Genomic DNA, 72,089 nt, shown 5'->3' with positions numbered 1-72,089 from the left:
AGTTCGCTTATAACAATAGTTATCAAGCTAGCTTGGGCAAAGCTCCTTTCGAAGTTCTCTATGGACGAAAATGCCGAACGCCTCTTAACTGGTCAGAAATCGGGGAGACAACTCTTTGGCCCGGATATGATTCATGAAGCAGAAGAGCAGGTTTGCATTATTCATGAGAAATTGAAAACAGCCCAATCTCGTCAAAAGAGCCAATATGACCGCAAACATAAGCTCATGACTTATGAAGTCGGCGAGAAGGCTTACCTTCGGGTTACTCCTTTGAAGGGAACCCATCGTTTCGGTATCAAAGGCAAATTGGCTCCTCGTTATATTGGACCCTTTCGCATTCTTGCCAAACGAGGAGAAGTTGCCTACCAATTGGAACTACCTCCGCATCTTTCCAGAGTTCATGATGTCTTCCACATTTCTCAACTCAGGCGTTGCTTCTCGGATCCTATCCGTGGAGTGGACCCCGAAACGCTTGATCTCCAAGATAATCTCACATATCGGGAATATCCCATTCGCATCCTTGACCAAGCCGAGCGTACCACTCGACGCCAGAATATCAAGTTTCTCAAGGTTCAATGGTCACACCATTCTGAGAAAGAAGCTACTTGGGAAAGGGACGATCGTCTTCGACTTGAGTACCCCACCTTCTTCCCGGAGGATTCTAAATCTCGGGACGAGATTCTTTTGAGTGGGGGTGAGTTGTCACATCTTAGCTAGTTCATGCATTAGAGTGTTGCATCATGTTTACTTTTCCAGAAACTTGAAATGGGGATGACATAACCCCCAGCACCCCCCTGAAAACAACTAGGGATTACTAAAATCATTTTCAATGAACCTGAAATACCGTTCTAAAAAGTCCACCCTTTTTGTCTTGGGTTAGAACCTCTCAAAAAATGGGTTCACAATTTTCTAGGTCATCACAGGATCATTGGATTAAATCATATGTACCTTGCATTTGGGCATTTAAATGCTAGTAAATATTTTGAATGCCCAAATAATTCTGGAAATAAGTGTGGGCTGTTGGAAATAATCTAAACAGAGTCCCTGATTATTTCCAGGATTTTTGAAAGTGCCTAGCTATTTTTAATAAAGCCACACAGTTACAGAATAATAGAAAAAACAAAAACAGAATAAAGAGAGGGAGAGAATCCTACCTGGCAGCCCACTGGCCGGCCCAGCACTGTGCTGGCCCGTGCCAGCCAGCTGCTTCCCCTCGCCAGAGCAGGCAGAGAAGTGACGCCGGCGTGCACGAGCTCGCCACGGCGCCACCTGCTTGCCGCCCGCGCCTCTGGACACGCTGGTCGACCTCCACGTCGCCCCCTCGACCGCCTGGACACCCCCGCACACCCCCTGTCTCTCTCCCTCGCCCTCTCCCGCCATGGCCGACGCACCTGCCGCCACACCGCCGACGTAGCTGCGCTCTCCGTCGTCCTCGCGCCGCGCCACCGTACCCAGAAGCTCTGCCGCCCTCCTCTCCTTCGAGCAAGCCAAGCCTCGAGCGCTCGCTTGCCCCGAAGCCCCTAGAACGACCTCGCCCGACTCCGCCACCTCCGGAGATCCCCTTCACCGTCACCACCGCACCAGCTCGTCCCCGACCGCGCCGTCTGCTCCTACGTGACCGCCGTGAGCCCAGCTACCTCCTCCCCCTTCCCGTTCTCGCTCTCGAGCATCGTAGCGATCGCATGGAGCATCACCGCACGCGCCGCCGCCGAGCTCGTCGCCGACGTGGCTCCGGCCACCCACCGGCCACAGCACCGTGTCCAACACACTCACCGCATCCCCAGGATCCCGTAGTACCACTCCACGCGCCTCGACGTGCTCCCTAACGACGAGCCTGCGCTCACCCAAACTCCGGCAGCCGCACAGCTCATCGCCGGCGTCGTTTCCGGCGACCCCGAGCCCAACCACCACCACCACTTGACGCGGCTCGCTCCTAGCTGCTCGTAGATAGTCTCCGCCGCCCATTTGGTCGCCGGAGCACGAAACCCGCATCCCACCGCCGCGTCTGGCCTCGCGGGCGGCTAAACGCCGGCGAGTTGACCCACTGACCGTTGACTGGGTGGGCCCAGTTTGACCCCTAGGTCACTGATGTGTGGGCCCCAGGCCACTAACTAAACTAAGTTAGTATTAGTTTAACGCTAACTAAACTTAGTTAGTTTAATTGACACTGACAGACGGGACCCACAGGTCAGGGTTGACCTGGACCGTCTGTGTTGACTGATGACGTCACCCTGACGCAATGCTGATGTAGTAAATCATTTCCTGGAATTATTCTTATACATGAAATTCCAGAAAATCCTACAAACTTCAAAAAATCATAGAAATTAATCTGTAACTCCAAATGCAAAGATTTATATATGCATTTTGATCAAAAAATTGAATCTTTCCATCGGTACTGGTTTCATGCATGTCACAACACTCTAACCTTGTTGTTTAGATGAAACAAGCTAATGCACTAATATCACCTCTTATTTTGGGTTAGCATTTGAATCCTTGATTCAAATGAACTCAAACCAATCTGTCCTAAGTTGCATTAGCCAAAACACATTCATTTTGCCATGTCATTGCATGCATCATATTGTTGCATATTGCCATGTGGTGATTGTGTTTTCGATGTGTTCTTCGGGGTAGGTTCTGCCTCTGAGGATATTCACGAGTATCCAACTGAAGGGAAGTATTCCACTACCACTCTGCCAGGCAAGCAACCCCATTGATCATTTCGATACAAACTCATCTTCTCGCTTCTGCTCTCGTTTACTGCATTAAGACAACGCGTTTCAAACTGTTGTGTGTTGCGGTAGTTGAACCCACTTCCTCTGCATGACCTGTCATTGCCACAGTAACTAGATGAAACCCACTAGCATGTGTAGGAGTTGATTGAGCCATGTTTGTATTTCCTACCATGCTATGCTTGCTATGCTTAGAGTCGTGTCAGGTCTGGCTCATCAGGGTGATGAACTAGAGTGAAAGGTTGTGTCGGTAATGAGAGTGAAGTGTTGAATATGGTTTGGTAAAGGTATCGATGAGAGGCCATGTAGGAGTACATGGTGGGTTGTTTCCTTGAGGCCGTCCTTAAGAACTGAGATCTGTATGTGTGATTTAAGATCAGCTACTACCACGCGTTGGGCCTGAAACCAATGGACCCTCTCGACTTATTAACCACTCTTGTCCTCTGTCCAGGAGTTGCAAGTAGTTTCTAGTGTTTGTAGTTGCTGGAGGTCGTGCGTAGCGCTGACCTTAGGGGTGGGCTGTGATGCGGTAGGCTCGTGGCACGGTGTACCGAGTCGCCCGTTTGGTGTCTCGGGAACCCTGCACACATCGTTTGGGGCCGTTGAGGACACCCCAGCCGGATTTCCTTGCGGATGGAACCCGAATAGGCGATAAACCTGGACTAGAGACTTGTGTGGTTAGTCAGGTCGTGGTCTACACCCACGTCGGCTTTCGCTTGAAGTCTGCCGAGCACATGTCGTGTGCAGACGCTAAGTGGTGGAAACATGTGTGACGAAGTACACCCCTGCAGGGTACAAAACTATTCGAATAGCCGCGTCCGCGGTAAAGGACTACTTGGTCGCTTATGCAGTTCATAGACAAGTTAATGGTTACTACTAAAAGACTCAAGATAAGTGTGAGTGCCGTGGATGGCCCTCTCATAGGATGACGAGGGAGGATCCACGGTGGAGTATTGTGATGGTGATTAGTGGACTCGTGTGCGAAAACTATTTTACAAGTGGTGTCTCGTAGGATAGCTTAGCCAAGAGTCAAAGCTGGCTTGCTGATATAACTCCACTACCTTCTTGAGAATGTGCATGTATAGTAGGATCTATTGTAAGACTTGTTGAGTACCTTTGTACTCATGTTGCTTTAATTACTGTTTTCAGACGACAACACCGCCCCCTCCGATGGGTTCTATGTAGATCTCGACGTTGACGAGTGACTTGCCACCCAGGTGGTGATCTGAGCTTGTGAATGGCCTATGTAGATAGACAGGCTTCATCAAGCCCTCTTGCTTTCTAGTTGTCTGTACTCAGACAAGTTTGCTTCCGCTTGTGCTTGTATGTTTGTATGACTTGAGTGTCGGGTCATGTGACCCCTATCTGTATGAACATGTTATGTATGGCTCTCCGGAGCCTTTAAATAAAGTACTTTGAGTTGTAGAGTTTTGTTGTGATGCCATGTTGTATTTACACATATCGAGCATATTGTGTGTATGATTGAAATGTTTGGTATGTGTGGGATCCGACAATCTAGTTGTTTATCCTTGGCAGCCTCTCTTATGGGGAAATGTAGTCTAGTGCTTCCATGAGCCATAGTAGTCCGCTACAGCCCGGTTCACCGGAGTCCTGCTAGCCCAGCACTACTGCCCCGGACACTTGACTGGCAGGCATGTGTTCCACTTCGTTCCTGTGTCTGTCCCTTCGGGGAAATGTCACGCGGTGACATCCGGAGTCCTGCCTAGCCTGCTACAGCCTGGGTTCCCGGAGTCCTGTTAGCCCAGAGCTACAGCCCGGATTCACACGCTGCTGACCGACATGCTCGATGTTGATTCATGTATGCCTGCCCCCGTAAGTTAGCGCCGCTTTGGGTTCACGACTAGCCATGTCGGCTCGGGTTCTCTGTCATATGGATGCTAGCGACACTATCATATACGTGAGCCAAAAGGCGCAAACAGTCCCGGGCCATGGTAAGGCGACACCCGTGGGAATACCGTGTGTGAGGCCGCAAAGTGATATGAGGTGTTACCGACTAGGTCGATGTGACTTGGAATCGGGGTCCTGACATCGCAGTAGTGCCTGGGTGTTTGATACTGGTTTTGTTGCTTGCAACTCAAAACAGGGACTATGGATTAAGCGAAGATTGGCTAAGGACGAGGTGACGATGTGCGTGGGAAATGGTTCCAAAGTCGATGTGATCGCCGTCGGCATGCTACCTCTACATCTACCTTCGGGATTAGTTTTAGACCTGAATAATTGTTATTTGGTGCCAGCGTTAAGCGTGAACATTATATCTGGATCTGATTTGATGCGAGACGGTTATTCATTTAAACCAGAGAATAATGGTTGTTCTATTTATATGAGTAATATCTTTTATGGTCAAGCACCCTTGAAGAGTGGTCTATTTTTGTTGAATCTCGATAGTAGTGACACACATATTCATAATATTGAAGCCAAAAGATGCAGAGTTGATAATGATAGTGCAACTTATTTGTGGCACTGCCGTTTGGGTCATATTGGTATAAAGCGCATGAAGAAACTCCATTCTGATGGACTTTTGGAATCACTTGATTATGAATCACTTGGTACTTGCGAACCATGCCTCATGGGCAAGATGACTAAAACTCCGTTCTCCGAAACAATGGAGCGAGCAACAGATTTATTGGAAATCATACATACTGATGTATGTGGTCCAATGAATGTTGAGGCTCGCGGCGGGTATCGTTATTTTCTCACCTTCACAGATGATTTGAGCAGCTATGGGTATATCCACTTAATGAAACATAAAGTCTGAAACATTTGAAAAGTTCAAGAATTTCATAGTGAAGTGGAAAATCATCGTAACAAGAAAATAAAGTTTCTACGATCTGATCGTGGAGGAGAATATTTGAGTTATGAGTTTGGTCTTCATTTGAAACAAGGCAGAATAGTTTCGCAACTCACGCCACCCAGAACACCACAGCGTAATGGTGTGTCCGAACGTCGTAATCGTACTTTACTAGATATGGTGCGATCTATGATGTCTCTTACTGATTTACCGCTATCATTTTGGGGTTATGCTTTAGAGACAGCTGCATTCACGTTAAATAGGGCACCATCTAAATCCGTTGAGACAACACCTTATGAACTGTGGTTTGGCAAGAAACCCAAGTTGCCGTTTCTTAAAGTTTGGGGTTGCGATGCTTATGTGAAAAAGCTTCAATCTGATAAGCTCGAACCCAAATTGGAGAAATGTGTCTTCATAGGATACCCAAAGGAGACTGTTGGTACATCTTCTATCACAGATCCGAAGGCAAGACATTCGTTGCTAAGAATGCATCCTTTCTAGAGAAGGAGTTTCTCTTGAAAGAAGTGAGTGGGAGGAAAGTAGAACTTGATGAGGTAACTATACCTGCTCCCTTATTGGAAAGTAGTTCATCACAGAAATATGTTCCTGTGATCCCTACACCAATTAGTGAGGAAGCTAATGATGATGATCATGAAACTTCAGATCAAGTTACTACCGAACCTCGTAGGTCAACCAGAGTAAGATCCGCACCAGAGTGGTATGGTAATCCGGTTCTGGAAGTCATGTTACTTGACCATGACGAACCTACGAACTATGAGGAAGCGATGATGAGCCCAGATTCCGCAAAATGGCTTGAGGCCATGAAATCTGAGATGGGATCCATGTATGAGAACAAAGTGTGGACTTTGGTTGACCTGCCCGATGATCGGCAAGCCATCGAGAATAAATGGATCTTCAAGAAGAAGACTGACGCTAACGGTAATGTTACTGTCTACAAACCTCGACTTGTTGCAAAAGGTTTTCGACAAGTTCAAGGAGTTGACTAAGATGAGACCTTCTCACCCGTAGCGATGCTTAAGTCCGTCCGAATCATGTCAGCAATTGTTGCATTTTATGATTATGAAATTTGGCAAATGGATGTAAAGACTGCATTCCTGAATGGATTTCTAGAAGAAGAGTTGTATATGATGCAACCCAAAGGTTTTATCAATCCAAAGGATGCTAACAAAGTGTGCAAGCTCCAGCGATCCATTTATGGACTGGTGCAAGCATCTCGGAGTTGGAATAAACGTTTTTCAATGAAAGGATACTTGAACAAGAGTTTTTCAATGAAAGGATACTTGAACAAGAGTTTTTCAATGAAAGACATCGATAAAGCTGCTTATATATTGGGCATCAAGATCTATAGAGATAGATCAAGACGCTTAATTGGACTTTCACAAAGCACATACCTTGATAAAGTTTTGAAGAAGTTCAAAATGCATCAAGAAAAGAAAGGGTTCTTCCCTGTGTTACAAGGTGTGAAGTTGAGTTAGACTCAATGCCCGACCACTGCAGAAGATAGAGAGAAAATGAAAGTTGTTCCCTATGCTTCAGCCATAGGCTCTATCATGTATGCAATGCTGTGTACCAGACCTGATGTGTGCCTTGCTATTAGTTTAGCAGGGAGGTACCAAAGTAATCCAGGAGTGGATCACTGGACAGCGGTCAAGAATATCCAGAAATACCTGAAAAGGACTAAGGATATGTTTCTCGTTTATGGAGGTGACAAAGAGCTCGTCATAAATGGTTACGTCGATGCAAGCTTTGACACTGATCCGGATGAATCTAAGTCACAAACTGGATACGTATTTATATTGAACGGTGGAGCTGTCAGTTGGTGCAGTTCTAAGCAAAGCATCGTGGCGGGATCTACGTGTGAAGCGGAGTACATAGCTGCTTTGGAAGCAGCAAATGAAGGAGTTCATATCCGATCTAGGTGTCATACCTAGTGCATCGGGTCCAATGAAAATCTTTTGTGACAATACTGGTGCAATTGCATTGGCAAAGGAATCCAGATTTCACAAGAGAACCAAGCACATCAAGAGACGCTTCAATTCCATCCGCGATCAAGTCAAGGAGGGAGACATAGAGATTTGCAAGATACATACGGATCTAAATGTTGCAGACCCGTTGACTAACCTCTCTCACGAGCAAGACATGATCAGCACCAAGACTCCATGGGTGTTAGAATCATTACTGTGTAATCTAGATTATTGACTCTGGTGCAAGTGGGAGACTGAAGGAAATATGCCCTAGAGGCAATAATAAAGTTGTTATTTATATTTCCTTATATCATGATAAATGTTTATTATTCATGCTAGAATTGTATTAACCGGAAACTTAGTACATGTGTGAATACATAGACAAACAGAGTGTCACTAGTATGCCTCTACTTGACTAGCTCGTTGAATCAAAGATGGTTAAGTTTCCTAGCCATGGACATGAGTTTTCATTTGATTAACGGGATCACATCATTAGAAGATGATGTGATTGACTTGACCCATTCCGTTAGCTTAGCACTTGATCGTTTAGTTTATTTGCTATTGCTTTCTTCATGACTTATACATGTTCCTATGACTATGAGATTATGCAACTCCCGAATACCGGAGGAACACTTAGTGTGCTACCAAACGTCACAACGTAACTGGGTGATTATAAAGGTGCTCTACAGGTGTCTCCGATGGTGTTTGTTGAGTTGGCATAGATCGAGATTAGGATTTGTCACTCCGATTGTCGGAGAGGTATATCTGGGCCCTCTCGGTAATGCACATCAATATAAGCCTTGCAAGCAATATGTGACTAATGAGTTAGTTGCGGGATGATGCATTATGGAACGAGTAAAGAGACTTGCCGGTAACGAGATTGAACTAGGTATTGAGATACCGATGATCGAATCTCGGGCAAGTAACATACCGATGACAAAGGGAACAACGTATGTTGTTATGCGGTTTGACCGATAAAGATCTTCGTAGAATATGTGGGAGCCAATATGAACATCCAGGTTCCGCTATTGGTTATTGACCGGAAACGTGTCTCGATCATTTCTACATAGTTCTCAAACCCGTAGGGTCCGCACACTTAACGTTCGGTGATGATCGGTATTATGAGTTTATGTGTTTTGATGTACCAAAGGAAGTTCGGAGTCCCGGATATGATCACGGACATGATGAGGAGTCTCTAAATGGTCGAGAGATAAAGATTGATATATTGGACGACTATATTCGGACACCGGAAGTGTTCCGGGAGGTTTCGGATAAAACCGGAGTACCGGAGGGTTATCGGAACCCCCCCCCCCGGAAGTTATTGGGCCCTTAGTGGGCTTTAGGGGAGAGAGAGGGCAGTAGCCAGGAGGTGGTGCGCCCTCTCCCAAGGGAGTCCGAATTGGACTAGGGGAGGGGGCGCGGCCCCTCTTTCCCTCCCCCTCCCCCTCTCCTTCCTTCCCCCTTCCCCCTCGTAGGTGGACTAGGAAAGGGGGAGTCCTACTCCTACTAGGATGAGGACTCCTCCCCTCCTTGGCGCGCCCTAGGGCCGGCCGGCCTCCCCCCTTGCTCCTTTATATACGGGGGCAAGGGGGCACCCTAGAACACAACAACAGACATTGTCTTAGCCGTGTGCGGTGCCCCCTCCACCATAATCCACCTCGGTCATATCGTTGCAGTGCTTAGGCGAAGCCCTGCGTCGGTAGCTTCATCGTCACCGTCATCACGCCGTCGTGCTGACGAAGCTCTCCCTTGACACTCAGCTAGATCGAGAGTTCGTGGGACGTCACCGAGCTGAACTTGTGTTGATCGCGGAGGTGCCGTACTTTCGGTACTAGGATCGGTCGGATCGTGAAGACGTACGACTACATCAACCGCGTTGTCATAACGCTTCCGCTTTCGGTCTACGAGGGTACGTAGACAACACTCTCCCCTCTCGTTGCTATGCATCACCATGATATATCTTGCATGTGCGTAGGATTGTTTTTGAAATTACTGCGTTCCCCTTCATCAACGGGCTATGGATATGCCCATCAATAGATATCAATGTGAGTGAGTAGGGATTGCCATGCAACGGATGCACTAGAGCTATAAGTTTATGAAATCTCAAAAAGAAAACTAAGTGGGTGTGCATCCAACTTGCTCGCTCATGAAGACCTAGCGCAATTTGAGGAAGCCCATCGTTGGAATATACAAGCCAAGTTCTATAATGAAAAATTTCCACTAGTATATGAAAGTGACAACATAGGAGACTCTCTATCATGCAAATCATGGTGCTACTTTGAAGCACAAGTGTAGAAAAGGATAGTAACATTGCCCCTTCTCTCTTTTTATCTCATTTTTTTTCTTTTCTCTCTTTTTTGGGCCTTTTTTATTTTAGCCTTTTTCTCTCCTTTTTTTTATTTCATCACATGGGACAATGCTCTAATAATGAAGATCAACACACTTTTATTTACTTACGACTCAAAAATTACAACTCGATACTAGAACAAAATATGACTCTATATGAATGCCTCCGGCGGTGTACCGGGATGTGCAATGAATCAATAGTGACATGTATGAAAGAGTTATGAACGGTGGCTTTGCCACAAATACGATGTCAACTACATGATCATGCAAAGCAATATGACAATGATGATGCGTGTCATAATAAACGGAATGGTGGAAAGTTGCATGGCAATATATCTCAGAATGGCTATGGAAATGCCATAATAGGTAGGTATGGTGGCTGTTTTGAGGAAGGTATATGGTGGGTGTATGGTACCGGTGAAAGTTGCGCGGTACTAGAGAGGCTAGTAATGGTGGAAGGGTGAGAGTGCGTATAATCCATGGACTCAACATTAGTCATAAAGAACTCACATACTTATTGCAAAAATCTATTAGTCATCGAAAGAAAGTACTATGCGCATGCTCCTAGGGGGTAGATTGGTAGGAAAAGACCATCGCTCGTCCCCGACCGCCACTCATAAGGAAGACAATCAAAAAATATCTCATGCTCCAACTTCATTACATAACGGTTCACCATACGTGCATGCTACGGGACTCACAAACCTTAACACAAGTATTTCTCAAATTCACAACTACTCACTAGCATGACTCTAATATCACCATCTTTATATCTCAGAACAATCATAAGGAATCAAACTTCTCACAGTATTCAATGCACTTTATATGAATGTTTTTATTGTATCCCTCTTGGATGCCTATCATATTAGGACTAAATTTATAACCAAAGCAAATTACCATGTTGTTTAAAGACTCTCAAAATAATATAAGTGAAGCATGAGATTTCATTAATTTCTATAAAATAAAACCATCGTCGTGCTCGAAAAAGATATAAGTGAAGCACTAGAGCAAAATTGCCTAGCTCAAAAGATATAAGTGAAGCACATAGAGTATTCTAATAAATCACGATTCATGCGTGTCCCTCTCAAAAGGTGTGTACAGCAAGGATGATTGTGGCAAACTAAAAAGCAAAGACTCAAATCATACAAGACGCTCCAAGCAAAACACATATCATGTGGTGAATAAAAATATAGCCTCAAGTAAAGTTACCGATAGACGAAGACGAAAGAGGGGATGCCTTCCGGGGCATCCCCAAGCTTAGGCTCTTGGTTGTCCTTAAATATTACCTTGGGGTGCCTTGGGAATACCCAAGCTTAGGCTCATGCTGCTCCTTATTCCATAGTCCATCAAATCCTTACCCAAAACTTGAAAACTTCACAACATAAAATTCAACAGAAAATCTCATAAGCTCCGTTAGTATAAGAAAATAAATCACCACTTTTTGTGATGTTGTGAGTTCATTCTTTATTTATATTGGTGTAATATCTACCATATTCCAACTTTTCCATGGTTCATACCCCCCGATACTACCCATAGATTCATCAAAATAAGCAAACAACACATAGAAAATAGAATCTGTCAAAAACATAATAGTCTGTAGCAATCTGGATAGCTCGAATACTTCTGTAACTCCAACAATTCTGAAAAATTAGGAGAACAGAGGAAATTTGTATATCAATCTTGTGTAAAAAATTCAGAATTTTATCACGCTTCTGTTATGTCTAAAAACTCTGGGACTGGGCGCAAAAGTTTCTGTTTTTCAGCAAGATCAAATCAACTATCACCGTAAGCCATCCCAAAGGTCTTAACTGGCACAAACACTAATTAAAACACAAAACCACATCTAACTAGAGGCTAGATGAATTATTTATTGCAAAACAGAACCAAAAAGCAAAGAAAAAAAATAAAATTGGGTTGCCTCCCAACAAGCGCTATTGTTTAACACCCTTATCTAGGCATAAAAACACGAATCGATCTAGGTATTGTCATCTTTGGTATGCAATCCATAAGTAGCTCTCATAATGGATACGTATGGAAATTTAATTTTCTTTCTTGGGAAGTGTTCCATGCCCTTCCTTAAAGGAAATTGAAATCTAATGTTTCCTTCTTTCATATCAATAATTGCACCAATCGTTCTAAGGAAAGGTCTACCAAGAATAATAGGACATGTAGGATTGCAATCTATATCAAGAACAATGAAATATATGGGCACATAATTCCTATTTGCAACAATAAGAACATCATTAATCCTTCCCATAGGTTTCTTAATAGTGGAATCCACAAGATGCAAATTTAAAGAACAATCATCAAATTCACGGAAACCTAACACATCACATAAAGTTTTTGGAATCGTGGAAATGCTAGCACCCAAATCACACAAAGCATGGCACTCATAATCTTTAATACTAATTTTAATAGTAGGTTCCCACTCATCATAAAGTTTTCTAGGGATAGAAACTTCCAATTCAAGCTTTTCTTTAAAACATTGCATCATAGCATCAACGATATGTTTAGTAAAAGCTTTGTTTTGATTATAAGCATGAGGAAAATTAAACATGGATTGCAACAACGAAATAAAATCTATTAAAGAACAATTATCATAATTAAATTCCTTGAAATCCAAAAGAGTGGGTTCATTGCTACTTAAAGTTTTGACCTCTCCAATCCCACTTTTATCAGCTTTGCACCAAGATCTAAAAACTCCGAATCATTGGGACGCCTTTTAACTAAAGTTGACTCATCTCCAGTCCCATATTTATCAAGATTTATATTGGAAAACAAGATTCAATAGGAGTCACATCAATCACTTTAAGATCTTCATCATTATTTTCACGGAAACTAGAAGAACACGTTTTTACAAACCAATCTCGTTTAGCACGCATCTTAGCGGTTCTTTCTTTGCACTCATCAATGGAAATTCTCATAGCTTTGAGAGAATCATTAATATCATTCTTGGGTGGAATAGATCTAAGTTTCAAAGAATCAATATCAAGAGAAATTATATCCACGTTCCTAGCCAAATCATCAATCTTAAGCAATTTTTCTTCAGTCAAAGCATTGAAATTCTTTTGTGAACTCATAAATTCTTTAACACTGTTCTCAAAATCAGAGGGCATCTTATTATAATTTTCATAAGAATTTTTGTAGTAATTACCATAATTATTAGAGGAATTACTAGGAAAAGGCCTAGGATTAAAATTACCTCTATACGGGTTATTACCAAAATTGTTCCTACCAACAAAATTCACATCCACAGATTCATTATTATTCTCAATCAAAGTAGACAAAGGCATATCATTAGGATCAATGGAAGCACACTTGCTAGTAAATAATTTCATAAGTTCATCCATCTTTCCACTCAAAACATTAATCTCTTCAATCACATGCACCTTTTTACTAGTGGAAGATCTTTCGGTATGCCATTGAGAATAATTAACCATAATATTATCTAGGATTTTAGTTGCTTCTCCTAAAGTAATTTCCATAAAAGTACCTCCGGCGGCCAAATCTAAAAGATTTCTAGAATCAAAATTCAATCCGGCATATTTTTTTGTATAATCATCCACAAATTCAAACCATGAGTAGGGCAATTTCGTATCATCAATTTCATCCTCTCCCAAGATTCTGCAACATGTTCATGATCAATTTGCTTAAAATTCATAATATCATTCCTAAGGGAGATGATTTTAGCGGGAGGAAAATACTTGGAAATAAAAGCATCTTTACACTTATTCCATGAATCAATACCATTTTTAGGCAAAGATGAAAACCAAGTTTTAGCACGATCTCGAAGTGAGAACGGAAATAACTTCAATTTAACAATATCATTATCCACATATTTTTTCTTTTGCATATCGCACAATTCAATGAAATTATTAAGATGGGATGCGGCATCTTCACTAGGAAGGCCGGAAAATTGATCTTTCATAACAAGATTCAGCAAAGCGGCATTAATCTCATAAGATTTCGCACTAGTGGTTGGAGCAATCGAAGTACTAATAAAATCATTGTTATTGGTGTTGGAAAAGTCACACAATTTAGTATACTCTTGAGCCATCGAGACAAAGCAAGCAATCCAACACATGAGCAAACAAAAATCAAACGAAGAAGACGAACGGAAGAGGGGCGAAGAAAAGGCAGAGGAAAAGGCAAATCTTTTGGAAAATCATTTTAGAAGTGGGGGAGAGGAAAACGAGAGGCGAATGAAGAATAATATAATGCAAGAGATGAGAGTTTATGATGGGTACTTGGTATGTCTTGACTTGGCGTAGATCTCCCCGGCAACGGCGCCAGAAATTCTTCCTGCTACTTCTTAAGCTTGTGTTGGTTTTTCCCTTGAAGAGGAAAGGTGATGCAGCAAAGTAGAGATAAGTATTTCCCTCAGTTTGAGAACCAAGGTATCAATCCAGTAGGAGACAATGCACAAATCACCGAATACCTGCACAAACAATCAAACAACTTGCACCCAACGCGATAAAGGGGTTGTCAATGCCTTCACGGTTACTTGCAAAAGTGAGATCTGATAGAGATAGATGAAAGTGACAAACGATAAAGTAAATATTTGTTGGTATTTTTGGTTTATAGATCGGAAAGTAAAAGATTGCAAGATAGTAGATCGGAAACTTATATGATGGAAAATAGACCCGGGGGGCATAGGTTTCACTAGAGGCTTCTCTCAAGATAGCAAATAATACGGTGGGTGAACAAATTACTGTCGAGCAATTGATAGGAAAGCGCTAAGTTATGACGATATCTAAGGCAATGATCATGAATATAGGCATCACGTCCGTGTCAAGTAGACCGAAACGATTCTGCATCTACTACTATTACTCCACACGTCGACCGCTATCCAACATGCATCTAGAGTATTAAGTTCATAAAGAACGGAGTAATGCATTAAGTGGAATTAACTCAAGCAATATGATGAAAACCCCATCTTTTTATCCTCGATGGCAACAATACAATATGTGCCTTGCCGCCCCTACTGTCACTGGGAAAGGACACCGCAAGATTGAACCCAAAGCTAAGCACTTCTCTCATTGCAAGAAAAACCAATCTAGTTGGCGAAACCAAACCGATAGTTTGAATATAATTACAACGATATCAAATCATGCATAAAAGAATTCAGAGAAGATTCAAATAATATTCATAGATAAGCTGATCATAAATCCACAATTCATCAGATCTCGGCAAACACACCGCAAAAAAGTATTACATCAAATAGATCTCCAAGAACATTGAGGAGAACATGGTATTGAGAATCAAAGAGAGAGAAGAAGCCATCTAGCTACTAGCTATGGACCCGTAGGTCTGTGGTAAACTACTCACGCTTCATCGGAAGGGCAATAGGGTTGATGTAGAAGCCCTTCGTGATCGAATCCCCCTTCGACAGGGTGCCAGAAAAGGTCCCTAGATGGGGTCTCATGGGTACAGAAGGTTGCGGCGGTGGAAAAGTGTTTTCATGGACTCCTCTAGTGGTTTGGGGATATTTGGGAATATATAGGCGAAAGAATTAGATCACGAGGGTCACGGAGGGCCCACAAGGGTGGGGGCGCGCCCTCCATCCTTGTGGCCGCCTCGTGGCACCTCCGACTTCATCTCCAAGTCTCCTAGTTGTCTTCTGGTCCAAGAAAAATCATTGCGAAGGTTTCATTCCGTTTGGTATTCCTTTTCTGTGAAACTCAAAAACAAGGAAAAAATAGAAATTGGCACTAGGCTCTAGTTTAATAAGTTAGTCCCAAAAATAATATAAAATAGCATATTAATGCATATAAAACATCCAAAACAGATATTATAATAGCATGGAAGAATCAAAAATTATAGATACGTTGGAGACGTATCATGGAGATGCCCATCAATCGATATCAATGCAAGGAGTAGGGATTGCCATGCAACGAGTGCACTAAGAGCTATAAGTGTATGAAAGCTCAATATGAAAACTAAGTGGGTGTGCATCTAACTCTACAATGAATAATATTCATAGATAAGTTGATCATAAATCCACAATTCATCGGATCTCGGCAAACACACCACCAAAAAAATATTACATCGAATAGATCTCCAAGAACATCGAGGAGAACATGGTATTGAGAATCAAAGAGAGAGAAGAAGCCATCTAGATACTAGCCATGGACCCGTAGGTCTGTCGTAAACTACTCACGCTTCATCGGAAGGGCAATAGAGTTGATTAGAAGCCCTCTGTGATCGAATCCCTCTCCGGTAGGGTGCCAGAAAAGGTCCCTAGATGGGATCTCACGGGTATAGAAGGCTGCGGCGGTGGAAAATTGTTTTCGTGGATGCCTCTGGTGGTTTGGGGATATATGGGAATATATAGGCGAAAGAATTAGATCAGGAGGTGCACGAGGGGCCCACAATGGTGGGGCGCGCGCCCTCCGTCCTTGTGGCCGCCTCGTGGCTCCTCCGACTCCATCTCCAAGTCTCCTGGTTGTCTTCTGGTCCAAGAAAAATCATCGCAAAGGTTTTATTCCGTTTGGACTCCGTTTGGTATTCCTTTTCTGCGAAACTCAAAACAGGGGAAAACAAGAACTGGCACTGGCTCTAGGTTAATAGGTTAGTCCCAAAAATAATATAAAATAGCATATTAATGCATATAAAACATCCAAAACAGATAATATAATAGCATGGAACAATCAAAAATTATAGATGCGTTGGAGACGTATCAAGCATCCCCAAGCTTAATTCCTGCTCGTCCTCGAGTAGGTAAATGATAAAAACAGAAGTTTTGATGTGGAATGCTACCTAACATATTTATTCATGTAATTTTATTTATTGTGGCATGAATGTTCTGTAGCGACCAGACCTCAAACAGTCTGTGCTGCTGTGCACCAGTGTCATCCCTGGATCAGTAATGCTGACACGCACAGTACAAATGGAGGATTTATAACAGAGTAGCAATCACACACTTATTACAACGAATATCTCAAAAGAGAATAAGTATGATAAATATGGCTTAAGGCCATCTAATACGATAATAGCGGAAGACTTGGAAGAATAGTGAGTCCATCAACTCCAACGGCATCACTAAGTATAAGACCACGGCCTAAGGCACCTTACTCGTCGTCTGAAAAGTCTGCAACATGAAACGTTGCAGCCCGGAAACGGGTCAGCACATGGAATATGCTGGCAATGTAACACATAGTGAATAATGAACATAATAATGCTATACTACATGCATATATGGCTGGTAGAAAGCTCTATGGTTACAGTTTTGCGAAAAGCCAATTTTTCCCTACTGCAAAGGAATAAATTTTATTTAACTATCATGGTGGTTGTTAAACATTGAGATGGTTGACAGCATCTCAATCCCAATTAAGTATCATCATTAACCCAACAAGATTAATTAAAGTAATATGATGAGATTCACATGATAATCCAAGTACTAGATACTCAAGATGTCCATAACCGGGGACACGGCTAACCATGATTAGATTGTACACTCTGCAGAGGTTTGCGCACTTTTCCCCACAAGACTCGATCGCCTCCGCTTGATTCTCGCACTACATGATGTTTGAGAAACGGATGACCGAGACACAGTCTTTCAGAAGCGTTAGCACCTTACGATGGGTAGACCGGTACACCTACATCCCCTACATCTGCTAGTCTGCCACTGTAAGAGTTCACACAACTTAATCAACTATGCTAGAGCCCATAATAGCTTGTGGCTGCACACGGAAGTTTCTACCATGAATAATCTCATGATCCCTTTGAACCTGGGTGGCGGTCAAAAAAGAAAAACAGGCAATCCTGGAATACCCAGGTACCTCAATCCACCCAGATGTGAGTTTTAGTTGCCACCTTAAGTAAACCGTTAATTAACAATCTCACATCTGTCGTGAATATCTCTCAAACCCAATCCACGTCTACAAGCATAGCATAGCAATATAAGCAAACGTAGAAGTAACTCCCAAAGGTTTAATAATGAAACGGGTGATAGGTACTACCTTTGCTACTTCCCAATACCCACAATTTAATTAGACCCTAATCATGCAATGTTTGAGGATTGATCTAATGCAATAAAACTGGGTAGTAAAAGGGGTATGATCAAAGTGTTACTTGCCTTGCTGATGATCCGCGAAACCTAGCGATTCGAAGTAGCAAGCGGCGCACTCCGGGTACTCTATCGTAAACAAACAAGCAAACAATAAGTACTCATCTAATGCACGGGTAAAACTCAAATAAGAGAACTAACCAGAAAGTTCAACTTAAGAACTCCGGTTTGCAAAAAGAATCAAATCGAACGAAGCAACGAAAGTCAAACGGCGAAAGAAACAAACTTCGTTTACTAATCTGGACCTAGGTCAAATTTTACAGAAACAGAAAACTTGTTTGAGTTGGTTAAACAGAAGAGAATTTCGAGACGAAACTCTAGGCGCTTGAATCGCCTGATTCCGATAAACGAGCGAAAAGTTATACTAGTTCGAAAATCTGATCAGAAATCGCGATCAGAAAAATCGCGGAATAAATCCGAGAAAAGAAAAACGTCGAACAGATTAACGAACGAACGTTCGTTAACTGGATCTAAACGACGTACGCGTTCAATAAAACAAACGACCGAGCGAACGCTCGCTAATTAACCTAAACCGAAAAAAAAGATTAAAAAAACGGATCTAAAAAAACCGACGAAAAACCGCGGAAAAACCGAATGGGTTTTCGCGAGAAAACTGGCGGCTACCTCCGGCTCCGGCGAGGCGGCGGCTCCGGCGGCGGCGGCGGGACGGCGAGGGGCGGCGGCGTCGGCGCGGCGGCGGCGGCATCGGCGCGGCGGCGAGGCGGCGCGGGGCTCGAGGCGGCTAGGGTTTGGCCTCGGGCTGGGCCGGCTCGGCGCTATATAAAGCCCCGGTCAGGCGGAGTCCTGGCCGGTTACGGCCCATAGTCGGTTTCGTTTTTTTAAATAATTACGCGCAGAAAAATAATTAAAAGAAATACCAAACAGACTCCAAAAATCCCGAAATAAATTTTCCCCGGCTTCTAAAATCAAGCCGGACAAGATGAACATTTATTTGGGGCCTAAATGCAATTTTGAAAAACGCACATTTTTCCTAAATTCAAATAAAATATCCGAAAACTCCAAAATAAAATCTTATTTGATTTTTTTATTAAATCTTCAATATTCCTATATTTTGGGAAAGTCATTTTATTCCCTCTCTCATATTTTTGTAATTGGAATAATTGAGGATAAAATAAATAAAACCAAATGATCCTATTTTCAAAATTTGATAAATCTCAAATACGAAAATAACAAAATCCCCAACTCTCTCCGTGGGTCCTTGAGTTGCGTAGAATTTCTAGGATCAAACCAAAATGCAATAAAAATATGATATGCAATGATGATCTAATGTATAACATTCCAAATTGAAAATTTGGGATGTTACATGTTCAGATCCGTAAGATTCAAAACAAAAGTTTAATATTGACATAAAAACAATAATACTTCAAGCATACTAACAAGACAATTATGTCTTCTCAAAATAACATGGCCAAAGAAAGCTTATCCCTGCAAAATCATATAGTCTGGCTATGCTCCATCTTCATCACACAAAATATTCAAATCATGCACAACCCCGATGACAAGCCAAGCAATTGTTTCATACTTTTGATGTTCTCAAACTTTTTCAACTTTCACGCAATACATGAGCGTGAGCCATGGACATGGCACTATACCTGGCCCAACCTCAGGCCGGGCCGGCCTTCGGGCCGGGCCGGCCTTCGGTCCGGGCCTAGCCAAGCCTGAGGCAAAAACCCAGGCCCGGACCCGGCCCAGCCCGGCCATCGAGCCTGATTTTTAGGCCCGGGCCTAGCCCGAACACGTAAAAGCCCGACGGGCCTTGGGCCATGGGTCGGGCCCCTTCAGGAAATTGCAAAATCAACGGGCCCAGGCTCGGCCCGGCCCGGCCATCGGGCTCAAAATCTAGGCCCGAGCCCGGCCCAGGAGCAGCGTCGGGCCGGGCCGGGTCGGGCTTTTTCGGGCCGGGCCGGGCTTCCCATGGCCAGGACTACATAGCACTATAGGGGGAATAGAAGGTGGTTGTGTAGAAGACAAAACTAGGGAGATAGTCTCACATCAACTAGGCGTATCAACGGGCTATGGAGATGCCCATCAATAGATATCAATGTGAGTGAGTAGGGTTTTCCATGCAACGGATGCACTAGAGCTATAAGTTTATGAAAGCTCAAAAAGAAACTTAGTGGGTGTGCATCCAACTTGCTTGCTCATGAAGACCTAGGGAAATTTGAGGAAGCCCATTGTTGGAATATACAAGCCAAGTTCTATAATGAAAAATTCCCACTAGTATATGAAAGTGACAACATAGGAGACTCCCTATATGAAAAAACATGGTGCTACTTTGAAGCACAAGTGTGGAATTAGCATGCCCTTCTCTCTTTTTTTCTTTTTTTTCTTTTTCTTCTTCTTTTTTTCTTATTTATATTTTTTCTCTCATTGTCCGGAGTCTCATCCGGACTTGTGGGGGAATCATAGTTTCCATCATCCTTTTCTCACTGGGGCAATGCACTAATAATGAAAATTTATGATCATCACACTTGTATTTACTTACAGCTCAAAAGAAATAAAAATTACAACTCGATACCTAGAACAAGATATGACTCTATATGAATGCCTCTGGTAGTATACCAGGTTGTGCAATGATCTAGCATAACAACGATATCAAAAAACGGACAAGCCATGGAAAAATGATGCTAGCTATCTTACGATCATGCGCAATATGACAATGAATGCTCAAGTCATCAAAACGGAGGCGGTGGAAATTGCATGGCAATATATCTCGGAATGGCTATGGAAAGGCCATAATAGGTAGGTATGGTGGCCGTTTGAGGAAGATATAATAAGGCTTATGTGTGATAGAGCGTATCATATCATGAGGTTTGGATGCACCGGAAAAGTTTGCACCTACTCTCGAGGTGAGAAAGGGCAATGCACGGTATCGTAGAGATTAGCAAATTGCGAAAAGGTAAGAGTGTGTATAATCCATGGACTCACATTAGTCATAAAGAACTCATATACTTATTGCAAAAGTTTATTAGCCCTCGAAGCAAAGTACTACTACGCATGCCCCTAGGGGGATAGATTGGTAGGAAAAGACCATCGCTCGTCCCCGACTGCCACTCATAAGGAAGACAATCAATAATAAATCATGCTCCAACTTCATAGCATAACGAGAGACTATACGTGCATGCTTCGGAAATCACAAACCTTAACACCAATATTCTTACTAACCACAACCGTTTACTAGTACCTCCCACATATTATCATCTCTATATCGCAAAACTATTGCAAGGAATCAAACATATCATATTCAGTGATCCACAAGTTTTATGTTGGATTTCATGACTAACCATGCAAATGACCAATTCATGTTGACTCTCTAAATAGATATAAGTGAAGCATGAGAGTTTAATTCTTTCTATAAAAGACCATGCTCTAATAAATATAAGTGAAGCAAAAGAGCATTCTACAATAACAGTTTTCTATGTGAAGAGAAATAGGCAATCCAAACTTCAATGATATAAGTGAAGCACATGAAGCACTCTAAAAAGCCATATCAAAAGATATAAGTGAAGTGCAATGAGCATTCTATAAATCGACCATGGACTATCTCATACCAGCATGGTGCATAAAAGAAAACTGAAAACTAAACACAAAAGATGCTCCAAGATTTGCACATATCACATGAACGAAATGAGAACGAAAACATACTGATACTTGTTGAAGAAAGATGGGATGCATTCCGGGGCATCCCCAAGATTAGACGCTTGAGTCTCCTTGGATATTTACTTGGGGTGCCTTGGGCATCCCCAATCTTGAGCTCTTGCCTCTCCTCCTTCTCCTCATATCGAGACCTCCTCAATCTTTGATCACTTCATACACAAAAAACTCAACAGAAATACTCGGTAAGATCGGTTAGTATAATAAAGCAAATCACTACTCTAAGTACTATTGCAAACCAATTCATATTTTGTTTTCGCATTGTAGCTATTGTAATATAACTTTTCTGTGGCTTATACCACCGATAAAAAAGATAGTTTCATCAAAACAAGCAAAACAATGCATCCAAAACAGAATCTGTCTTAAACAGGACAGTCTGCAGCAATCTGAACATCTACCATACTTCTGGTACTCCAAAAATTCTGAAACATTAGGACAAAATAAAAAAATTGTATAGAAATACTGTGCAAAAAATTTCAGAAGCTTTTGACCTTCCGGTACAAAATGTAAAATCGCGCACTACAACCAAAGTTTCTGTTTTTGCACCGCACATACCAACAAGCAATCTACCCATCCTAAAGGCAAATCTTGGCACAACAATTTTACAATACAAAGGATTTGTACAAGGGGATAATTATTTTTGTTGAAAAGTTTCTATAATCGAGATTCACAAAGTTTCCATGGGCATGAACAAACTTCAAGGACGTCCCCCACTATAACGGTGTTCGTCTTTCTCACTTTCACTTTTTCTTTTTGTGAAGTTTAAGTTCCCTTCTATATTTTTTTTGTTTTTGAACTTTATAAAAGCACTCAATAGAATAAAATGACTCTCTAAAACTTTTGGGTTGTCTCCCTGGCATCGCTTTCTTTAAAGCCATTAAGCTAGGCATAAAGTGCTTAAGTAGTGGATCCACCCGGATCCCAAGGTATATCAAAGCCAATTTTAATTAACAATGATTTGACATTTAGTAGTGAGCACAAAGCAACATATATCATGCAATGATGAAGTCTAACTCTCTTCCTATGCATCGGCATGTCATACAAGAACAATTCATGCACATCAAGTAAAGGCCAATACATAGCATAAGCAGTTTCTTGCAATTTTATTGTGTTGGAAACATAGAGAGATGGAGATGTAGTTCCTCTCTCATAATAATTGCAACTAGGAGCAGCAATCACATGCATGTTATATTCACCAAAATCATCATGTGTAGTGGTAGAACGCAAGCCATCAATGTAATCCTTAATAAGTGCAAACTTGTCCAATATAGTGTAGTTCGAAGAATTCAAAAAGATAATAGGACTATCATGTGTGGGTGCAATAGCAACAATTTCATATTTAACATAAGGAATGGTAGCAAGTTCATCTCCATAAGCATAATTCATATTGGCATCATGGCCACAAGCATAGCAATCATCAAGTTCATCAAAAAGGGATATTTCAAAAGAATCAACGGGATCATAGCAATTATCATAGCATTCATCCTTCGGAAAGCACGAAGGGAAATTAAACAATGTATGAGTTGAAGAGTTACTCTCATTAGAAGGTGGGCATGGGTAGCTAATTTGCTCTTCCTCCGTTTTTTCTTCGCTCTCCTCATCATCTTTTTCATCCAATGAGCTCACAGTTTCATCAATTTCTTCTTCCATGGACTCATGCAAAATATTAGTCTCTTCTTGGACAGCGGAGAAGTCCTCAATATATGGTTTAATATAAGAATTAGAAGAATATTTTTCATAGCAATATTTAAGTATGGCAAAATTTTCAGATTTCTAAAGAGTAGCATCGTACTTTTCAATCAAAGAAGCAATTTCATAAGCACCCTTAAAAGCAACAAATTCTTTAATTTGTTCAATATCATAGTAATTATAAACACCCTTAGCATAAGAAGATAGAATTCCATTATCTCTAAACTCACATTGATAAGGAAGGTGTTTCTTAGGGTCTTCAGAATAACAAGTGAAATCATGTATTTCACATAAATTCCAAGCATAGCATTGCATAGTATTAATTTGATTCTATAAAAGTTTCCATTTTTTAGATAAACGGTGTCACACAAAACAAGCATGCTCATCTAATGATTTTCTTGCGCCCCGAAGAAGGGCCCCAACCAACTTACGAGTAGGGCATAAGACACATGGGCACGCCAGGGGGTGCCCGGTGCGCCCTGGTGGGTTGTGGTCACTGTGGGCCCCGTTTGCGTTGATTCCAAGTCCCAAAAATCACATATATTCCAAAATAATTCTACGTAAATTTTTATCGCATTTGGACTTCGTTTGATATGGATTTTCTGCGAAACAAAAAACATGCAACAAACAGGAACTGGCACTAGGCACTGGATCAATATGTTAGTCCAAATAAATCATATAAAATGTTGCCAAAAGTGTATAAAGGTGGTATAATATTGGCATGAAACAATAAAAAATTATAGATACGACGGAGACGTATCAGTGAACACGAGGAGTTTGATTCAAACGCCGAAGATAATCCCCTGCGTAGCAGTGAAGGTTATCACGGAAGATTATGATAACAAGAGTGACCCCTCAAAATTGCTGACGTGAAGCAATTGGTTCGGTGCTCGTCCAAAGGAAGTGACTGCGACCGAAGAGATTGAAGACGAAGTGAAGATGTAGCATTTATTTCGTTGTTTCTCTTCTCTTTATTGAGTCACAGGACCATCGTACTATTAAGATGGGTGTAGCATTCGAAGCTTTGATTCTCTAATGCTAAACCCAAATCCTATGAAAGTTGCGAGAGAAATATCTTTGTGTACCGAGCAAATACTTGCCAACAAGAGACTGTGTTCTTCTTTGTTGTGAGAGATTTGTCTCCAACCGAGGAGTTAGCACTACGTGTTCCTCAAGTAATGTTATCGTTGCTCTTTGAAATCCGACCGTTGAGAACGTGTCGGTTGGCCATTGGCTGGACCGTGTGTCCAAAATGGTCATTTCCCACCAGGGAAGGCTGCGGCTATAAATAGCCAACCTTCACATGCGTTGTCTGGTGGCTGCTCTGTTTGATTCTGAGAAGATTGTTAAGCAACCCCCTCTCCGAGTGGTTTGAGTTTAAAATCCACTAAGAGAAAACCCCTAGAGATGAAAAATTAGATAGTGGTTCAGCATCACTAAAATCTAAGTCCAGTACGCTTCGTCTATTACTCTTGAGAGCTGCAAACTCTCTAGATGGGTAGGTGTCAATTTCTTCATAGACCAAGAGTCGTTGTGGTTCTCAAAGAAGAAGTCTGTAAAGGTTCGGAGATTGCCTCAAGTATCTACCATGAGTGATCGGCATTGGTTGATGAACCAATTGTCGAGGAGAATAGGACGAAGAGAGTTTATCTTCTGTGTAAAGTCACAACCCCTCTAACCAGACGTAGTCCTTGTGCAGAAGGACGAGCTGGTCTACCAAATACCTTGTCACCGTCGAGCATCACTGGTTACCTCTGTTCTCCCCCGTTACTTTTGAACGTTTTCAATTATGTGGTTTGTATCGATGCATGCTCTTAGTTTCCATTCGATAGCTTGTGTTCGCTCACTGTACTCTTTTTCATTCCCTCCACTGCTGGGTTCCGAGAGTTTTGAGATTTCCAAAAGAAATTTTAAAACTCCCATTCACCCCCCCCCCCCTCTGGTAGACATACTTCGTTCCTACAATCTTCATCTCGAACGGAAGCACAAAGAGTTGCCCCTCAACCTACTGCACCTACTAAAAATATTAGTTATGAAATTCCTTCGAGGATGAATCCTTACGCAGGAGACGGAACAAAGCATCCCGATATGCATTTGATACATGTGGATGAAATTTGTGGATTGTTTAAGCTTGCAGGTTTACTCGAAGATGAAGTTAAGAAGAAGGTTTTCCCTTTATCTTTGGGGGGAGCATTGACATGGTATAGGCGTGATGATATTGGATCTTGGAATTGGAATCGATTGAAATTGGAATTTCACCAAAAGTTTTATCCTATGCATCTAGTTCATCGTGATCGGAATAACATATATAATTTTTTGCCTCGTGAAGGAGAAAGTATCTAGCTTGGGGGAGGCTTAAGTCAATGTTATATTCATTCCCCAATCATGAGCTCTCAAGAGAAATTATCATTCAGAATTTGTATGCTCGGCTTTCTTGTAATGATCAATCCATGCTCAATACTTCTTGTGATGGTTCTTTTATGAAGACGACTATTGAATTCAGGTGGGATCTTTTAGAAAGAATTAAACGCAGCTCTGAAGATTGGGAACTCGACGAAGGTAAAGAGTCGGGTATTAAGCTTGAGTTTGATTGTGTTAAATATTTTATAAATACCGATGCTTTTCACAAGTTTAGCACTAAATATGGACTTGACTCTGAGATAGTAGCCTATTTTTGTGAATCATTTACCACTCATGTTCATCTCGCTAAGGAGAAGTGGTTTAAATATCACCCCCCTATTAAAGAAGGAATTAAAGGACCGGTTATAGTTAAAGATGAAACTATCATTTACAATGTTGATCAAGTTGTGCCTACTCTTATATTGAAAAACCACCTTTCCCTGTTAGGATCAAGGAACATGCTAAGGTATCAACAGTGGTTCTCAAAAGTAATATTAAAGCACCTAAACCCTCTGAATAAATTAAGGTAGAACCTAGTGTTGCTATGGTTAAAGATCTCTTGGTCAATAATATTGATGAGCATGTTATTTACTTATGTGATGAAGCTGCTAGAATTGCCGAACCCGATACTAAAGATAAGAACAAGCATGTTGTTGGCATGCTTGTTGTCTCGGTTAAAATAGGAGATCATTGCTATCATGGTTTATGTGATTTGGGTGCTAGTGTGAGTGCTATTCCTTTTACCTTATACCAAGAAATTATGAATGATATAGCACCCGCTGAAATAGAAGACATAGATGTCACTATTAACTTGCTAATAGAGATACCATCACACCACTTGGGATTTTTAGAGATGTTGAAGTCATGTGTGGGAAAATAAAATACCCTACTGGTTTTCTAGTTCTTGGTTCCCCACAAGATGACTTTTGTCCCATAATTTATGGTAGACCTTTCTTAAGCACTATCAATGATAAGATAGATTGTGAGAAGGAAACCGCCAGTGTCAATTTTGATGATGTGTCTCATGAGTTTAATTTCTCTAAGTTTTGTAGACAACCTCGTGATAAAGAATTACCTAGTATGGATGAAATAATTGGTCTTGCTTCTTTTGCCGTACCTCCTACTAATCCACTAGAACAATACTTGCTAGACCATGAAAATGATATGCACTTGTGTGAAAGAAATGAAATAGATAAAATATTCTTTGAACAACAACCTATCCTTAAACACAATTTGCCTATTGAAACTCTAGGAGGTCCTCCTCCACCTAAAGGTGATCCTGTGTTTGAATTAAAACAATTTCCTGACACTTTGAAGTATGCTTATCTTGATGATAAAAAGACATATCCTGTTATTGTTAGTGCTAACCTTTTAGAACATGAAGAAGAGAGATTATTTAAAATTCTGAGGAAGCACCGTGCTGCTATTGGATATACTCTTGATGATCTAAAGGGCATTAGTCCCACTCTCTGTCGGAACAAGATTAATATGGAACCTGATGCTAAACCCGTTGTTGATCACCAACGGCAGTTGAATCCTAAGATGAAGGAACTGGTAAGAACTGAAATACTAAAGCTTCTGGAAGCAGGTATAATTTATCCTATAGCTGATAGTAGAGGGGTAAGTCATGTTCATTGTGTCCCTAAGAAAGGAGGCATTACTGTTGTTCCTAATGATAAAAATGAACTTTTTCCACAAAGAATAGTGACTGGCTATAGAATGGTAATTGATTTTAGAAAATTAAATAAAGCTACTAGAAAAGATCATTACCCTCTGCCTTTCATTGATCAAATGTTAGAAAGATTGTCAAAGCACACACACTTTTGTTTTCTTGATGGATATTCCGGTTTCTATCAAATACCTATTTCACAACCCCGATCAAGAGAAAACCACTTTTACTTGTCCTTTTGGAACTTATGCTTATAGACGTATGCCTTTTGGTTTATGTAATGCACCTGCTACCTTTCAAAGATGTATGACCGCTATATTCTTTGATTTTTTGAAAAGATTGTTGAGGTTTTCATGGATGATTTCTCCGTTTACAGAACTTCTTTTGATGATTGCATAAGCAACCTTGATCGAGTTTTGCAGAGATGTGAACAAAATAATCTTGTCTTGAATTGAATTGGGAGAAGTGCCACTTAATGGTGAACGAAGGTATTGTCTTGGGGCATAAAATTTCTGAACGAGGTATTGAGGTGGATAAAGCTAAAGTTGATGCAATTGAGAAAATGCCATGTCCTAAAGATATTAAAGGTATTCACAGTTTCCTTGGTCATGCTGGTTTCTATAGGAGGTTCATTAAAGACTTCTCTAAAATTTCTAGGCCTCTTACTAATATTTTACAAAAGGATGTTCCATTTGTTTTTATGATGATTGTTTATAAGCATTTGAAACACTTAAGAAAGCCTTATCTTCCGCACCTATTGTTCAACGACCTGATTGGAACTTGCCTTTTGAAATTATGTGATGCTAGTGATTATGTTGTTGGTGTTGTTCTAGGACAAAGGGTTGATAAGAAATCAAACGTTATCCATTATGCTAGTAAAACTCTAGACAGTGCCCAAAGAAATTGTGCTACTAATGAGAAAGAATTTTAGCAGTTGTGTTTTCTTGTGATAAATTCAGATCTTGCATTGTTGATTCCAAAGTAATTGTTCACACCGATCATGCTGCTATTAAATATCTTATGGAAAATAAAGATGCTAAACCTAGACACATTAGGTGGGTTCTCTTGCTACAAGAATTTGACTTGCATATTACTGATCGGAAAGGAGCTGAGAACCCCGTAGCTAATAACTTGTTTAGGTTAGAAAATATTCTTGATGACCCACTACCTATTGATGACAGCTTTCCTGATGAACAACTAGCTATAATAATTGCTTCTCATAATACTCCTTGGTATGCTGACTATGCTAATTATATCGTTGCTAAATTTATACCACCTAGTTTCACATACCAACAAAAGAAAAGAAAATCTTCTATGACTTATGACATTACTTTTGGGATAACCCGCATCTTTATAAAGGAGTAGATGGTATTATTAGACGTTGTATACCTGAGCATGAATAGGAACAAATCCTACGAAAATGTCACTCCAAATCTTATGGAGGACATCATGCGGGAGATAGAACTCCCACAAGGTATTACAATCTGGTTTTTATTGGCCTACTCTTTTCAAAGATGCCCGTAAGTTTGTCTTATCTTGTGATGAATGTCAAAGAATTGGTAATATTGTTAAGCGTGAGGAAATGCCAATGAATTATTCACTTGTTATTGAACCATTTGATGTTTGGGGCTTTGATTATATGGGACCTTCCTTTAATGGGTATACACATATTTTGGTTTTTTGTTGATTATGTCACTAAGTGGGTAGAAGCTATTCCAACTAGTAGTGCTGATCATAACACCTCCATTAATATGCTTAAAGAAATTATCTTCCCGAGGTTTGGAGTCCCTAGATACTTAATGACTGACGGTGATTCACACTTTATTCATGGTGCTTTCCGAAAATTGCTTGCTAAATATGATGTCAACCATAGAATTGCATCACCCTATCATCCTCAATCTAGTGGTCAAGTTGAACTTAGCAATAGAGAAATAAAATTAATATTACAAAAAACTGTCAATAGGTCGCGAAAGAATTGGCCTATAGAACAATTTATAAAAATCCTATGGGTATGTCTCCATATAAAATGGTTTATGGAAAAGCTTGTCATTTGCCTCTTGAGTTAGAACATAAAGCATATTGGGCAATTAAAGAACCCAATAATGATTTCAAACTTGCGGGGTGAAAAGAGGTTGGTTGATATTAGCTCGCTAGATGAATGGAGAAACCAAGCTTATGAAAATGCCAAACTATGTAAAGAAAAAGTTAAAAGATGGCATGACAAAAGAATCCAAAAGCGGGAATTCAAAGTTGGCGAATATGTTCTATTGTACAATTCTTGTTTTAGATTTTTTGCAGGAAAACTTCTTTCCAAATGGGAAGGACCATATATCATCGAAGAAGTTATCGCTCTGGAGCTATCAAGATTAATAATGCCAAAGGTACCAACCCGAAGGTGGTCAATGGACAAAGAATTAAACACTATATTTCAGGTACGCCTATTAATGTTGAAACTAACATTATCCAAACCATGAAACCGGAGGAACACATAAAAGAAACCTTCCAGAACAGTCCAGAACCCTGAAAAGGAAGAGGTACGTGATATGGTAAGTAAACGGACTCCGAAAAATCCGCAAAAATATTTTCTGTCAATTTTGGAATATTAGAAAAAATAGAAAATAAGAAACAACAAGGAAGGCAACCCAGGTGCCCACAAGGCACCAGGGCTTGCATGCCCCACCAGGCGCGCCCTGGTGGGTAGTGGGCCCCTCTGGCACCTTCCCGACTCCATTTTCCTTCTGTATACTTGTGTCCCAAGATAACAAATCTTTATATATACCCCCGGACGTTTGACCATCACATCGCGGAGAAATCCTCTGTTCTTGTTTCGTGCTATTTTTCTAGCAGATCTGAAAATATGTCGTCTCAAGATTCGGAGGGAGAGAGCTATGTCGCTGATTAGATCATCCAAGGTCTATTGGGAGGAGGACCATTATGGTTGGACCACGGATGAGGAGTAAGACGTTGACATGGAGAAAACAAGAGATGATAGCTCTGATGAAGATGAAGATCCACTAGCTCAACCTGGAGATATGCACGTGGAATTCAAAAAGTCAAGCCTCCCTAAATCCAATTTATCCCATCTTGTTTTCTGCAGGAGAGCAAGGCGGCTTTATGCAAAAGGGTATTAAAGCTTGAGCTAGAGAATGAGGATCTGAGGGAGGAAATTTTAGCCTCAGACGCAAGCTGGAGAAAAGGACAGCCTCATCATCATCACCAAAGAAGGAGAATTGAGTACACGGGTATGGGCACTCCCCTTGGCTTGTGCAAAGCTTGGGGGAGATGCCCCGGTATCGTATCACCATCACTTTTATTACCTTTACCTATTTTAGTTCGGTCCTTAGCTATTTCGTGATTTAATTGAATAAAAGTTTAGTATGATCTATTTTCGAGTGCTAGCTTCGTGAACTATCTATCTATGTAATCGAGTGAGAGTTGAGTTTTTGCCTCTTTACTTTTCTGTTTCAATCAAAATAAAGGAAATAATGAAAAAAATCATATGCTAATCTTATGGTAAGTAATGACATCCTATAAGGAAAAGTATAAGTGGTAAAATTTATTGAAAGTTGACAAACATAGCATTAGTCAATGATGCAGTTCATGAAAAATTAATAAGGGAAGAGAAGATTCACATGCAAATATACCATCTTGGACATCCTTTATGATTGCGAGCCCCCATTAAATTTCTTATGCCAAATTGTTGACGTTGGACAAGGAAGACAACATAATGATTTATATTTTTTCATATCCACACAGAAGTTATATTCTCATAGATCCTTCAACATGTGGTGCTTGCCCAATATCTTTGCTAGCCAGAAATCCGCACTAAGTAGACATACTACTTGTGCATGCAAAACCCTTAAACCCAAATTCATATTTTTGAGAGTCCACCATACCTACCTATGGATTTAGTAAGATCCTTCAAGTTGTCATCGGTGCAAAAAGACAATAAAAATTGCTCCTAAATGTGTTTGATATTTTAGTGTAAGGGGAAATAAGCGTTGTAGGAACTTGTGATGGCAAAGTAATAAAAGCGACGGACTGCATAATAAAGGTTGCTATCATAAGGTGCAATATAACATGACGTTCTTTTGCATTAACAGATTGTGCATACAAAACCAAAAAGCGCATGACAACCTCTGCTTCCCTCTGCGAAGGGCCTATCTTTTACTTTTATGCAAGAGTCCAAGTATTTTCCTCTATTCCTTTTTATTTTCTCTTTGGTAAGCATCATGTGGTGGGGAAAGATCTAGGCACATATACCCAGTTGGATATGAGTGAGCATGAGTTATTATTGTTGACATCACCCTTGAGGTGAATAAGTTAGGAGGCGAAACTATAAGCCCCTATCTTTCTATGTGTCCGGTTGAAACTTTTTGTTCATATATATGTTGTGAGTGTTATCAATCATAGAAGATTAAACGATGGTTGAGTATGTGGACTTGCCAAAAGGCTCCGATACAAGACCCTTCCTGAAAATATGGTGAATTGTAGTTGCAAAGTTGACTGAGAACATAGTTTGTTGGTTTTCAATAAAGTTTATGCTTTTTACTTCGATGTTGTGATGAATTGTTACTTGTTCATGAGAAGTTATATGGTAAAGTTTTATAATGAAGTTTGTTAATGTTATAATAATAAGCATGATGCTACTATGGTCGTATTTTGTTTTTATCGACACTTCTCTCTCTCTCTCTAAACATGTGGACATGATTTTCGATACCGGCTTTCGCTTGAGGACAAGCGAGGTCTAAGCTTGGGGGAGTTGATACGTCCATTTTGTATCATGTTTTCCTACTGTTATTTATAGTGTTTTTATGCATTATGACACTTTGTGGAGTAATTCTAATGCCTTTTCTCTCATAATATGCAAGGTTTATACAAAGAGGGAGAATCCCGGCAGCTGCAATTCTCGACCTGAAAAAGCTACGTCAAAGATACCTATTCTGCACATATCCAAATGAGCTGAAATTTTACGGAAAATTAATTTGGAATAAATAAAAAATACTGGAGAAAAGAACTACCGGAGGGGGCCACCCAGGTGCCCACAAGGCACCAGGGCACCACCCCCTCCAGGCGCGCTCTGGTGGGTAGTGAGCTCCTCGGTCCACCTCTGGTGCCCATCTTCTAGTATATAAGGTCTTTTGACCTATAAAAAATAAGGAGAGGACTTTCGGGACGGAGCGCCGCCGCCTCGAGGCGAAACTTGGGCAGGAGCACTTTTGCCCTTCGGCGGAGTGATTCCGCCGGGGGAACTTCCTTCCCGGAGGGGGAAATTGAAGCCATCGTCATCACCAACAACCCTCTCATCTTTGGGAGGCCAATCTTCAACAACACCACCTCATCTCAATACCTAGTTCATCTCTTGTGGTCAATATTTGTACCGGAACCTCAGATTGGTACCTGTGGGTGACTAGTAGTGTTGATTACATCTTGTACTTGTTGCTAGATGGTTTATTTGGTGGAAGATTATATGTTCAAATCCATTATGCTTTTTAATACCCCTCTGATCTTGAGCATGAATATTACTTGTGAGTAGTTACCCTTGTTCTTGAGGCCACGGGAGAAGTCATGTTGCAAGTAATCATGTGAATTTGATATTCGTTCGATATTTTGATGATATGTATGTTGTGATTCCCTTAGTGGTGTTATGTGAACATCGACTGCATGACACTTCACCATCTTTCGGCCTAAGGGAATGCATTGTGGAGTATTTATTAGATGATGGGTTGGTAGAGTGACAGAAGCTTAAACCCTAGTTTATGCGCCATTCCGTAAGGGGCTGATTTGGATCCATATGTTTAATGCTATGGTTAGATTATTATCTTAATTCTTCTTTCATAGTTGCAGAAGCTTGCGAGGGGGTTGATCATAAGTGGGAGGCTTGTTCAAGTAAGAACAGCACCCAAGCACCGGTCCACCCACATATCAAATTATCAAAGTAGCGAATGCGAATCAAACCAACATGATGAAAGTGACTAGATGAAATTCCCGTGTGCCCTCAAGAACGCTTTGCTTATTATAAGAGACCATTCCAGCATGTCCTTTGCTAAAAAAGGATTGGGTTGTCTTGCTGCACTTTATCTACCGTTACCGTTAATTAACCATTACAAATTATCTTACTGTCAAACTACTTGTTACCGACAATTTCAGTGCTTGCAGAAATTACCTTACTGAAAACCGCTTGTCATTTCCTTCTGCTCCTCGTTGGGTTCGACACCCTTATTTATCGAAAGGACTATGATTTATCTCCTATACTTTTGGGTCATCACTCCTCCAGCCGCCTCACAGTATGCGGGCGAACCGCGCGTTTACACGCGGTGGGCACGCGCACTCCAACCAGTGCAGGAGCCGCAATGATGCAATCGGGCCTAGTATGGACCAGTCGTCGGCACGTGATTGCGGGTCAGGATTGTCTGCGCCGCTTCGTACATCATCAACCTAGGAAAATGCCACAGAAGATCCGCAGTGGCAGGTCCAGCTCGACGCGATTGTTAATTTCCTGCAAGTGCACATGGTTTAGTTATAGCCTTTTCAAAGTAAGAGTATCGATCCCACAGAGAGCACATGAATTAATCTTCGTCTCTCAAATGATGTGAATAGATTGTCTGCAAGTTGTTAGTTTTCCAAAGTTGTACTAACGTGATAAAAGGGTAATGTTGAAGGTGCAAAGGTAAATAAGTAAAGGCAAATAACTAGAATAATAATTGGGTGAGCTGGAGACTGGTAATATTATGGTGTTCCCAGGGAGTCCGGAATACCCACTAGTGTGCATCTATAGCTGTGCCTAAACACAATGCTACTTTGGATTCCTAAGCCACTTTACATGTTTCTCTTCGTGGGCAGAGCCGGTTTAGATATGTGCATACATGCGGAAGCTCCGTATCACATACACCACTACCGTTCTTCCCCACTCCGGTTATCAAACAGTAATTAAGGGGAAAGACATCCCCCTGAGCACAGCCCCGTTGCAATGATCCTCCATGAAAGGAAATGTGGTCTGTCACTCACCCACCTCGCCAACCACGCGGTTCACCAACAGTAATAACCTTCCGTCCAAAATTGGCATACGTTGGATGGTCGACTTCACCCAAAGTCAAGAATATTATCAACACAAACATGCAAAGAGGATATCAAATCCTAATATCAATCAATCTATCACACACTAGGGTTCATCCATGTCCCCAAGAACTAAAGGAACTACTCACACATGAAGGCAACAAACATCACACCACCAATGATGGAAATCATGAATAAATCGCACATGTAATACACAATTTATTCCGCTCGGGTTCTTGATATTACAATATGGGAGAAGGTAGATGATGATGATGACGATGATGATGGGGGTGATGTTGGAGCCTTCTTGATGCGGATGATGACGGCGGTGGCCTACTCTTGTCGGTTCCTTCCTCCAGATTGCTCCGGCGACTAGGGTTTCTGCTTCTCGATGAGTTTCTGGTGTCTTTGGGCATCTGATCCATGACCCATCTTCACTGGGCGAATATAGTCGATTCACGGTGGCTATGGCACTCCATACGACCACTCATACGGTGCGCGCGGTCGTATGGAACGTCGTCTTTTGCTCTGGACTTCCTGCGGCGGCTGCCTCTTTGTCCATTTTGCTTCTCTCTCTTATGGTAAGAGATTATCACCTTAATTGCGTGATTCCACTACCATTTTATGGTATTTCTTCAAAATAATAATATTTGTTCTAAAAAGCCTTATATGAGGAAAACGTCAAAAAGAAGCATGCGAACGCGGTAAAATTCCACAAAGCCTACGGAGTAGGCACAAAAATAATAACAAAATAATCACATAATTTGGACTCACCAGATGTCTCTAGATCCAGTGCGCCAGGTGTTGTTGCTTCTTTGGCGCAGGTTCCAGGATCCTCACCGTAGGCGCCATGATCTCTTGTGCCACCTGTTTCTACTTCTCCGTTTGTAGCAGCTTGTACATGGTTACAAAAGGGAGTAATTCAACCTGCTAATTATAAGCATATTACAAAATATGTATTAGCTTGTTTGACAAGATAATCAACTAATCTTGAAGAAGCATTTGGTGATACACGGTGGAAAAAGGCTATGGAGGAAGAATATCTTGCACTCCACAAAAATTTGGCAATTGGTGTCTCCACAGAGAGGTAAAATCTAATTGATTGCAAGTGGGTCTACAAAATTAAGAGAAAGTCTGATGGAACTATTGATCGTTATAAGGCTAGACTTGTTACAAAAGGTTTTAAACAAAGGTATGGTATTGATTATGAGGATACCTTTAGTCCAATTGTCAAAATTGCCACTATTCGTCTTGTCTTGTCCATTGCCGTATCTAGGTGATGGAGTCTCCGACAACTAGATGTGCAAAATGTGTTTCTTCATGGTGTTCTGGAAGAGGAAGTATACATGAAACAACCGCCTGGTTTTCAAGACGAGAATGCTCCTTTTCATGTGTGTAGACTTGACAAAGCTATTTATGGTCTAAAGCAAGCTCCCAGGGCATGGTATTCTTGTTTGAGCTTCATATTACAGAAACTTGGTTTTTCTCCCTCCAAGTCTAACACGTCATTATTTATCTATAATAAGTTAAATACCTCCATATTTGTGCATATGCATGTTGATGACAGCATTGTTACAGGCTATTCTGATCAGGTAGTGACAGGATTGCTTAAGGACTTAAATTCTGAGTTTGCTCTTAAGGATCTAGGGGACTTGAATTTTTTTCCTTGTCATTAAAGTAAAAAAGAAATAGGGAGGGTCTTCAGCTCTCTCAAGAGAAATATGCATCTGTCCTTCTGAAAAGAGTTGGCATGCAGGATTGTAAACCATCCCCCAACACCTTTGTCCAACATACAAAAATTGTCTCTTACAGAAGGGGAGCTCTTGAATCAAAATGATGGCACTAGATATAGAAGTATAGTTGGTGCACTTCAGTACTGACTCTTAATAGGCCCGATATTTCATTTGATGTTAATAAAGTATGCCAGTTTCTTCATGCACCTACCACAGCACACTGGACAACTGCAAAGTGTATACTAGGATATATTAAAAATGGTCCAAGCATTGGTCTGACATTCAGCAAGCCATCATCTACTCTTGTTAGTGATTTTTATGACTCTGACTGGGCAGGTTGTCTTGATGATAGGCGTTCAACAGGTGGTTTTGCAGTGTTTTATGGACCAAATTTAATTTCATGGTGTGCAAAGAAACATGCTACAGTTTCAAGGCCTAGTACAGGAGCAGAGTACAAGGCCCTACCAAATGCTACAACAGAAATTACTTGAGTTTAGTCCATGCTCAAGGAACTTGGAGCAAGTCGTGGACAGACTCCATGTTTATGGTGTGATAACCTTGGTGCTATATACCTTTCTGCTAATCCTGTCTTTCATGCTCGGACTAAATATATTGAGATAGATTTCCACTTTGTTCAAGAAAGGGTTGCTAATAAACAACTGTAAATAAGATTTGTTCACTCTAGAGATCATATTGCAGATGGCTTCACCAAAGCATTACCTACAAGGAGTTTTGAATCTTTCAAGCTAATCTCAACTTGGCTCCATTCTGATTAAGGGAGGGTGTTAAAGGATATATTCATGTGTACTGTGAAGATAGGTTGTTAGAGTTGTTAGGATTTTTCTCTTGTATTCTCTCTGTACTCTGGCTGAATCCTTCATGTACTCTATCTCTACTTTCATTCCTTGAGTGCCAAGTTGTATCAAGACTTTTTATACATCATGTGGGGTTTTCCCCTCGTCAATATAACAGGAACCGTCAGCACCAACAGGAAACGACGTTACATCCAGTTTTACAGCTTCTCCCACACACATTATATAACATGGCAATGATGTTTCTCACACACACATATACCATGGCAATTATGTATCTCACACACACATATACCATGTTAATTATGTCTCTCACACATACCATCGCAAACTTCTATTGAATAAGTTAAATCAACATGGTGAAAATAGGGGCAAAAAGACCATCTACAACCCTGCACAAAATTCAAATACTGTATGGACTATGAAGCAAAAATACCATCTACCATCTATAGTCGTGATGGCAATTTCAGCCTAAGTAACACAAAAAATAGGGGGTAAATTTGCATAGTAACAGGGAGGGTAGCAACCACAAACCCCCTCCCAACAACAACAAAATCGGACGGCAAAAGTGCTCGCCCCTCCGGCCGTCGTGGCCACGAGGGTCGCCGCCGCACCGATTCCCAATGACCACCATGGCACTCCCCTACGATGACACACAAAAAACTCGCAAAAACCTACTCCCCCTGACCACTGACTGCAACTGGCGTCATGAAATACACGAACACTATCCTTGGCTGCGAACTCGACGCCATCAACCAGATAAAAAACCGCCGCCGCCGCCATGAGCAATTGATTGACTCTCCGCAGAAACCCGCATGGATGAAGTCGAGCAAAAACAGAGGAGAGGTGTGGCCGGTAGCATACCTCCAACAATGGCACAATGCAGAAGCAGGGGAGGCAAACCTTGATATCTACGACCAATGGCACTCAATTCGCCGGTGAAGAAGCCACAACTGCCACGAATCGCCTACGAGAGAGCGGAGAGTGAGAGGCGAGAAAAGTGGAGTAATGCGTGGTGAGTGCACCGAGTGGGGATAAGAAACAAATGAAGTAGGGGCAGTTTGTTGCGGGCGTGGTTACAGCGAACGGTTGCCCAACCATGACGTGGAAACAGATAAAGTAGGGGGAGGCAGCTCGCTATGGGCGCGGTTACAGCGAACGGTTGCGCCCAACCTAGACATGGTAGACAACCGCGCCTCAAGATTCGTGTGACACATCTAACGACACAGAGGTTGTTCGCTGGGAGGGACGAAAAAACTAACATCGCCTAAATAACATTTCCCAATCATATTAACAGCCGCATGAAAAGACATGCATACACGTGTTGCTACTAAGAATTTCCCCAAAAAAGATACTTTAGCAGCTCTCTAGTTGATTCACTTGCCCATATCATCTACTAAACAAAGTTCACATTTTACGCAAGTTCGATTTGATCCTCGATTGCTGGCAACATAACTGAGCAGTTGTTTGGATATCCACACATATATAGAAAACCAGTTTAAAGCTAATTATTAGCAAAATCAGGTTTACCTATTATTTTTTGAATACCCAGTTTATAGGAAAGCATTGTTTGTGTGTGGAAATATAAAACTAGCCCGTAGATTTCATTGTCTCCAGCAAATTCCACCTCCGTCCTCAAACCATACCCGTGGCCAATGGAGATCAACGGTGTGGTCGGCCACAACACCTGCGCCCTTATATTTCATTGTCTCCAGCAAATTCCACCTTCGTCCTCAAACCGTAGACATGGTCGGTGGAGACAGACGGTGCGGTTAACCACAACATCTGCACTGGAGCACCAATGGGAAACAGCCGGAGAGGCGGATGATCGCCATGGGCATGTTTGGTTGCATGTGTCGTCTTTTCCCCCTTTGCATACTCGCCTCGGTTGGGCCTGGTTAAGCAAATGCAAGCAAAAAACCATGTTCTGCACATCGTTTGGCTGTCTGCATGCATCGATGCCCAGATTAGGGCCTTCTATTTGGTTGCCTACATTTGTGTTTCAGGGGTGAGCAGATGCAAACCACAGCTGTTTGGCTACATGCACGTAGTTGTTCTGCTCACCCCTTTCAAATGTGGTGGCTTTACCACCCAAATGCAACACACTTCGCAACAAGCATCACATAAGAACAACACAACACAATTAACAACACATCACATAAGAATAACAACTATTAAACAATGCATAATACCTAGGAACATAAGTTTAAGACTGTAGGGCCATCCCCCTGCACAACCCCAGGGTGCTTATCTATGGGCAAAATATATAGTTCGCAGCAAAATTTTAGATGACCAAACCAACTTCAGATGATAGACTAACTAACTAGCTAGAGGGCACGCTCGATGTCACCCTGGCAGCAGTGCTTCTGGCACCTGACCCTGCACATGATCGAGCTGCAGGCGTTGTAGATCTGGACATTGAAGCGGAGCCCGAACAGCCGCACGACAAGGATGTCTCCGGGGCGATCTTTTGATGGTGATAGAAGTATTGCCAGCCCCTCCCGAGGACTAGCTACTCGTGGAAGTTTTGGACCTGCACCAAGAACTCACACCACTTGTTAGTTGAGAGCCTCATGATGGAAGGAGGCTTGAGGATTAGCCATTACTTCATCACCGCCCTGAAGGTCGACAGGATGACTAGCATGGTGATATCTTCCTCGTCCTTGATCTGCACGTAGAACCTTAGCGGCTCCCGTGCCCCCTCCTCGTGGCTGATCCTAGGCATGCATTCAATGCCCACCAGCTGGCTTATGGTGGCGATCATGCTCGGCACGTTACCCTCTTTAGCTAGCGGTTCATCGGGATGATGTCCTCGGCATCTTGGGCGCTAGCGACAACCTGCACCCCTCTACCGGTGGTATCCCACTCCGTCTTCATGACCTTTGTCGGGTAAGTGGACGAGAGTAAGTAAAGAGAGCATGATCATTTGCAACTATCACTAAGCATTGCAGTTGCACTTGGGTAGTACTATGATCATATCATAGTACTACCCAAGTGCAACTGCCAATGATCAGCGGCAGTTGCAAATGATCGGTGCTATGATCTGATCAGTACTACCCAAGTGCAACTGCCAATGATCAGTGACTGTTGCAAATGATCAGTGCTGTGATCAGAACCCCCTAAATGGATTCAAATTTGTCCTACTACCATTTGTAGCATGCTTATGCACGAGGCCGGGGACGATGCGGTTGCAGGTCTGCCATCAAAGAGACAGAAGGAGCAGTGAGGGAGAGCATTCCCTGCTACTTTAAATTCCATGCGGGTCAAGAAACAAATACAGCCCAAGCAAACCAAACAGGTCATTCATTTTCTTCCTGCACGAGCAGGATGATCCAGATTGACCAGGCAACCAAACACGCCGCATGAGACCATAGATGACCAGCATGCCATGAAGGAGTCGCTTTGAACCACATCGATCGATGATCGCTTAAATCAAAGTCAATTAAGTACAACTAATTTTACTAAGCATCTCTCTTAACGCCTTGCTTGCATTATATGAGGTCTGACTATTTGGCTTGTATTCTCAAGAAGCTGAACCATGCATTGTATGAGGTCTGACTATTTGGCTTGGATCCTCAAGAAGCTGAACCAGTATGAGGTCTGACTATTTGGCTTGGATTCTCAAGAAGCTGAACCACATCAACCGATCACTGAAAATCCAAAAGCAGATATTACGATTGTCGTTTTTCCAAAATCCCACTTCTCCAGTTTTACAGATAACAAACTTCTATTTTCCTGAGATTTGCAAGGCTAAGCAAATAAGTTATCCATTTAAACACGCTTATAGGAAACATTTCAAGTAAAAACTACATTCAGATGAATATCAAGATCGCATATAGATCTCTGATAACAAGCACAACGCAGAATCATAACAGAAAATGCAGTTCCATTGCTCCCATGATTTCTGTTCAAGACAAGACTAGAAAGATAAAATACTTGTTGATATTCGCTTAGGCAAGCACAAAATTGGTATCAGTGAAACAGATCTAATCCAAAGACAAGCAGGGGTCGGCAGGACAGCCCAGTATCTTATCAAATTCACTGCAGCGCACACACTTAGAACACCCGTACACGCTTCCCCATGGTGCTCTTCACGTACAGGCACCTCACCTGGGGAACACAAATCATATAAAATCAGGCTGTAGGATGCAATGTCATGCAACATAGTTGAAAGGAGAATCCAGAGGATGACTCACATTCTGCCAATTCTTCTTCAGGAGGGACACAAGGAAGTTAACACTCATTTGGATGTTTTGTTGGATCTGCTTCTCGTCCATCGACAAGTTGCCCACAGCAACACCCATGCAAAGAACCTTCTTTAGCTGGAACTTGACTGTAGCTTTTGTCTCGTTGACCTTGGCTTCAAGAGATTCCTGGTGACTAACCAGAGTGGGAAACTTGCCTGCAGGCATCGGCATGATTGGATTAGAAAAGATATAATACCTGCTGCCGCATGGTATTAATAGCACTAACACTAGCAGACAGCTCTCAGAGAGAACATAGCAATATGCGGTGACGTTCTAGAGCAACAACATAAAATATCTAGGCAACGAAAATAGTCTAATTGCTTTTTCTGCACAATGCCAAAGGCTCACAATGCACATAGCAACAAATAAAAACCAATCAGAACATGCAACGAGGCATCTACAACCAGATTAAGACTTCATGTAAACAATAATAGCTTGAAACGAGATGGATAACTTGCCTGCCTTGTTAAGACCAGGGCCAAGGAGACGAGGGATCTGCTTGATTATGGCCTCTGATGCCAAGAAAGCATGGTACTTCTTGGCTAGCTTCTTAACAAGCTTCTTGTTCTTGTTCATCTTCTTGAGACTTTCAACATCCATGTAGTCAAGTCCCATTTTCTCAGCCTGTACACATTCCAAGACAGATTATGATATGAGAACACATGCTAGTACGATAGTAGGCAGAATAAAAAAAGGTTCAATTCAATTTTCATGCCATATTATCATATGAGAAGGTATGGTAGTTCATGGTTAAAGAAATGTCACTAACATAATTGACACATTCAAGGCACAAACGCTGTCAAAACATAAGCATTTCAAAAGATGCCGTAGTTGAGGTGGGGGGGGGGGGGGGGGGGGGGGAGCCCCAGTGCATGTAGCTCCAGCTTGCGCAGGGTCTGGGGAAGGGTCCGACCAGTTTGGGTCTATTGTAAAACTTGCACAAATATATCAAGGAGAATCATTACCTGGTCGACATGCTGGGCATCACCAAGCATGCACACCCTCATCTTTGGGCGGGGGATATGGGGCAGCTTCACTGAGCCGCTGAAGCGTTTGTCCTTTTGTGGGTCGTAGTTTTTGAGACCGATCTGAAGCTCCACAGTCTCAGTGAACTTGCGCTTCTTTTCTCTGGCCTCCCCAACAATCTGGGTGATGGCATCCTTGACAGCGTCACTTTGGAGCTTACTGCAATGGGATAGACAAGCTCAAAATCTTGATGTTGTAAGAACAAACCTGAAGATTGAGCCACCCAGTTCTAGAATGATGTAGCTTGAAGGAAGAAGAAACGTGGGCAACATTAGAATATACCACAAGTTTTAGCAAGTTAATCTTGTGGAGGCTACATTTAATCAATCTCTTCCGCACAACATCTTAAGCAATTTAGACTTGTAGATGGCTACATTAAATCAATCTCTCTCGCACAACATCTTAGCCACTTAAGAAACAATTGAATCACTACGCGCGCATAAGATCTGAAGTCTACTCATAAAGCTAGTGAATCACTAGCTCACATCTTTAACGGACAACTCTCTCTGGAACAAGATATTTAACTCGATTCCATGAATATCCAACAGCAAACTGACATGCAAATGACATATATCCGAAGTAATTTACAGTGTTCGATAACACAATTGCAGAGAGCAATGGACAATTTTATGGCGCTGGACACAGTCGTGAAAACAAACTAGATGAGATGTGATTCGACGGAAGGAGGCTAGGAAGTACCTCATGGCTGCCGCCGATCAGTTGACGCCCTGCAGGAGCGAAAACACGAGAACATTGAGATTAAGAGAGATCTAGCGGGACACGGAACAAATCAAGCGCAGGATCGGAAAGGGAAGGTATACAAATTGGGGGGAAGAGGTAGGATGTGGTGTACGCCGGAGAACTTACGGATTTTGGCGAAGCGGCGGCGGCGCGGCGGCGGCGGTGAAGAGAGAGGGAGTAACGAAGAGGACGCGGACGGGCACGGAGGCTCCTCTTATATGTTCGGCACCGCGAAGCGATGGCAGGGCACGCGAAAACCCTAGCGCCTCGGATGGACGTCACGGATGTGATTGCACGCGTTCTGGGCCGTTTCGGCTGTCTGACGCCTCTAAAGATCGTACCTATGGGCCGGTCCGGAAACCGAGCTGGTATATGACAATTCTTTTCCGAATGGTGGAATCCTATTTGGCGCTTAAGGGCAACTTCAACGCGGATCATTAAATCGCCTTTAAATGTCACTTTTGACCATTCCACGATATATTTGGTGGTGCCCGTATGTACGATCTTAGGAAAGTCAAACATAGGGAAGGTTGAGGGAGTTTGAACACACCGTGGACACGTCAACTTAGCTTTGGACCCCATCACAGTCATTTGGCCTCTCCCTCCTTTCTCTCTTCTCTCTTCATTGGACAAGGAACATTTATTAGGTGAATATATAGCTGGATGGGCGGCGCCTGCTTGACTGTTCACGGAAATATTTGGTGATGCCCATTTTGGTGAACCGTGTTGCAATTGCCCTCACACGCCAATTACAGGGCAATAGGTGCAGGGAGCCCACTTCCACCCTAGGTTGTCGCTGGACAGTCGCCCATGTTATCTCCCTCTGGTTTTCTAGGCCGGTTTTTTGTCTGGTTTTTGCTTTCTCGGGTTTGTGGGTTTTTTTCTTTATTTTTAAGTTTGTTTTTTCTCTTTCATCCATTTTATTTTGAAAAATTATAAAATTTTCAAATCCATGATTTTTTTAAGATCTTAGCAAAAAAATTGAACATTTTATCAAATTCGTGAATTTTTTGAAAATAGCATATTGTTTTGAAATTCATGAATAAAAATTTTCTAGTTTGCAAATAATTTTAAAATTCACGATTTTTAAAATTTTGTGAAATGTTTTTCTAGTTCAGGAACATTTTTTAAATATTTTTTTCAATCCCGTGCACTTTTTTTATCTGCGTTGGTGCATAGATGGGTTGGCCCAATTAGGCCATAGGTGATGTTTCCCTTCCGATCTTGGAAAGGTTTCATTCTGGGTTTATCTTTTTTCTGTGTTTGTTTATATTTAGGTTATTTATTTTATTTTTATTTTTATTTTTCCTTTTTACTTGTTTTCTTTATCCCTTTCCATTTTATATTTCATAATTCTTAGGCATTTTGCAAATTCATGGATATATTCTAAATTTATAGATATTTCTAAAAGTCGGAATATATCTTCAAATTTGTGAAGTTTATTGAAAATTGGAAATAGTTTAACAATCCAGGTATATTTTTTTATTTTATGAGCACTCACGATTTTTCTTAAATCCGCTAACGTTTTCAAATATGTCATCGTTTTTAAATTCACATGTATCTTTTAGTTTTCCTCAAAAAGGTATCTTTTAGTTCACAAACACTTTTTAATTTCAAAAAAGTCTATTTATTTGAAATTTAAGAACATTTTGTAAATTCATGAGTATATTTTTTAAATTCGAAAGAGATGTTTTAAAAATTGAAACATTTTCGAAAATTCAGTTGTATTTTAAAATCCGTAAACATTTTGGGGGGGTTCATGAACATTTTTTAAATTCCTAAGCACTTTTTCAAATTCTTTATCTTTTCCGAGATTCAGGAGCATTTTCAGAATTCATGATATTTTAAATTTTGAGAACATAATTGCAAATTTGCTCGCTGAAATGCAGCAGCCAACTAAAGACTGACGCTCCATCGCGGGACCCGAATATTATACACCGGGAAGAAAAATAGCAGTCTGAAGAAAATGTCTAGGCGCTATAACCACATGTCATGTATTGATGACGCATCCCGTTATAAGAGCGTGATTGCGTGAAGAATATGCCGGGGCTCCCACCTTGAATCAATCATCGCAAGCTAGCGTCGTTCCGTTCCATGCAGAAAACGCACATGCCTCTTGGAAACGCAGGCAGGAGAGCATCTTGGAGCGAGTCGTGTTATTAGTTCCCACGAGGGAGGGGGTTGGATGGAGATGGTGACGGGGCGGAACGTGGATAGACACCATAATACAGCAGAGAAAAGAAATATGTCTGCTAGCGTCTAGCGGCGTTGCTGACCTGTGCTGGAATTTTATCTATTTCGGCCTAGCCTAATAACAATTTCAGAAATTCCTAATAAATCTTAGAGGCTCACTTAGCCCATTCATGCAAGGCAAGGGACACTACTAAAGTTTAGTCCCACATTGCTAGTTTGGAGGGAGTTGGACCTCTTTATAAAGGAGGTTCTTTCCCCATATGTATGAGCATGAGAACAAGAGGGACATCCACGCGCGCTTCTCCTCCGCCGCTCGCCGCGCCGATGTCTAAATTTTTGCCACGCACTACGGGTATACGAAAGGTCACTCGGGAGCTGGAAAGTTTTTGTTGTAGTGGATATTGAATACGAATTCGGCTGCTATCTGTTCGTTTCATCTCCCTCGTTCCCTTCAGCTCCCGACGCAGCCTCTCGCCTCCTTCTCTTGCGCCTATAAAAGGGAGGTCGCTCCTCTCAGAGAGACGTACCAGAACTCATTCTTCCTCTCGTCACCGGTTCCTGAACACTGCGCTGCTGCTACGATCTTCCTCATCCCGGCTTGCGGCGTGCACCGCAGGTCGGGACAGTAGGCCTCCGAAATCGCACCTCTTTGAGTCCTGTACGGGAGAAGGGTGATAAGGTTTTTGGGGAGCGCTCTGCACGACTAATGACTTCTTCGTCACGGACACCCCGGACTCCGACGACTACTTCCCCGACGACGACTACTTCCCCGACGTCGACAACCTCCTTCACGACATGGCTACCGAGGACACCGACCCCAAGTCCAGTGCTACTGTTGCAGCTGCTGTCCCGTACGTGTTCTTGTTTTTCCTGTTAGAGGTTCTGCCACAGTTGCTTGTTCTAGTCCTTGCCCTACACATGATAGGTTCTACTTCATATATGCTACTTGGTCTACTGTCTACTCTAGAGATGTTCGGTTCTAGTTTATATTTGCAGATGTTATCTACCTTCTCTTTGTCAGATCGCATGACTTGCTTTATCTCTGCTACTTTAGTCATGCTTTATCTAGTATTTCCGTTAATAAAATCATATGGTAAATTGCTCATATTTCCAACAATCCAAAAACATTATTATAGGCAATTTACACCAAGTGGTTTTGCTGCTTCCATGAGAGCTCCTATGTTTGAGGGTATCCACTCTAAGAGGTGGCGCATGAGAGCAGTCTTATGGTTTCAAATCATGAGTTGCTATGACGCCACTCTTGGCAGACCTGAAGGAGAGCTTGATGCTCAACAGGCACAAGCTTTTCAGAAAATGGATACTCTGTTTAAGGCTGCTCTCTTGAGTGTTCTTGGTGAGAACATAGTTGATGCTTATGCGTCAATTGATAATGGAAAAGATATGTGGGATGCACTCGAGGCCAAGTTTGGGGTCTCGGATGCTGGCACTGAGCTGTACATCGTGGAGCAATTCTATGATTACAGGATGACTGAAGAGCGCTCCGTGGTTGAGCAAGCTCATGAGATACAGTCATTTGCTAGAGAACTTGAGCACTTCAGTTGTATGCTACCGGACAAGTTTGTTGCCGAAGGTATCATCAATAAGCTTCCTCCTTCATGGAGGAACTTTACTACCTTACTGAAGCATAAGAGGCAGGAGTTTTCCGTTCCGGATCTCATTGGCACTCTTGATGTGGAAGAAAAGGTGAGAGCAAAGGACACACGTGCTCGAGGTATTGAGGGAGGATCTAGTGCCAATCTGGTACAGAAGAAGAACTTCCAGCCCCACAAGTTCAAGAACAAGGGCAAGTTTGATGGTAAAGCAAAGTTTGATGGGAAGAACAAGGTTGTGCAACACACGAACTTCAAGAAGAAGAATGACAAGAAGAAAGGTGCTTGTCATGTGTGTGGGGATCCTGATCATTGGGCTCCTGGTTGCCCTAATCGCTATGACAAGCGTCATCCTGGGAAAGGCGGCAAGACTGCTAATGTTGTCATTGGAGACACTGACATAAAGGATGCTGGGTATGGTATATTTCCCGCCATTCTTTCAGTATGTCATTCTCCTGATTGGTTGGTTGACACGGGTGCTAATGTGCATGTATGCGGTGATATTTCCATGTTTTCGTCTTATCAGACCGCAGGGACTTCAACCGTGCTGATGGGCAACGGTTCAAGTGCTTCTGTTCGTGGTGTTGGCACGGTCGATCTGAAGTTTACTTCGGGGAAGATCGTGCGGCTGAAGAACGTGCATTATGTCCCCTCCGTCAATAAAAATCTTGATTGCGGATTTCTTCCGTGTAGAGATGGCTACAAGCTTGTCTTTGAGTCGAATAAATTTGTAATATCCAAGTATGGAACCTTCGTTGGTAAAGGCTATGAGTCAGGAGGCCTGTTTCGTTTATCCTTATCAGACGTTTGCAATAAAGTTGTTAATCATATTTGCAACAATAGCGAATCAAATGTGTGGCATTCACGTCTTTGTCATGTTAAGGTTGGTTGCATGTCGCGACTAGCGAAGTTGAACTTAATCCCTAGTTTCACCACTGTCAAGGGATCTAAGTGTCAAGTGTGTGTGCAAGCTAAGCAACCTCGTAAGTCTCACACGACTGCGAAAACGAGAAATCTTGCACCACTCGAGCTCATACATTCAGATCTATGTGAAATGAATGGTGTTTTGACAAAAGGTGGAAAGAAATATTTCATGACATTAATTGATGACTCCACTAGATATTGCCGTGTGTATCTTCTGAAATCTAAGGATGAGGCTTTGAACTTTTTCAAGATCTATAAAGTTGAAGTGGAAAACCAACTTGATCGAAAAATCAAGAGGCTTAGGTCCGACCGTGGTGGAGAGTAATTTTCCAATGAATTTGATGCTTTTTGTGCGGAACATGGTATAATCCATGAGAGGACGCCTTCCTACTCACCTCAGTCAAATGGGGTGGCCGAAAGAAAGAACCGTACTCTAACTGATTTGGTTAACGCCATGTTAGACACATCGGGTCTCTCCAAGGCATGATGGGGGGAGGCGATATTGACGGCATGTCATGTCCTAAACCGAGTCCCCACAAAGAACAAAGAGATAACTCCATTCGAGGAATGGGAGAAGAAAAGGTTAAAACTCTCTTATCTGCGAACATGGGGTTGTTTGGCGAAAGTCAATGTTCCAATTCCAAAGAAGCGGAAGCTTGGACCAAAGACTGTGGATTGTGTTTTCCTGGGATATGTTTTTCATAGCATTGGCTATAGATTCTTGGTTGTAAAATCTGAGGTACCTGACATGCATGTCGGTACGATCATGGAGTCGAATGATGCGACTTTCTTTGAAGATATCTTTCCCATGAAGGATATGTCTACCTCGTCTAATCAGGAGATGCCTAGTTCATCGAATCAGGAACTAGTTACAATTACCGAACCTGCCATTTCGATGGAACACTTTGAAAATTCTGTGGAGGAGAACAATGAAGTTCCTACTAGGAGCAAGAGACAGAGGGTTGCAAAGTCCTTTGGTGATGATTTTCTTGTGTATCTCATAGATGACACTCCCAGTTCCATTTCAGAGGCCTATGCATCTGAAGATGCTGACTACTGGAAGGAAGCGGTTCGTAGCAAGATGGATTCCATCTTGGTGAATGAAACTTGGGAGATAACTGATCGTCCTTATGGGTGCAAACCTATAGGATGCAAATGGGTATTCAAGAAGAAGCTTAGGCCTGATGGTACTATTGAAAAGTATAAGGCTCGGCTTGTGGCTAAGGGTTATACCCAAAAGGAAGGTGAAGACTTCTTTGATACTTACTCACCTATGGCTCGACTGACCACTATTCGAGTTCTACTTTCACTAGCTGCCTCACATGGTCTTCTCGTTCATCAAATGGATGTTAAAACTGCTTTCCTAAATGGAGAGTTGGACGAGGAAATTTATATGGAACAACCAGATGGGTTTGTACTAGATGGTCAGGAAGGAAAAATGTGCAAGTTGCTGAAGTCTTTGTATGGACTCAAGCAAGCACCCAAACAGTGGCATGAGAAGTTTGAAAGAACTTTAACCGCTGCAGGCTTCTTTGTAAACGAAGCTGATAAATGTGTGTACTATCGCCATGGTGGGGGCGAACGAGTTATTCTTTGCTTGTATGTTGATGACATACTGATTTTCGAAACAAATCTGAATGTTATTAAGGAGGTCAAGGATTTCCTATCTCGTTGTTTTGAGATGAAGGATTTAGGAGTGGCTGATGTCATTTTGAACATCAAGTTGTTGAGAGACGATGATGGTGGGATTACATTGCTTCAATCTCACTATGTGGAAAAGATCTTGAGTCGCTTTGGCTATAGTGACTGCAAGCCCTCTCCAACACCATATGATGCGAGTGTGTTACTTCGAAAGAATCGAAGAATTGCTAAAGATCAATTGAAATATTCTCAGATTATTGGCTCGCTTATGTACTTAGCCAGTGCTACAAGACCTGACATCTCTTTTGCTGTTAGCAAACTGAGTCGGCTTGTCTCAAAACCAGGAGATGTGCATTGAAAAGCTCTAGAGAGAGTTTTGCGTTATTTGAAAGGCACTGCGAATTATGGAATTCACTACACTGGGCACCCAAAGGTGCTTGAAGGGTATAGTGACTCAAACTGGATCTCAGATGCTGATGAGATAAAGGCCACGAGCGGTTATGTATTCACTCATGGAGGTGGCGCTGTTTCTTGGAAGTCTTGCAAGCAGACCATCTTAACGAGGTCAACAATGGAAGTAGAACTCACAGCACTAGATACAGCTACGATCGAAGCAGATTGGCTTCGCCGGCTCTTGAATGACTTGCCGGTTGTTGAGAAACCTGTACTGGGTATCCTTATGAACTGCGACAATCAAACTGTGATCACTAAAGTGAGCAGCTCAAAGGATAACATGAAGTCATCAAGACACGTTCAGAGAAGGTTAAAGTCTGTCAGGAAAATGAGAAACTCCGGAGTTATTGCATTGGATTATATCCAAACTTCTAAAACTCTGGCAGATCTTTTACTAAGGGTCTATCACGTAATGTGATAGATAATGCATCGAGGGAGATGGGTATGAGACCCACAATATGAGTTGTTCACAGTGGTAACCTATTCTTTGTGATCGGAGATCCCGTGAATTAGATGTGGAAGACAAGCTGTTGATCAACTGAGAGGAGAGTATCCTTACTATTAACAATACCACTCCATGAAGATGCAATACTCTCCTAAAACTGTATGGCAGGTTGATGTATATCTTAATGTGTTCTAAGTGGCTCATTTAAGCAGAGATGTTGTCCTGCAGGACATCTTTTGAAGAACACACCTATATGAGTCTGATTGTTAAACGTCGCAATCTATGAGAGTAGGGTTCTCTCTAGTAAACTCATGAAAGGTCGCGGAGTATGACGCATAAGCTCCACCCGCGGGGAAGACCCACGGTAGCCATGTATCGGTCAAGGCTTTATGTGAAGCTAGATTCGCAGAAAACTTGCAGTTCAAGGCCCAGTCCACTGTTCAAGTTGCTTACTAGTGTAGCATAGAGTTCTAGGTGGAAGTTCAACTTAACAGTCTCCACTGCAGTACCGATATATAAAACAGTGTTTTGGAACTAAAAGCAAATTCTATGTGGCTCTAGGATCTGGTGGGGGATTGCTGGAATTTTATCTATTTATGGGCCTAGCCCAATAACAATTTCAGAAATTCCTAATAAATCCTAGAGGCCCACTTAGCCCATTCGTGCAAGGCAAGGGACACTACTAAAGTTTAGTCCCACACTGATAGTTTAGAGGGAGTTGGATCTCTTTATAAGGGAGGTTCTTTCCCCATATGTATGAGCATGAGAACAAGAGGGACATCCACGCGCGCTCCTCCGCCGCCGCCCGCCTCGCCACGCCACGCCTCGCCACGACACGCCGCGCCGCGGGAATGAGCCGAGTCGATGTCTAAATTTTTGCCACGCACCACGGGTATACGAAAGGTCACTCGGGAGCTGGAAAGTTTTTGCTGTAGTGGATATTGAATACGAATTCGGCTGCTATCTGTTCGTTTCATCTCCCTCGTTCCCTTCAGCTCCCGACGCAGGCTCTCGCCTCCTTCTCTTGCGCCTATAAAAGGGAGGTCGCTCCTCTCAAAGAGACGTAACGTACTAGAACTCATTCTTCCTCTCGCCACCGGTTCCTGAACACTGCGCTGCTGCTACGATCTTCTTCATCCCGGCTTGTGGCGTGCACCGCAGGTCGGGACAGTAGGCCTCCGAAACCGCACCTCTTTGAGTTCTGTACGGGAGAAGGGTGATAAGGTTTTTGAGGAGCGCTCTGCGCGACTACTGACTTCTTCGTCACGGACACCCCGGACTCCGACGACTACTTCCCCGACGTCGACAACCTCCTCCACGACATGGCTACCGAGGACACCGACCCCAAGTCCAGTGCTACTGTTGTAGCTGCTGTCCCGTACGTGTTCTTGTTTCTCCTGTTAGAGGTTCTGCCACAGTTCCTTGTTCTAGTCCTTGCCATACACATGATAGGTTCTACTTCATATATGCTACTTGGTCTACTGTCTACTCTAGAGATGTTCGATTCTAATTTATATTTGCAGATGTTATCTACCTTCTCTTTGTCAGATCGCATGACTTGCTTTATCTCTGCTACTTTAGTCATGCTTTATCTAGTATTTCCGTTAATAAAATCATATGATAAATTGCTCATATTTCCAACAACCTGGTTTGATTAGTTTAGTGGGTGAGCTAGCTTAATGATCAACCTGGTCCTTGTTGCTCAATAATGTACTTCACTTTTAGCTGAGACTTGAGACATCGAAGCAAGAACATGAATGGCCATTGGCCAAGGTACGAGTGTACTACGTAGTAGACACGGCATGAAGCCTATGATTTCCGCCGGGGCCGCTCTTTCTGGAACATATACAAGAATTTCACATTTTATGCAAACCCTCACGGTTGTTCACGGCCCATTTTTTTCCAACATGGAGTAAGATATTAATATCAATATAATTATACTAATTATATCTGATCTCTACAACGACAAAATATACAAACACAATCTAGACACCGAGGATGCACGCAAAAAACGGATAAAAAGAAGAAACGGAAAAGAAAAACGACACGACAAAGACAAACAACATACAAGTAACGACACCATCAACCGCCCTTAACAATGGATGAACTACAAGAAATGTTTTCTGAAAGCGATACCTTCAAAAAGAGAACGACAAACAAACGATGCCGTTATTCGACAACCACTGAAGGTCAAATCTTGGGTTTTCATCCCGATGAGCACGTCTAAGGAGCCTCCATGCAATGTCGTTAACAAGAACACGATGTATAAACACCCTTGTGGCTATATTCATTTTTCTCTCTCATAAAGGGTGTGTATATTAACTCATAATGTATTGTCAAGAGAATACAACACATAATGAGCATAGATATGACCTCTTGGCGGGACAGGAAAAAGGAGGAAGGACCCCCCCTCACACGCCGCTCCCGCGGACGACCGGGAGGGCAACCGTGCCGTTGTCGGGACCCCACCCCTTCCGCCACCTCCTCCCCTCGCCGCCATCGAGGCGCGCCGCCTGGCAAAGCCCGGTCGACATCAGTGGCGGCGAGATCTCATCTTCCCTCAGTTGGTGGAGTTTGGCGCGGGCAGGCGGCCACCGGGTGGTGGTGGCGCGGTGGTTGGGGCCTGCGTGTGCCTCGCCCCCCGCTGTGGTTCCTGAAGGTGGCGTGGTGGGCCGGTGCGGGGCGTGCCCGTGGCTGCCTGGGTGGCTCGATCTAGCCGCGCCAGATCTGGCTCTTGGCGCCTCGGGTGGCGCGGGGCTCCCTTCCACAACGTTTATGGATCCAGGCTGGAGCTCCCCGTCGGTGGCAACCTCCCTTCTCCTGGAGTGCAGGCCAACGGAATTGCGACCAATTCTCTGACCTCTTATTAAATAGCTTAGGCACTAAGTACTAAATTATTGGTTATATAACTTTTTTGGTTGATGAAATGCATATTTTAGCAACAAAAACCACGTACTCTGATCCATAATTCTTGTCGTGAGACAAAAACAACATTATTTCACACCAATTGCGACGGAGGCTATTCTGACCGACACCTCGAGAAGGCACTGAACTAACATTACCCACATGTAACACGCAAAAGGAAAAATTACGCACATGTAGCCCCGTCAAATCAAACAAAAAGCTACTCCCTCCGTCCGAAAATACTTGTCAGAGAAATGGATTTATCTAGACGTACGGACGGAGAGAGTATGTACTATTATTGCGATGGAGTGTGGGGATGCCTTTGCTTTCTGGACATGATTCTTTTTTTTTCCTTTCTGGACATGATTCATTCGTTATTATTGCCCCCCATCTCCATGGAAGCTCCTCCACTTGTCCTGCTCTATCCCATCTAATCCAGATCCGACGGCCTAGGAGACACGGCCACGCTGATCCGACGGGCATTCCAGCGCAAGATCTCATCTTCCTTTTCCCTAATCCCCAGCCCCAGCAGCAAGAGGAAGGAACTTGGCGCTCCTGACACCCCCTTTACCCCCAACCTTCCGTGTTTGCATCGTGTATAAAAGTCCGGGGAAGCGAGGCTCGTTGGAAAAAGAAGGACAGTCTGGAGAAAGAAAGAAAGGGCGAGGTTGCGTCCGCTCATCCACTTGGCTCTGCTCGCATCTTCCTTGTTGATTCATTCCGATTCCCCTCGCTAGCTAAGGGAAGGGAAGGGAAGGGATCCCGAGGACGATGGGGGAGGACGGGCAGATCCGCCGCGACAGGGTCATCATCGACACGGATCCCGGCATCGGTGCTGTCCTCAATCCCTCCCTCCCTTCTCCATTGTTTCTCTCTCGCTTCGATTCCCTGTTACTTCTGCGCTTTCCCAATCCCACCTGTTGCTGACATTAATGAATGGAATGGATGGAGGAGTGAGTTGGCTGGAGTAGGCAGAAATTACGTTTCGTTATCATATTCTAACATCACGTAGTACCACGAAAGCTCCGGTTTGCTTTTGCTTTACTGCTCTGCTCTGCTCGCACGTGGTTGGTTGGGTTATGGCGTGTCAACCCAGCCCGCCGACGAAAGCGACGGTGCCGTGCCACCATCTCGATCATCACCACGGTTTCTCGTCCTACCCCCGTCCCTTCTTCAGTGGAGTCGAGCAGGAAAATTGTAATGCAATTGTGGTTCAGTTTTCTTCTGCAAGTGGAGTAATACTACTTAATTAGCACCCAACTGGACAATCAATTCGGTATTAGTAACTCTTTTGCTAGTTTACGGCACCGTAATTAATTGATGGTATAGAAGTTGTATCTTCACACCAACATAGTGACATCGATCTCAGCTACGTTGTTGGATACAACTTTCATGACTGGCAAATGTTTATGTTATATATGCTTCTTGCCAAGTTCCAGCAACCCAAACTATATTATTGCCTTTGCCACAAGTTCACAGCTAAGCTTCCAGTTATATGATCAACAACAATAGGATGCTGGTGTACATACTTTGCAAATGTTACACTGGCTATCAATGTCTACAGCTTCGTACCAGTATGCTGCATGCGCAACTCAAACTACAGTCTGTACTGATATCTCCTTCTCGAAACGAAAAAAAAACCTCACCTGTAAAAAGCTATTATTCCCTATTTATTCTCACTGCCTGCTTTCTCTGATTTCTAGATGATAGCATGACGATTCTAATGGCATTTGGAGAACCAAATGTGGAGATCATTGGGCTGACAACCATATTCGGCAATGTCACTACAGAGTATGCTACACGCAATGCGCTCTTGCTGGTGAGCGTCGGACACTGTTGAGTTTTGCTTCTTCTGATTCTTGCTTTTGCTAAACATTTCGAGTCTTCAAAGGACAGTGTGAGAGAGCAGGGCATCCTGAGGTTCCAGTAGCAGAGGGCAGCCCGGAGCCTCTTAAGGTACGATGGTTCACACTGCAAATCTGTACATTTCGAACTTCACGATGGCTTTGCAACTGGATGTTTCTTGTTTAGTTGATGCTAGAAGTGTGCATTTTGTATTATCAATTAAAAATGACTCTGAGTGCCTACTGGATTATCATCCATCAAAAGCGTTTAGCTAAGGTCAAGTAATCGATTGTACAAGATGCCATCTCGTATTTGCACTAGTGGGTGTTTTCTTTTTCCTACTTGCTCTACATGTCATATTATTAGCTCATTGATAGATAGTCGGTAGCGTGGCATGTAACATGAGCCTACATATTTTATATGGTAGATGGAGTTCAGAATTGAGACCTCCAATAATACTATGTTAAACTACAGTTTCGGTTGGTCAGCTGAATGACATGACTTTTGTATTATAGGGAGGAGAGCCACGCGTTGCTGACTTTGTTCATGGATCTGATGGTCTTGGTAATTTGTCTCTTCCTGCACCTACTACTAAGAAGGTTGAGGAAAGTGCTGCCGAGTTCATGGTTAATAAGGTCTCTCAGTTTCCTGGAGAGATATCTGTACTTGCATTGGGACCCCTGACAAATGTCGCATTGGTATGCTTACAGTTACAGGATAAAGCTATTTACCATGCTGTATGCCATGCCAGGGGCTAAGAGATAGCTTGTATTCTTTGTTAGGCCATCAAAAGGGACTCGTCATTTGCAAGCAAGGTCAAAAAAATAGTTGTGCTGGGTGGAGCTTTCTTTGCAGCTGGAAATGTCAACCCTGCTGCTGAAGCAAATGTATAGTCATTTGTACTAAACACTGGTGCATTATTTATGAACAAGCAGAAACAACAACACAAGTATTGAACTTTGAGTATACAACTGTGCAGATCTACGGAGATCCGGATGCAGCGGATGTAGTTTTTACATCAGGAGCAGATATTGATGTGGTTGGCATTAACATAACAACTCAATGCTGTTTTACAGGTTTGTTCCTTGATACCAGTGTCATCTTCATATAGCTCAACTTGTGTGAGTATGGGGGTTAACTACTAGCCCGCCGTGTGAAACTTCTTTTATGCAGATGAGGATCTCTTGGAACTGAAAAACTCAAAAGGGGTGCACACACAGTTCTTGTGTGACATGTGCAAGTTCTACAGAGATTGGCATGAGAAGTCTGACGGCTTCCAAGGTATATTGTAGCCCTGTCTTTTCGGTATGCTTTTGCTAAAGTTGCCGCTGAATCTTCAAAGCCAGTTTCACTTCCAACTGATTCATGCATTCTATCCAGGGATTTTCCTACATGATCCTGTGAGCTTTACAGCCTTAGTTCACCCTGAGTACTTCACATTCAAGAAGGGTGTTGTGAGAGTCGAGACCCAGGGCATTTGCACCGGCCATACTTTGATGGACCATGGATTGAAGAAGTATGTATATCATATACTATTTCTGAGTACTTCACATTAGCTCTACCTACTCAAGTGTTTCAACATTCTTACAAACATATTCATCTGGTGATTTAAGTGTCGCACGTGCCCAGTCCACTGGTTTAAATTCTAACCAGAGTGTCATTTCTGAGTATTCAGTTGTAGATGCAAGATATTGATTGCTTGTTTGCACTACATTGCAGGTGGAATTCAGAAAATCCATGGTCGGGTTATGCACCAATTTCAGTTGCGTGGACAGTCGATGTGCCAAAGGTCCTTGCATATGTGAAGAAGCTGCTGATGGCGCCCTGAGAATAGAACCAGAGGTCTATTCTGACTCTTTGAGCTGAAGTGTAATGGTTCAGGTCAACTCTCATGGCCAAAGCATTTTTTTTCCTGTTTTTAGAAGCAAGCATAGGAGGAAGGGAAGCTTCCTAGTGCAAATCAAACTATGGGGTAAATTCTGCATATGACAGCATTGTGACAACATTGATTCCAAATATCTATATATACCAAGTACATTACAAATTTGGGAAAAACTTCCCCATACTCGTTGTTGCTTTGTGCCCGTCTCATGTCTTTGTTTAGCAGGCATATTTGCACGTGTTTAGACAAATGAGGAAGATCTATTTGCTCATGTTTGGTCATGTCGGGCTAAACCTGATCTGCCCATGAGAGGTCGAACTGAACATGAGTTGGCACTACTTCCTACTTGTAATTGCCTGCACATTTTAGGCCCTTTTTTGGAACTGTTTCTGTGTGGGAACGAACCGATTGCCATGCATTATTTTGTAAAATTCTTGTGCTTCAAACATGACATGAATACATAGATTTTATCATCCCAGCTCATTTCAAGACATGAGCAAATTACACAAACCTGAACATATAATTCAAGAATACATGCTTGTTTTTTTTATTTTTTTATTTTTTTATCACTGATCGATGATGTCCTTCTCCAACATAATAATCTAGCCGGCATGTGAAAAGTCTTCCTTGTTACCCATGCAAGAAGAACACGCGCGATGTGGTTTTTGGCTTTGTGGAGAAGATAAGGTGCATATATCTTAATAAATTTTGCTGCGGTTTTACTTGAGCACATACTTGAGGACACCCGGTATGTGGATTTTGTAGAAGTAGTCGTTCCAGTCGACGGTCTTGGGATCAAAATTGAACATGTCGTCCTCCGGGCTTGTCTTGGTCATGGTCAATCGCAGCCGCTCCAAGTTGATGTCGTCGAAGCTTGATTCGTTCATTCATTCAATGGTTTGACAAGTAAAGAAGATGAGACGTGAAGGACATGCTGTGTCGGAATTAACAACGAAGGTTGGATTAGCAGTAGTTTGTGACGCTTACCATCCTTTGAATAAGGCGAAGGGCCCGTAGACGTCGACGAGATGCATGACGAACTTGTATTTCCGGGTGAGGTCGTCGTAGAGCTGCGAGAAGAGGCCGCAGAGGAGCAGGTTCACCAGGTGCAGGATCTGCACACACCATTAAAATTTCATTCATTCTAAGATTAGTAAACATTTTTTTTAGAGGAACATATTTTCTTCTTGGATTGATTACCTTAGATAGAGAAGAGAAGAGAAACGAAAAGAAAAGAAAAGAGAGACGGACCTCGAGTGGCAGCTTGTACTTGATGAGCATGTACAAGTGGAAGCTGGCGATGGTCTTGAAGAAGTGCATCTCCTTGGTGGGGATGACCTGCCCGTCCTTGCTCAGCCTGGGGTTCTCGTAGAAGTGCCGGCGGCCGGACTCGTAGAGCACGCCGTAGGGGGCCGGGTTGCGCAGCGACGACGTGGCGTGGTACATCACCTCCGCGCCCTGCTCCTCCGAGTGCGCCACCATGGCCACCATCATGGCGTTGGCCACCATGTCCCCCGGGATCACGTCCATGGTCAGATCCAGGTCCGCCAGGAAGCACGACAGGTTCTGCTTGGCGTAGCCGATGATGATGGTGTCGATGGTCCGGGTCCCCTGCATCCACCCGGGGAGGGGGTCCCTGAGGATGCTGGTGATGATGCTGGGCCGCAGGATCACCACCGGGATGGCGCCGTGGAGCTGCCCCAGCAGCATCTCGCCCATGGCCTTGGTGAACACGTACGTGTTGGACCACCCGAAGTGGCGGGAGCGCTCCAGCCCCAGCTCCTTCATGCCTTTCCGCTCCCTCTTCGTCTTGTCGCCGCCGTCCTGCCGCTCTAGCTCCTTCTTCACGTCGCCGACCAGCCGCAGCTCGGCGTCGATGTCCAGGTAGGTGCCTTCCCTCAGGGTTTCCCCCTTCTTGAACGGCCTCTCCATGATCAGCCCTTCCCTGTCGCCGGCTGCAAATGCTGCGGCATCCAACATTTTCTCTCCCTCAGCAATTCAGCTCAGCATTTTTCGACACAAATCCAACAAGGGAAAAGTGCTGACCGGTGGAAACATGGAGGAGCATCTTGAGATTGGCACACTTCTTGGCGAACTGGCACAGGTACTTCACCCCCATCACATTCACATCCAACGCAACGTCATATCTGCAAATTAACACTACTATGAGTTAGTAGTACAAAACTAACTTTATTTAAGTTATTATTAATTGTCATTTTCCTCCGTGTATAAAAGCGGAGCTGTATATAAATTTTGGTGGGGACCTTTCGTAGAAGTTGGTTGTTGCAGCTCCATTGACGATGATGTCGACCTCCTTGGCCAGCTCCTCCAACCTGGGAGCATCTAGCCCCATGTTCTCGAAGATGACGTCACCGGCCAAAGGGACAACCTTCTCCTCCACAAACAGCTCGAATCCTCCCTTGCCATGCTTCTCTTTCAGGAGGCAGAAGAGCTCAGTGTCTGTCACCTGAACCATCAAATAAGCGTTTCCTCCTCATTTTGTTGAAAACTCAGTTTGCACTGCCTGTACTATTTCTTTCGTAACTACACATGCCCTTCGTGGATGATTAATCGTGCACTGCAATGTTTCAGAGGTGGATAGAAAAAAAAACAGAGAAAAAAAGAAGTAAAACATACTCCCTACTATACATAAGATAAGGACGAGCGGACGACAAACCTACCAGTTGCCACAAAAGGGTCGCCACCAAAGATCTCGGAGATGATGTGGGCATTCTAAACTGCACATGCCCTTCATCGCAGTACAGTAATAAGTATGAACATGCACATGCCCCGTAGTGGTGGATTTCTAGCATTAGCGGTACCACTGCCACGCAGGGGATCTATCCCTATCTTTACCCCTCTCTCTGGGCTGATTTTTTTGTATTGAATTAGTCTGGGCTGAATTACTGGCGTTGAGTGGTGTTGTGTAGGGTACGCGTGAATTTTTTTTTGTTTTCTGTGGGACGGTGCGCGTGAACTTTTTTTTTGTTTTCTATGGGACGGTACGGGTGAATAGATGGACTCAAATCAACCAACTCCTCATATGACTCATTCATTTGGTGTGCCTAGTCGTAAGCCCATTACATATCCTTGTAAGGAACAAAGCTTATTCGCAAAAAAAGGAACAAAGCTTAAAAGTTCTCTTTTCCGCAAAAAAAGCTTAAAAGTTCTCCGGTCTTTACATCGCAAAAAAAACCCTCCACTACACGATACATAGTTTTAAAATTTGTGCAAGCTCAAACACCGTCTACTATAGTACTCTTTGTTCCTCTGAGCGATTGGCCACGTTTGGCACTGAGAGATGAGTTATGATAATCAAACTTCCGGATCAACGTTTGCCTCTCTCTTGTCCGGTGAGTAACCGACTTTTCTCATAACGGATTAGTATATGCAAAACACAGTTCAGCAACCAGAAATTTAGCTTATGTCACCACCATTGAGTCAGGGAGCACCTGGCCTCTCGGTTGGAGCCCTACATGGGAATGGGATGCTCTTGAACCCTAGGCATGGATCTAATCGGAGCTTTTCACATTTTACCAGGAGCTGTGGATCCCCGTGACCGTAATGCACGGCACAGGGCCGGGGAAATATCTGTGCAAGGGACATGGGGTAGGTGGTGCCATGAAGAAACAATTAGTACTGCTAGCTAGATGGGTATGGACGACGACGTGACTAAGCATGAATGGGTCGATGCATCATCCGTCACACATTGATGGCTTGCATGTTAGACCGCGCCATATCGAATGCGTTTGTACGTTGCGGCGCAAATTAAGCTCCATGGTGCGCATGGACATGGGACATGCATATATCTCTTCTCTTGCTTCGATCGTCATAGTGACTAGATGGAGCTACACGATACAAGATGTGCTGAGGAGTGAAAGAGAGACGTGGGGCGAGTAATTCCGGACGGAGGATGAAGAATTCATGAGAGTCCATGTGCCGCTGCTAGCTGCATACGCCACACTCGGATCGCATGATGTACTATAATAAATCAACCACATGACATGCATGAGAAATCCACACACACAAAAAAAGAGGGTAAACCCCCCGGCTGGCTTGTGCATGGATGGATGCACACGGCCACCCATGAATTAGGTCCGTTCAAGTAACGTGGAGTGAGTTAGTTTAGCAAGAACCTCTGCCTCGACGCGTTGCTTGGCGGAGTGGGCGTCCATGGCTCGCACGAGCAGGTAGATCCTCCTCACGTCTGGCTGCACCCGGAGTATCTTCTCCACAAGAACTGCATGACACGGAAGGCACGCATGGTTAGTCGTACAGCGCATGGATCCGATCAGTGCCGCGCGCAAGCCGTCGTCTCGTTAATTAGCCATGCATCATGCAACTTGCTTGCATGGGGCAGTAGAGTACGTACACGGCTTAAGCACGTACGTAGTAGTACGTAGGTAGCTGTGGCAGCTAACTCAACTAATAACATGTAGTACCCTACTTAGCAGTCGGCTAACTTGACTAATACTCGATCGTGTACGACTTACTCTTTCCGAGGAAGCCAGTGGCGCCGGTGATGAGGATGGTCTTGCCCTTGAAATACCCTGCGATCTTCTCTGCGTCCAAGCTGCCATCCACCATCACCATCCCGCTTCTTCTCCTTCTCCTTCTCCGGCTCCTTGTTTCCTCCTCTTGGCCCTCTTCCTCCTCCAGAGACAAGGAGGCAGAACCAGATCTGGAGAGAGAAGCAGAGCCCTGCCACTAGAAGAAGGCTAGGAGTAGTAGTAGTGATCCAGTGAGGAGTGGCCGGTGACTGCAGGCGCACACACTACACGTATTTATGCAGTTGGCAGTTGCCAAGATAGGGCATGCAAGCCAAGCACGTACAGACCCAGTGTCAACGAAATTAAAGACCGTGCGGCACAAGGCCTAGCTAGCTCTGGTCTGGACTCGCCGGAGTACGTGACGATGCCTAGAAACAGCTGGCAGTGCTGTGCACATATGCACACTGCCTTCCGTATGTACTACCGGCAGCTCCTACATGTTGTTAGAGTATCTCTAGCAGACCCCGTATAGGTGGTCAAACCCTTATAATTTTTGCGTTTTACAGTTTTGGTCGAAAAAAGTGTTCAATCCATAAAAATTTTAAGGGCCATCGAAAATGCACACCTGAAACCCTTATGTTTGGAGGTTGGAAGGCCGAACCTAGGAGGCCCCGTATACCGGTCAAACCTCGTCGGAGCAAACACGCCGCCACGGAGTTTGCTGGAATCCACCCTAAACTCGCCGAAATTCATCACCGCACACCGGAAAAGGCCGCTAGACGCCGCAATCGATCGCCGCCGGTTCGAATTGGACGAGCTCGACATCGTCGTGGCCTCCCATGACCTCAGCCTGGCCGTCGGAATCCTCTTGGTGCGGCAGGCAAAGGGGCACGGCTCGGCCGGCGCGGCTGGCAATAGAGCAAGGCGCGGGCGGCGGAGGCGACGGAGAGCTGGCCGGCGAGGCTGGGCGTGGCCGGCGTGGTGATGGGGTGCGGCCGACGGGCGACGGGGCATGGCCGGGGCACGGCCGACGAGGTTGGGCGCGGCCGGCTGGGGGAAGGGGCGGCAACAACTGGACTAGAGAAAGGAGCTCTTATCCCATTTTTATAGTTTGTTTTACATTATCTGTTCGGCCGTAGCTAAAATGAACCCTTAAAATGCATTTTTTTCGATCCGTATCCCAGTTTTATAGTTTGCGATTTTAAGGGGTCTGCTAGAGATGCTCTTACTACTGTTATTTCAAGAATCCTCAATTAAGCACAACAAACTATTACTAGCACACATTGCCTTCGATCTCGGCTCAACAAGCAAGCACCAGTTTTAACCAAGGGCCTCAATCGTTTAATGAATCAAGTACGCCCTATCGAGCCTGCATGAGTGAATTGCAGAAAACATTAACATTGAAAGCTAGGGTTGTAGAACCACAGTTCTACAGTTTTGTGCCAAAAACCACTAATTCTGAGCCAATTTTTTTTGCAAAAAACACCAGTTGTCGATTTTGGCCCATTTAATGATGATTATGACAAGTGGAGCCCGCAAAAGATGACATGGTATAACGGTTCTGCACAAACGGCATTAGACGGGTTTGTCTACATTTACATAGACACTCTTCGGGCAAAAATAAAAACGCAATCGGGTCTTGCCCAAGCAAAAACTGCAGCACGACACAACGGCGTTCATGGGGTCTCGTCACCGGCAAGGTACGGACACCGGAGCGTCACCCGGAGGGGAAAGAGGGCGGCGTCTGGCCTTCGGTCGGTGGTGCTGTGTCCGCATCGGGTGGTGGTGGGACGGGCACGAATGGAGGAGGTGGCGGCTGGGTGAGGGTCAAGCAGGCGGCTGCGCTGCTGGCTTGCTCGGTGGCTGGGGTCCTCGCCGTAGACAAGGTCGGGGCGGCATTGTTGGTCGGCAGGAGCAGGGGGTTGGGGTCGCCGGTGACGAGGGCGGCTGCGAAGCTCGGCGGCGCTGGCTGTTGGCCGGAGCCATGGCTGTGGGGGCACTGGGAAAGATGGGGAGGGGCGCGAGGCAGGTAGAGCAGGGGGGAGGGGCGGCGACGGGAGCGAGCAGCAGCAGCGATGTCGGCCGCGAGCATCAGCGAAACGGGAGAGAGCAGTAGCAGCGGCGCCAGAGCAAGCAACTTGTTGGTGCAATGATAGGCCCTTTATGTTTTGGAGTTTATTGACATAAACTGTATGGGACTTATGTGTTTGCTAGTGCACGCAGAGTAACAGGTCCCTGAAGTATCGAGGAGTTTGATGCAAACGACGAAGATAATCTCCCTGCGTAGCAGCGAAGGTTACCACCGAAGATGAAGCTAACAAGAGTGACCCCTAAAAATTGCTGAAGTTCAAGCAATTGGTTCGGTGTATGTTCGAAGAAAATGACTGCGCTCGAGGAAGAATGAAGACAAGATGAAGACGTAGCATTTGTTTCGTTGTTCTTCTTTTTCCATTGAGTCATAGGACCACCGTACTATTAAGAGGGGTGTAGCGTTTGAAGCTTTGATTCTCTGATGCTAAACCCAAATCCTATGAGAGCTGTGAGAGAAATATCTTTGTGTTCCGAGCAAATACTTGCCAGCAAGAGACTGTGATCTTCTTCACTGTGATAGATTTGACTCGGACCGAGGAGTTAGCATTACTTGTTCCTCAAGTAATGTTACCGTTGCTCCAAAATCCGACCGTTGTGAACGTGTCAGTTGGCCATTGGCTGGACCTCGTGTCCATATTGGTCATTTCTCGTCTGGGAAGGCTGCGGCTATAAATAGCCTCCCCCTCGGCTTTGTCCAGTGGCTGCTCTGTTTGATTCCGAGAAGATTTTTGAGCAACCCACACTCCGAGCGATTTGAGTTTAAAATCCACCCAGAGAAAAACCCTACAGCCGAAGAATTAGATAGTGGTTCAGCATCACTAGAATCTAAGTTTAGTACGCTCCACCTATTACTCTTGAGAGCTGCAAACTCTCTAGACCGTTAGGTGTTAATTTCTTCAGAGACCAAGAGTGATTGTGGTTCTCGAAGAAGAATTCTGTAAAGGTTCGGAGATCGCCTTCAAGTATCTACCACGAGTGATCGGCGTTAGTTGACGAATCAATTGTCAAGGAGAATAGGGTGAAGAGAGTTTATTTTCCGTGTTAAGTCACAGCCCCTCCATCCAAACGTAGTCCTTGTGCAGAAGGATGAAATGGTCAAACAAATACCTTGTCACCATCGAGCATCTTCGGTTATCTCTGTCATTCATGTTTACCTTCAATGCATTTTCATTCATATGATTTACATCAATGCATGCTCTTGTTTCCTTTCGGTACTCTGTGTTAGTTCACTATACACTACTGCAGGATGGTCCAAACGCGACACTACGATCAGAGACCCTTCGACGAAACTATGTGTGATGCCATAATCGCAAACGGTGGTGTAAAAAACCCGTAAAAAAGGTGCAAAACGTTTGCGATGACATATGCATCAAACACGGTTCAGATTTTAGTTGCGTGTGCGATGCAGGGCATATGGTTCAGTTCAATTAACTATTTGGGATGAGGAGGAACAAAAGAAACAGGCAGCCAGATGAAGGTGTGTGCGATATACAGCATACGGTTCACTAGGATGAACTGTGTGTGATTAGGCAACACAATGGAAATGGTTCAACTGAACAAGATGTGTGTGATACGTGGCAAACAGGTCCGTAATCAGAAATGTGTGCGAAGACCAATAATAACACAGACGATTGCGCTAATATGCCGTGTGATTTGCTTTGTCTACAGAAGAATAACTGAAATAAACATTCAATTACATAATTGACTATACAGATCATTCGCACACACCTCAATAAACAATTACATGCATTCTAAAGTAGGAGAAACGATCGTCTAGTCATCTACTTCTTGTGACGCTCCCGCCACTGCTCTGTGGCTCGATCCCTCGTCCGGGGCAGGAAGAAGACACTTCCTCATGTCAACGATTCGCCCGTACATCTCGTAGCTTGTGTACGCGTCCTTGGCCGCCTACTTGACATGTTGTTCATCTAGTCTCTCATGCCACACACTGTGCCAGGCGTTCTTATCCTTCTTACTCTCATTCTTCATCTTCATGTAGTAGGGGTCGATGATGGCCGAGGTGAGGTCAACCAGGGAGTTCAGTTTGTTTTTGTCACTGCCCCAGACCTTGTAGTGCTGCTGGATGTTGACAAGATTCGGGCATTTCAAACCCGAAACCTTGAGCGCTTTTAGATCGTTGGTGGTGTCAACCGTAGCGAAACTGTAGTCGGAGCTGTTGATAAACCTGGAGAAACGCTCGCAAGGCCTTGTGGCAAGGTGGTAGTGGTAGACGAGGACGCCATGTCGCACGCACAACCGGGCGACAACAACCTTCTGATCGTGCCCGGACCGATGGTGTACTCGAGGTCGAAGCCGACCACTTGGTACTTGTCCTCGGCAAGGAACTGCTCCATAGTTTGGATGGAGCTCTCCACCGAGACCGGATCGTTCGTGTACACCACCGAGAGGCCCTTCCCCCTCACGTGGGTGTCCACTATGTGATGCGTGGTGAACTGCCCGCCGTTGTCGTCGTCGGCCGCTGGGAGCGCCATTGGAGCCACGGGGAGCGCCAATGGAACCGCTGGATGTCCTCTCTGTATGTGTCGTCGTGGGTGTGCTTATTGTGTCATGTGACGCGAGAGATGAAGGTAAATGGCCGCAGGAATAAATGGGGGCCGGGCGACCTGGATTCTATGCGCGTCTGCATGCCAGTTTTTGCAGCAGGTAACTGCATTGTCGCACCGCGCCCGGCGCAACCGCGTGCACACGAACATGCGTGATCGTGCGCCGGCCCCAAGCACTGGCAGCGCGCGTGGAGGGACGAGGGCAGAGCACCCGGAGGGACGCGAGAGCAGAGCGCACACGGCGGGACGCGAGCAGAGCACGCCGCGGCCGCCTGAACTGCAAGGAACCACACGCATAGAGCAGTTGAACACGCAGGAAATGGTCACCTACAAGCCGGTCGACAGTTGCGTTGCTGCGTAGAGAGCGGCCGTATGCTACTACCTCCGTCTAGTCTATAGTCCCCTTTATATTATGTGCCATACTTTGCCCTCAAATTTAACCAACAAAATGTTAATGCATGTTATAAAAATTATATAATTAGAAACTATGTTCAAATACGAATCCAACTATATAATGTTTGGCGACATGCATTCGTATTTTATTAGTTAAATCATACTTATAAACCAGGACGGGGGTATAGTAGGTAATTAAATCGCAAACGTTTTTTTATTAACCGTATGTGTACATGGCCTTTGGTCCTCCTCTTGCACGTCTTGCCACCCCGCTGCCGCAGACGGCTTACAGCGCAAGCTTGCGCAGCGCGGGGGCGTTCTTTTGGCCAAACGGTGGCGCCAATGAACCGTCGGTGAGCCCGTTCCCGCGCAACCTCGCAGGTTCCCGCGCAAGCTTCCTGTCCGACTCGGTGAAATCCCCCAAAATCCCAATCTTACCGACCTGCTATATAAACCCTCACGGCCGGCGAGTCCTGCGTCGCATTTCCCCTTCCTCCCTATAGCTTATCTCGTTTGATTCTCCCACAATCGCCAATGGCACCGGTCCGTCGTCGTCACTCAGCCACTCCGCCGTCATTAGAGGACAGCACCAGCTGGGAGGCTACACCGTGGCAGCGGCGCAGTCCCCGGCGTAGTGTAGTGCGCGTGGCGTCCCTGTTGGGTGTGCGTGGAATACCCACCACACGCTCCGCCGCCGCTGCCCGTCGGCACCTGTTGCCAGCCGCCGTTGCCGCCACACCACCGTCGAAAGCCAATGCCATCACCCGCTCCGCCGCCGCGGCCCGAAGGTGGGAGGTGGCCGTTGTCGGCGTCCTGGGAACAGGGTTCCCAGACTTGCCTGCCTGCGGCCCACGGCATGGCTCCACCAGCGGCCCTGTACGGCCCATCTTCACCAGAAAACAACCAAGACCCTCGCGAGGCGGACGACGTAAGACCTCCTCGGGGGCGGCCTCACCAGGCTGGCTCACGAGGGGCGGAGAGATCAAGGCAAGGGGCACCTCGCGAGGTTCCTGTGACACAAGCCATGACGATCGTGGCCAGGCGGGCGCCAGCGCGCACAGTGTCCTCATTTCCTCTTTGGTGCTAAAGAGGCGAGCGTAGGCGAGGAGTCCCGAGGCATCAAGCAAAGGTTTCCATATCGGTGCAACGAGACCAAGACCAGCAGGACGGCAGGACGGAGGTCACCGTGGAGCCCAAGACGGCGTCACCACCAGAGCCTTTGGCAGGCGAAGACCACCTTTAGTCAGGATAACTTGTACTAGTTGTCTCCCTTCAAATTTGGCCGTTGTGGCATCCCTTACCGCTCAATATTTGAGAAGAGGACCAGGGCCTCTATAAATAGGACTAGCCACCACAGTAGGAAGGGAGGGAACGGATCGGACGGATCATTCAGATCATCCCCAACCACACAAACTCACCAAGCACAAGAGCACCTATCCTCAGGAGGCTGTTCTTCCCTTGTAACTGTTCATCCACAGCCCAAGAGGCAATCCACAACACCACACTGGAGTAGGGTATTACACCACATCGGTAGACCGAACCAGTATAAATCTTGTGTCCCTTTGTTCTACGAGATCGACGAGCTAAGCCTTGTGATTGTTGCGGGAGTGAGCTAGGGAGAGAGAGATCTTCGTGCGCACCCCAGTGTTCGAACCTCAAGGGTTTGCCGGAACCCGAAATCCCACATTTGGCGCACCAGGTAGGGGTGCGCCGAAGCTTTCCTTCCACCGGTCCGCGTCCCATCGCTTCGTCACATCCATGGCGGACGCTCGTCGAGCCCGCGCTGAGCGCCGGGCCGCCCTCGCCGCCCGCGTCGCTCAGATAGCTCCTATCGGCGGGCCTCCCCGTCGTTCCCCGTCGCCCGCCACCAACGTCGCCACCGGCCCGGTGGGAAACGAGCAGCAAGCATCCTCGCTGCACCCCTCGGTGCGGCGGGACGGCCGCACCGCCACCCCGTCGCTGACTCCGGCCGGCTCGTCGTCCCACGCACGTCATGCACCTACAGACGCGCAAGCCGCGCTGCTCATGGCACGCGAGCTCCTGCGCTACCGCCCAGTCGACGACCTCTATGAGGACTGGCTGGACCGCATCGCCGAGCTCGTCAGCGCCGCAGGGGGCTCCCCCGCGCCATCCCTCTCGCTGCCTCGCCCTCCGCCAGCTGCGGGCGACGTGGCTCACGGAGCGCCTCGACCACCTCTGCACCAAGACGGTGCTCTGGCGCCAAGGCGCGCGGCCCCCCGGCGCGACCCACCGCGTCGGGCGCCCGCGCAAGAAGAAGGAAGCTGTCAAGAAGTTCCCCGGCCGCAAGAGAATGCTCCCGCGCACCCAGCGCCACCGCGGCAAGACCGCGTGCCGCCCGCCGTGGTGGTGCGCGGGCATCAAAGGCAGGCTCCGCACCAGCAAAGGGCCCCGGTGGCCACGGCAGGCTGCCGCGCCTTCACTCCTGAGCTGCGTAGCGTCGCCTGGCCGGGCAAGTTCAAGCCAGGCCTGCCTCCTCGCTACGATGGCACCCCCGACCCCGCGGAGTTCTTGCAAGTCTACGAGCTGAGCATCGAGGCGGCCAACGGCGACGAAAAAGTCATGGCGAACTGGTTCCCCATGGCTCTCAAGGATGGTGCTCGCTCGTGGCTCCTGAACCTGCCCCCGGGCTCGATCTTCTCCTGGGGCGAGATGCGCGACCGCTTCTTCACCAACTTCCAGGGCACTCGCGACCGCCCTCCGGCTGCGGGTGACCTACGGCGCATCAAGCAGCAGCCAGGAGAGACCCTGCAGAAGTACATCCAACGCTTCAACAGCGTTCGCCTCAAGATACCCAAGGTGACGGATGAGGCCATCATTTCAGCATTTTCTGATGGCGTCCGCGACGTCAAGATGAAGGAGGAGCTCGCCATCCACAAGGAGCTATGCATGGCTTTGGAGCTGTTCAACCTGGCGACCAAGTGCGCAAGAGCTGAGGAGGGGCGCCTTTCCCTCCTCGAGCTCCCAGCTACCGACCCGGAGGAGAAGAAAGCCAAGGCCAAGGACGTGAAGTGCAAGGAAGTAGCCGTGCTCGCGGCAGAGCCAGACACCAAGCGCGGCCAGGACCATCCTGAGTCGTCCAAGAGCAGCCGTCCGTTCTGCGCCTTCCACAACGTACACATCCACAACACCAACGACTGTCAAGAGCTCAGGGCCATTCGAGATGGACGCTTCGGTCGACGCCCCGAGCACAACGACCGGGGCTACGACCGAGGAGTAGGATGAGGCGGAGGACGCTGGGACGATCGCGGCCCATGCCAGGAGTGGTGCGACCGGCCTCGCGAGGACCGCTGGCAGGACCAGCCTCGTGAAGACGCCTGGAAGGATCAGCCTCACGAGGACCGCCCTCGGGGCAACGCCGGTCTTCCTCCACTGCCGCCGCCACCAAGAAGGAACAAAAACCACCATTAGGACGAGGGGGCTGGGGGCTTCCAGGAACCGCGTGCTATCGCCTGCATCTTGGGCGGAGCTCAGGCCCCAGCATCTTAGCGTATCTTCACGCAGTTTCCTCGCAAGGTGAGCGCAGCCCTTCCCAGGCTTGAGGCCACACGCCCGCTCAGGTGGTCCAAGGGCGCCATCACTTTTAGCTCGGCGGACCAGCTCAAGTGCACGGCCACTGCTGGCGCCCTCCCGATGCTCAGCTCACCCGTCATCAACAACGCACAAGTCACCAAGACCCTCATCGACGGTGGCGCAGGGCTTAAAGTCCTGTCTGTCGAGACGTTCGACAACCTCCAAGTGCCATACGATCAGCTTCAGCCCACCAAGCCCTTCTCAGGAGTGACTGACGGCTCCACCACCCCAATAGGGCAGGTCCGCCTCCCTATCACCGTCGGACAGTGCGACAACTACCGCACCGAGCTCATCGACTTCGACATCGCCCACATCCGTCTACCATACAATGCCATCCTCGGGTACCCAGCGCTGGACAAGTTCATGGCAGTAACCCACCACGGCTACAACGTCCTCAAGATGCCAGGAAGCGGCGGGATCATCACAGTCCCCTGCGAAGAAAGAGATGCGGTGTGCAACCTTGAGCGTGCCTTCGAAGCCGCAGCAATTGAAGACCCCGACAATCAAGGCACCATATACCCTCTTGAGGCCATCCCAAGAAGAAGAAGCTACTCCGTGCAGGGCCTCAGGGGAGCGGCGCCTCTAGCGGTGCCACATCAGGATCGGCGCCCGCACCTGGGGCGCCTCCCTCCCTCGCATAGGAAGGCGCGCTCGGCGCCCTCCTCGGGCAGGGCTCGGGGGCTCTCTTCTGGAGGGCCTCAGACCTAGCCGGCATCACGAGGGAGGCGCTCGGGCACCACATGGAGGCGTGCTTTGCGGCACGTTTCCCTTAGGAGGGCACCGGGCAAGGAGCGCCCGACGCTCAGAAGTTCATCGCCAAGACCACTCAGGAGCTACATGATGCAAGGGCCATGCGCGGCGATCGCCGCCCACCTGGCGCAGCTCCCCATCTAGGCGAGGATGGCGGGCTGCGCGTCTGCATCGACATCCCAGGGCTCAACAGGGCCGCATCTCAGGAGCTCTTCTAGCCTTCGCGCGTGGGACGTTGCGAGGGCCCACCCCACAGCTATGTTCGCATGCCATTCGGCCTGCCGAGCATGGCGGCCGCTTACCAGCACGACCTGCGGAGCGTCCTGGCGACCCAGGAGGCCAGGCATCACGCGGTCCTGGCGGAGATGGAGACGGTCCTCAAGGAACCGCCCGGACCCCCAGAGCCGCCCGAGGCTCAGGGCCCCGGTGGCTCGTGAGGAGCAACCCCTTCGCCACGCATCTTTAGCTACCCCAACATCTCTTCGACAACGGAACCAGGTGACATTTTCCAAGTCTATTTAGCTGGGAGCGCCCCCTGGGCTGCATCATTCCCAAGCCGCGTGGGCCCGTCCCTGCAGAATGTATCCTTTTGCGTCTTTAGCTTACTCTGCTGGGGGCGCCCCTCGGGCTGCATCATCCCCAGGCCGCTCGGGTCCGACCCAGTGGCATGTATCGTTCTTGCATTTACCTAAGCTAGTTCGCTTTCCATGCATAATCTATCTATGGTTATCACCTGCTTGATTGTCACCCACCACGGGAGCTACTCACGCTGGCACGACGCTTGTGCTCGGGTCCGTCCTTGCAACGTCGACAAATCTGAGCGGTCGAGCTCTGACTCGCGGCACGCCCCGCGCATGTCACATCACCAGGCCCTCAGTGCCTTCATCCTCTTGCGGAGCGACCAGTGGCAGACCGGCAATCGTAGTGGCAATCTGTGTCCCTCCTCGCGCTAACCTGCAGGGACCTCCTGAGGACGACAGCAGGCGGTACCACGGGCTCCCTCTTCTCCCATGCGATTCGCTTGCGCATTAAAAGGGGGGCTCCTGAGCATCGCGACTCAGGAGCTCTTACTGGCTCTCCAGCCCTCACCCCCTGGCCTTGACCACGGCATCGCAACCTGGCATACCAGCGGCGGCTGAGCTCGCTCGAGGGCCGGGACCTAAGGACGTACATAGAAGAGCGTGGAAAAGAGGGGGAGGCTCGCAAGGGCCTAAACTGGCTCCACTACAGCCGTCGACGCACGAGTCTGGCGCGGCACAAGGAACCGACTCTCGACTTCCAAGATAAGTTTCGCGCCCGGGTCGATCAAAGCACTGCGGCATAGGACTCTT

The 72,089-nt window shown here is 44.9% G+C and overlaps 3 protein-coding genes across 4 annotated transcripts; 1 reads left to right on the top strand and 2 right to left on the bottom strand.

Moving 5' to 3' along the window:
* Positions 1-40,837: 40,837 nt before the first annotated feature.
* LOC109733743 (large ribosomal subunit protein uL1) lies at positions 40,838-46,233 on the bottom strand. The gene is given in 6 exon segments (XM_073504017.1): positions 40,838-41,078; positions 41,165-41,370; positions 41,674-41,839; positions 42,181-42,400; positions 42,941-42,969; positions 46,183-46,233. Coding segments are annotated over 6 exon segments (726 nt in total). The 3' UTR covers positions 40,838-41,024.
* A 7,332-nt stretch (positions 46,234-53,565) lies between these two features.
* On the top strand, positions 53,566-57,052 carry LOC109733745 (probable uridine nucleosidase 1). Of its 2 annotated transcripts, none has more exons than XM_020292963.4 (9): positions 53,566-53,984; positions 54,856-54,971; positions 55,049-55,108; positions 55,513-55,695; positions 55,780-55,884; positions 55,977-56,073; positions 56,171-56,278; positions 56,378-56,513; positions 56,717-57,052. In XM_020292963.4, exons 1-9 carry the CDS (start codon positions 53,924-53,926, stop codon positions 56,823-56,825), a joined length of 975 nt encoding a protein of 324 aa, XP_020148552.1. In that variant the 5' UTR covers positions 53,566-53,923; the 3' UTR covers positions 56,826-57,052. The 2 variants fall into 2 exon arrangements, with proteins under 2 accessions (XP_020148552.1, XP_020148553.1); XM_020292964.4 differs by having other exon boundaries at positions 53,629-53,819.
* Positions 57,053-57,274: 222 nt separating this feature from the next.
* On the bottom strand, positions 57,275-61,669 carry LOC109733744 (fatty acyl-CoA reductase 1). Its single transcript, XM_020292962.4, has 7 exons — positions 61,373-61,669; positions 61,016-61,119; positions 59,144-59,346; positions 58,926-59,026; positions 58,131-58,843; positions 57,867-57,994; positions 57,275-57,752 (listed from the first exon to the last, which is right to left on the bottom strand). The coding sequence occupies exons 1-7, from the start codon at positions 61,470-61,472 to the stop codon at positions 57,599-57,601; spliced, it is 1,503 nt and encodes a 500-aa protein (XP_020148551.1). The 5' UTR covers positions 61,473-61,669; the 3' UTR covers positions 57,275-57,598.
* Between the last annotated feature and the right edge of the window lie 10,420 nt (positions 61,670-72,089).

Source organism: Aegilops tauschii, chromosome 7, assembly GCF_002575655.3.
Source record: "Aegilops tauschii subsp. strangulata cultivar AL8/78 chromosome 7, Aet v6.0, whole genome shotgun sequence".
Lineage (NCBI taxonomy): Eukaryota > Viridiplantae > Streptophyta > Magnoliopsida > Poales > Poaceae > Aegilops > Aegilops tauschii.
Note: the sequence above shows the minus strand (reverse complement) of the source record. Positions and strands in the feature narration are given on the sequence as shown.

Bases quoted from the DNA above. Each gene is read 5' to 3' on its own strand.
- LOC109733745 (XM_020292963.4), top strand. From the start codon at position 53,924: ATGGGGGAGGACGGGCAGATCCGCCGCGACAGGGTCATCATCGACACG. The intron at 55,696-55,779 runs GTATGCTTACAG...ATTCTTTGTTAG, and splicing joins CCCTGACAAATGTCGCATTG to GCCATCAAAAGGGACTCGTC. The intron at 56,279-56,377 runs GTATATTGTAGC...CATTCTATCCAG, and splicing joins GAAGTCTGACGGCTTCCAAG to GGATTTTCCTACATGATCCT.
- LOC109733744 (XM_020292962.4), bottom strand. From the start codon at position 61,472: ATGGTGATGGTGGATGGCAGCTTGGACGCAGAGAAGATCGCAGGGTAT. The intron at 59,027-59,143 runs GTCCCCACCAAA...GTTAATTTGCAG, and splicing joins ACAACCAACTTCTACGAAAG to ATATGACGTTGCGTTGGATG. The intron at 58,844-58,925 runs GTCAGCACTTTT...TGGATGCCGCAG, and splicing joins GCTCCTCCATGTTTCCACCG to CATTTGCAGCCGGCGACAGG.